The sequence below is a fragment of the Xenopus laevis genome, chromosome 4S (assembly GCF_017654675.1).
Source record: "Xenopus laevis strain J_2021 chromosome 4S, Xenopus_laevis_v10.1, whole genome shotgun sequence".
Classification (NCBI taxonomy): domain Eukaryota; kingdom Metazoa; phylum Chordata; class Amphibia; order Anura; family Pipidae; genus Xenopus; species Xenopus laevis.
In genome coordinates this window covers 49,111,627-49,169,907 of record NC_054378.1, presented here as the reverse complement: position 1 = coordinate 49,169,907, position 58,281 = coordinate 49,111,627, and the positions used below count along the sequence as shown (strand labels likewise).

General features: G+C 39.6%; 1 protein-coding gene across 3 annotated transcripts; it reads right to left on the bottom strand.

Moving 5' to 3' along the window:
- Positions 1-13,447: 13,447 nt before the first annotated feature.
- Positions 13,448-41,332, bottom strand: uba2.S (ubiquitin like modifier activating enzyme 2 S homeolog). Of its 3 annotated transcripts, XM_018240477.2 has the most exons (18): positions 40,994-41,025; positions 38,306-38,389; positions 30,870-30,963; positions 30,312-30,382; positions 27,824-27,888; positions 26,308-26,408; positions 25,923-26,044; positions 25,176-25,243; positions 24,520-24,641; positions 23,615-23,714; positions 23,357-23,517; positions 22,774-22,867; positions 20,784-20,896; positions 20,529-20,684; positions 18,791-18,887; positions 15,825-15,930; positions 15,344-15,480; positions 13,448-14,302 (listed from the first exon to the last, which is right to left on the bottom strand). In XM_018240477.2, the coding sequence occupies exons 4-18, from the start codon at positions 30,314-30,316 to the stop codon at positions 14,112-14,114; spliced, it is 1,638 nt and encodes a 545-aa protein (XP_018095966.1). In that variant the 5' UTR covers positions 30,317-30,382; positions 30,870-30,963; positions 38,306-38,389; positions 40,994-41,025; the 3' UTR covers positions 13,448-14,111. The 3 variants fall into 3 exon arrangements, with proteins under 3 accessions (XP_018095966.1, XP_018095965.1, XP_018095963.1); XM_018240476.2 differs by lacking the exons at positions 30,870-30,963; positions 40,994-41,025 and adding an exon at positions 41,285-41,332; XM_018240474.2 differs by lacking the exon at positions 30,870-30,963 and having other exon boundaries at positions 40,994-41,235.
- Between the last annotated feature and the right edge of the window lie 16,949 nt (positions 41,333-58,281).

Genomic DNA, 58,281 nt, shown 5'->3' with positions numbered 1-58,281 from the left:
CATTGTTTTTGCATGATGCCCCCCATGAATCAAGCCTTTCTGACTTTGAAAGATGCTAATGCTGTATTTTTCTAGTTTTTCCCCTGTTAAACAGAAAAGAGAATCTATCCAGACACTACAGAGGATATAAGGGTATCATGGGATTTACTGGGTCCCATTTGAATGAGGTGTGGGGGGAATTGGGCAGATGGTAGTTCAAAATGCAGTCCTTTGTCTGGGTTTTTTTTAAATGGAAAATACGCCAGGTGGATTTATTGAATATCAGATTACAGAGCTTCTGTTCCACCCCAGGCCATATGCTTCCTCAAACATCTTCTGCCTGGGGTGGAACAGAAGTTTGGGGTGGGTTAAATGTCTTTCAGCGCCTTAAGTCAATGAGTACTTCCGTGAGTCAGGGCAGCAAGTTGACATGGTTTAAACATATGCACTTTCATCATCGTTTTCATTATCTAGTAGGTTTGTAAACATTAGGGGTGGTTCACCTTTACATTAACTTTTGGTATGTTATAGAATGGCAAATTCTAAGCAACTTTTCAAATGGTCTTCATTTTTTTTAGAGTTTTTGAATTATTCTGATTCTTTCCAGCTTTCAGAAGGGGGCCACTGACCCCATCTAAAAAACAAATGTTCTGTAAGGCTACAAATGTATTGCTGTTGCTACTTTTTATTTCTCATCTTTCTATTCAGGCATCACCTACTCAAATTCAAGGCTCTTAGTCAAATCAATGTGTGGTTGCTATGGAAATTTGGACCCTAGCAACCAAATAGCTGAAATTGCAAACTAGAGAGCTTCTGAATAAAAAGCTAAATAACTCAAAAACCACAAATAATAAAAAATTAAAATCAATTGCAAATTGTCTCTCTCTACATCATACAAAACGTTAACTCAAAGGTGAACAGCCCCTTTAATGTAATATAGGCAATTCCAATACTTACTTGGGTACTTGGGTAACTAACTACATAGCACTGTAGAATCTTACTTTCTCCTAGGGGGAAATTGACAACATAAAATACAAAAAACAAATGTTTAGGTGACACCTGATATTTTTAGGCATGAAAATCAGCACAAACCTGGTTAAACGGGGAGAATCATAATACAGAATCATAATACATGAAAACTAAAACATTTTAGCTATCAGAGAATCGCCAGTTATTCAACTTATCAGCTGCTGCACTACTCAGGAGCCACCAGGACATATGCAAGGGGTCAGGCGCTTCACCTAGCGCTAGAATTAACATGTAGCAATGGGCCAGTGACTGTTGTTATGTTTTGGGTAGCCGAGGATGAGGAGAGTATAACAGTGCTTTATTAGCAGAGACTCATGCAGCCATTACACAACAGTAACTTTCACTTTTAAGCTACCAGGAAGTTTGCACAGATAAGTATGAGCACAGTGACAGCTACATACCATTTGTATAAACACCACATATCCCTTAAAGCAATAATATACATTATTCACATCACATAGTCCTAGGTCCATGCAGGTAGTTTTCTGATTCACTCAGTACGCCTTATAGGTTCACTTTCTTCAGGCCTATTGTAGTTTACATGGAAAATGTCCTTCATCAAATGGAGCTTCTCCAAAGTCATATCTAACAGGAGCAAGACGACTTGCATTCCATATGCGTCCATCAGTCAGTTCATATGTGTATGGTCCTCCCTGGTGTCCCACTTCAAGTGGTGTAGTAAATTTAGATTGTCCTTGTTTCAGTATTCCTGGTTTCTTAATTCTGACTAAAGATCCAGGCTGAAAGTGTACTTCTCTGGCACCACGTTTTCTGTCAGTATAAGCCTTGCATTTGGCTTGTTGACGTTTCACAATGTCAGCAGTAGATGATTTTGTAGGCACAGTATTTTGTGGAAGTTTGATGTCTGCAACATGTAACTAAGTGCGCATCTGTCTGCCATGTAATAATTCAGCTGGAGATGATTGAGTTGTTGCATAGCGCGTTGCTCTGTAGTTATGTAGGAACTCTGTTGTAAATACTTTCCAAGATTTCCCAGTAAGATTTGCTGTCTGTAGTGCTTCTTTCAGACTTCTGTTGAATCACTCGATTTCTCCATTTGCTTGTGGGTAATACACTGAAGATTTCCTATGCACAATATTCCTCTCACTCAGAAAGGATTCAAACTCATATGAGACAAACTGTGGGACGTTGCCTGATATTATCTCCTTTGGAGTACCTTCTCTGCTGAAGACTGTAAACAGAAATGGTATTACTGTAGCTGATGTTATATGAGAAACAAATGCAATTTCAGGCCATTTACTGCAATAATCTCGTCGTCAATCTGTTATGTTTTGGGTAGCCGAGGATGAGGAGAGTATTACAGTGCTTTATTAGCAGGCTCTCATGCAGCCATTACACAACAGTAACTTTCAATTTCACTTTTAAGCTACCAGGAAGTATGCACAGATAAGTATGAGCACAGTGACATCTACAGGCCATTTGTATAAACACCACAACTGTGCTGTTGAAATCAATGTAGCCAGGAACATACAAAGACTGGTATCAAACAAGCAGATACAATAAGCAGGTCAAAGTCAGGGCAGGTAGCAAGCAATGTGCGGAAACAGGATGGGGTCAGGGCTGGAGAAACAAAAGGGATTGTTTAAAGACTAATACTTATAAGCAAGCACATAATATATACAATTGTGTTCAGAATAATAATAGTGTGTTTAAAAAAGTGAATAACAATGGGACTTCTTGCGAGGGATTGGCTTCACATAGGCGTCTTCTAATTGTAACATTACTTACAGGTAACTGTAAGCTGATCTTCCCGGAGCTGATCGTTGAGTCTTTGCCATTTTGGCTATTTTTCTGTTCAATTGAATCCTAACTATCCATGTTCTTTTACGTCTTTCAAGTTTTGGTTGCCATTTTAAAGGAGAACTAAAGCTTAACTAAAGAAGTAGGCTAGAAATGTTGTACATTATGTTTTGGGTTTCTGTACCAGCCCAAGGCAACCACAGCCCTTTAGCAGTAAAGATCTGTGTCTCCAAAGATGCCCCAGTAGCTCCCCATCTTCTTTTCTGCTGATTCACTGCACAAGATCTGTGCTGCTGTCACTTACTGAGCTTATGGACCCACTCACAATATACAGTACACATAAAATAGAAATGTCACAATATAAGGCTGATTAGAAATTAATACAGATAATGATTACATGGCAGCACAGAAACCAGTACATTTAGCATCAGCATTTAATAATCAGCCCTGTAGCATCAGCTTATATTACACCAACCTCATTTTCTGCTTGATAATTTGCAACGACCCCTAAGCTTAGCTTCTCAACAGCTGCTCAGAGCCCACTGAGTATGTGAGTGTCGCAGACACTTTCCAAGATGCTGACCCCTTGTGACAAGTGTGAAGTCCTGGATCATTGCTGCTATTGACAAGCTGAAACTAGGCTGGTGCAATAAGTTCAGTATATAAAATATGACATAGTTAGTCATAGTCATTTTTAGGGTTTAGTTCTCCTTTAAAGCATTGAGATCATTTCAGTTGAGCAGGCGATCATTTTCTGTACTTCTTTATATGTTTTCCCATCTCCAATCAACTTTTTAATCAAAGTATGCTGTTCTTCTGAACAATGTCGGGAATGACTCATTTTACCCATTTCAGAGAGAAATGCACTATAACCAGCATGAACAACATTTGCTGCCTTCCTTCTTTAAATAAAGGCTGTAATTGACACCTGTTTTTTCACAGAATAAAGTACCTCAGTAATTGAACTCCACACTACTATTATTATTTATTTACCACGCATAGGTCAAATACGACGTTCCCTTACCCGGAGGATGCACCCATGAGCTCCGCTGCACTACTCTGCATATATAAGTGAGCATGTTGTCCAGGGACACTTTCTGGAATACTACACTATGTGGGTTGTAAGCAGGGAGGGGGGAATATTTAGGGTAGTAGATGGGGTTTTTGTTATTGGGGGGGGTTAGTTCTCCTTTAAAGGGGAACTCTTATGAAATTGATAAAAATAAGCTTTCTTATAAGCTTTATTAATATTTGGTCTCATTTACAAAGCATGAGCCAGAAAGCAAAGTGCACCAGGTTTTGGGCACTTTGCAACCTGCCCTGCATTTAGCACCCATAGATGCAGGTCGTTTGCGAATTAAAATAGAGCAAAAATAAATGTGCTTCTTTAATGAATACAGAGTTGCCTGTAGCATTCATAAAGGGGTAGTATGTAGGTGTCCTGCCTCCAAATACACAACACATTGGGGGTCATTTATCAACACTGGGCAAATTTGCCCATAGGCAGTAACCCATGGCAACCAATCAAATTGCTACATTCATTGTTTTACTTGCAACTGACTTTAAAAAGCTAATCACTGATAGGTTGCTATAGGTAACTGCCCATGGGCAAATTTGCCCAGTGTTAGTAAATGAGCCCCATTGAGTCCTGTATTTACCACCTGCAATATGGCAGGATTTCATTGCATGTTGTGACTGCAGTACTGTACCTTATGCTTTGCATTGGATTCAGGGCAAGATGCTATGAAATCCACTTAACCCCTTAGTGCTCCCAACGTTGTGGCAGGGAATTTCGTAAAATGATTTCTATATACTTAAAACTCTTCTGAATGAAGTGCAAACATTTGGCAGCAATACGAATGTAGTAAAGGTATGCACCCTAACATTTTGTGTGAGCGTTTATTAAGCGTATTCCAGATAAATATATAAGTGTATACAGGGCATTCTTACTGGCCACTCCTTGGAATATTTTATACATCTTAAAGTAAATGAATTCCACCATGATTTATATACCATATATGTAAGATGACATTGGGCTACACCAACAGTGAACCCCCTGGTGACTGATGTACACACATGAACTGCAATATTTAGAAAGTGTCATACTGATCTCTTGAAAAATTCTAACGTTTGACTTAAATCTCAGCTGTTTCTAATAAAAGGACACATGCATATAAAAAAGAGGAAAAAATTTTAAATATGTATTTTCTTTTAGGTTTCTCATAAACCGGGTATTATTTTTATGCATTTCAAGCATATCCATTCACACAGTATATTTCCCAAAGCAAATTCCATTCTCCAGCTTGGCCTACTGGGAAAAAAACATATTTGACTTTTCCTATTTTTAAATCCTTGTTTTTTCCCACAAACCAATCTGTCTGAAGTTGATATTACTGATGCAGGGCTGATGTGTTTATAGGAAGACTGTAGTTTTGTTGTTATGGTTATAAATGATTTTTTTTTCTTGGAGGTTGTGGCTGCCACCTGCTGGCGTACAAGCTAACACATCATTAAAAATAGAGGCTGGCTTGTTTGATGTACCATTGATGTAAAAATAAATGGTGAATCTCTACTTCATTCTCATTGCATGTGTTTATAGTAGAGCTCTATCATGTTCTGCAGCACTGTACAAATTGATACCTAACAACTGACATACAGGTTAACTGATAATGTAACGAGGGCCCTGGTTTTTCATGGTTCCCAACTAATTAACAACCTGTGAAAAATAATACCTTTTTTTTCCCCCATGTGTTTTTATTTCAAGTTTTAAAACAAAAACAGAATCGCGTATAAGAAATACAGAAAATTCGAATATTTTAAATGTTGTGACCAAATTGATAAGGCGAAGCGTAACCAGGGATTCTCCTATTCAGTTAAAGGAGAACGAAACCTCTTTGCTAATAAAAACCCCTACTCTTCATAGCCCCCCCTCCCTGCTCCCCCACACAGGTGTTCACACAAGTAAATGCCCCATAGCTGGTAATTACCCCTCATTGCAGAGTCAGCGCAGCAGAGCTCAGGGGTGCCATCTTCAGCGCATCGGGAATCTTCAGTACCTAAGTAAGCGCTGTGGCGGCGCATGCACAGTTGTAGCAATATTCTGGTCACGAACAACTGCTCATGTGCCGGACAGCCACTGAAATTGCAGAAGATTCCCAAAGCGCTGCAATATGGTGCCTGTGAGCTCTGCTGCGCTGACTCTAAAATGAGGGGTAATTTAAAGCTTAGGGGCATTTACTTGTGTGAACACCTGTGTGGGAGGGAGCAGGGAGGGGGGACTATGGAGGGTAGGGGCTTTTATTAGCAAGGGGGATTAGTTCTCCTTTAAGGAAAGAAACAAACAAAAAAATATACTCAGCAAGAAGATAGGGTTTCTATTAGTGTAGTGTTAGACTCACAAATAATGCACTTGTTCTGAGTAGTTCCTAGGGGGGGAATTCGTTGGTGCTTGGTTGGAGAAGACAGACTCTGTAAAAGCTTGTTCAGTCCCAAGGACAAGTGGGTTATTCTGAATTAATTCAGTCTCGTACCAGGTGGAAGATTTGATGGAGTTTGTTCTGTACTAGGGTAAGAGGTAGAGGGTATGGGATAGCCATAGGTGCAAGATTGCTTTTCTAGCTGCAGAAGCTAGACGTTCAGCAAGGGCTTTTTCTGAACATGTAGTTTCGAAGAGAAGTTGCTAAAAAGTCATCCAAGAGGCTTAACCTTTGTACTGGGGTTGTCAATGTCTATGTGGACATAGACATGTGGATTCTGATTTGTCGGTATATTTGAGATGTAGATTTTGTAATCATTTGTCATGTCCACAGTAAGTCTAACGTGCTTTATTTTTGTCTATGTCGGTTAGTTGGGATAGCATTAGTGTAGTCGTTGTAGTAAAGGGAAAGGTTGATTATGTAATAAAGGATATTTCTTTATCAGATTGGGTATACTGTATGTAGCAGTTTTAAATTATCCATAGTTAGGTCTTGTATACTCTGTAGTCAGGGTTGGTGGGCCCCGCCGGCCCAGACTCAGACTCCCTGTCACTGTTGCACGTACTCCTCCTGACCTGGTCGCACAAGGTGTGTGCTTGGGGGAGGTGCATGTGAGGCAGGGGCCCAGAGGGAGCTTTGCAGTATGGGGGGGGGCCTGAGACAGTAGCCCCGATGTGCCTCGGGCCCCCCAGTCCGACCCTGTCTGTAGTCCAAGTGATCGCCATGTTTGGAATGGTGTATTGTGTTTCCCTGGAGTAAAGTTTACGTTCCCAAACCATGTATGATGTATTAAGTTATATGGAGAAAGACCATGGGGCAAATTCCCTAACCGGTGAAAATTCAGCAGCGACGGCTTCACAGCCATCGCAACACTTCGCCAGGTGTAAATTTGCTAGGCCAATGGCAATTCCCTAAAGTGCAAAGTTGCCTCCAGGGTTACTTCGGCAATCAAAGCGGAGATGGGCTAGTGTTGCCTAATTTGCATACAGCGGGAAATGACAAAGTTGAATGGACGTATATGTTGCAGCAAATACTTTACACTACACAAGTCCAGGGAAACCTTAATAAATAAAATAGACAGTGGCGTAACTAGGGAGGAAGCAGACCCCGCAGCTGCGGGGGGGCCCGGGAGGAGAGGGGGCCCGGCCGAAATTGATGTCCTCCTGGCTCCTGGCTGATGAATGCAGCCAGGCCAGCATCGCATCGATCGGGTGTTTGATCCGTCATCCGTGACATGATGACATCCGTCCCCACTGCCACTGGCCAGGCCCTACCTCCTCTCCAGGCATACGCCATACTTCAGTCTTCCTTCCGCCCTCCCTGCTCCGTACTGCGCCGCTCCTCATTTTCTTACTTCCGCCATCTCTCTCTGCTCGTCTGACGTCTGTACTCGCGTCTTGCCCGCCCTCCCTCTTCCTCTTGTGTAATCGCGTGTGGACGCACGTTGTGACGGACGGTGCAGGTGAGGCAGGGAGAGGCCCGTCTGGCTGTGTGACTGAGTCTGTAGACTGTATACCTAAAATGTGTGGGAAAGGAATACGATGCTGCAGGGACAGGGTCAAACGTTTTGAGGGGATTTTATTTTTGAAAGTGTGAAACTACAGATGGAGGAGAGAATTGGGGAATGGAAAATTGTAAAAAAAAAAAAAAAAATTGTAATAAATCATAAGGAAAGAAGAGACCAGATAGAACACAAAAGGGGAGCAGTATAAAAAGTGCTATAAGAGATATTTTAACAGAAAAGGAACTGAGATTAAACAGGTAAAGGGGTTTTATAGAAAGGGAGAGAAAATCATTATTATCATTAATAACTGGTTTCCTATTAATAAAATTGGGATCATATCACTGGCCTTCATATATATTTATCTTTATTCCCTATTAATAACATTTAGATCAACCATCATTTTTACCGGCCAGGCCAGTAAAATACCAGATGCCAAGTTGGGGGGGCCCATAATTTTTCTTTTGCAGGGGGGCCCTGTTACTTCTAGTTACGCCACTGAAAATAGAGTTGTTATAATGCCCTACACATGAATCCACTGTATAGATAATGTTCCATATGTTACAAAATGGAGGGGGGAAGCCGATTACCCAAAAAATTTTTTTACGGACCTTTGCAGGCTATCACTCAGAAAAAAGGAAAAGACGCCAGCGTTATTTGAGACTTAAAAATTGAGGAAGTCCTATGCACTCCATTGCACTTTGCCTGGTCTGAGGTGGCGAAGGCAAGTCTGGCGATTGAGGTAACGTTCAGTAAAATCCGCATCTTAGTGAATTTGCAGAGTTACGTCCGTTCACCAGAGCGAAAATTCGCCTGGCATTAGAGTGCGAAGCAATGCTAGCGTTTATCTCCTTCGCTAATGACGTTTTATTGGCCAAGTCAGTCACCTGATCTGAACCCAATTGAACATGCATTTCACTTGTTGAAGACTAAACTTCGGACAAAAAGGCCCACAAACAAACAGCAACTGAAAGCCTCTGCAGTAAAGGCCTGGCAGAGCATTAAAAAGGAGGAAACCCAGAATCTGGTGATGTCCATGAGTTCAAGACATCAGGCTATCATTGCCAGCAAATGGTTTTCAATCAAGTATTAGAAATGAACATTTTCAGTTTTTGAATTTGTTCAATTACTTTTGAGCCCCTGAAATTAAGTGATTGTGTTAAAAAAGGCTTTAATTCCTCACATTTTAATGCAATCTTTTTGTTCAACCCACTGAATTAAAACTGTTCCAATGTTCCAATCCGATCCTTGTTCCAATGCCATAAAAATGGTTTTGGAAGCATCACATGTTAAACCTCCCAAAGGGCAGAGCTTCTAGCGCCGCTACCATGTAGCCCAAGAGCCTGAGGCATAGTTCCGCTGTTGTTGAGCTTTTGTGGAGCTGTGCCATACAGGTAAGTCTCTGGATTTTGTCTTGTGTCAATGAGATGGTCTGGGTTGTGGAATTGAACCACATTCCCAGAAATTGGATGTGCTGGGTTGGTGTGAGTTGACTCTTTACGATCCAACTGTGTTGTTTCAGTTGTTATGCAGACCTGAGTATCTGTCTTGCCTTGATTGTACGAAGGTGAGCGAATAAGGATGTTGTCCAGGTAGGGTGTGAGTGTTATCCCCATCCTCCTGGGCTGAGCTCCTTTGTGAATACTCTTGGTGCTATGCTGAGGCCAAAGGGTTGGGCTCTGAACTGGTAGTGTTGATCCTGGACGTACCTGCAGGTACTTTTGAGAGCTCTCCCTAATGGGTATGTACAAGTATGCAATCTGGAGTCTACCCTCGTCATGCAGCACTGCAGGTCATCAACATGATCCATGCAGAACTTTTGTATGGAAACAAAGGGGTTTAGGGGTTTACAGTTGAGGACTGGTCAGAAAGTCCCTTCTCTTTTTTCCACCAGGAACAAATTTGTGTAATATTTGAGTAAAACCCCTTGTAGCACTCTATGGGTGCTTGCAGTTTAAATTATTTGGAGGGGATGAGGAGGTGACATTGAGTCATGACGAGTTGGGCTGTGGTGGGCCAACTTTTCTGGCTTGTATTGGTTGTTGTGATGAAGAGGGTCTGCCCTTCCTTGTGTCATTTCTGGTCTGTGATGTGCAAAAGGAAGAACTTCGAAAGGAGCACCCCTTTGAGTTCCATTATAGGGTCTGTTTGTTGACAAACATGAGTGCAGCCTATTGTTGCAATTTGTATTATTTCGAAAGTCCGTGAGCTGGAACATGCCCTATGGACAATTACAGTTTTGGTACAGGTAATACGCAACACTCCTGTCTGTGCACCCGTGTGCACCCATAGTAGAAGCAATCTTAAGTCCCCTGATTTAGTAAGAGCAAGGTATTCTTACAGTTTCGGTAACGCGTGTTGGCTCAGTTACACACGTAGCCTGTACTGATGAGTGCGAACAGTTTAGTGCGACAAAGAGGACGGAGCGCACTGATGTGTGACATAGGTGCATAAAGAGTGTGGTGTGTTCCGTGGGTCTCAGAAAATTGCCATGATGGAGAGGCAGAGTGGGAAGTCCTTGCGCAGTGCTATTATGGAGCAGTACTAATCTTTTGGTGCTCACTCTCCTTGCCAATAATTGTTGTGCCCTACAATCTGAAGCGGGAATTAACTGAAAGATGGTCGCTGTCTCCTACAGAAACCTACAAGATTTAAGGAGCGGTACCTGTGTCCTGAGAAGTTCTAATCACTGAGACAGTGGGGAGACTTAGTCCTGGCAAACCTGTGGTGTACAAGTTTCTGGTTCTAGCGCATCTAGTGCCGGTAAGCCTGACAATGGTGTGATGATATCTAGATATTATTATATATTGCTTATTGTACAGAAACCAGAGACATCATTTATTTGTGCATTATGCTCTGTTTAGCAACCCCTATACTCCCCTGCCACTTTAGTTCTAGATTTGATTACTTGACTCTGCTTTATTCTTTTCACAAATACATGGGTATCTTTGGTGAGGTGTTTTGTCAGCAGCACCTGGATGAAACAATTGAATGGTTACAGGTACAGTCCCAGGGATATTTTTCTTCGTATAAGAGGGATGCAAAGTTCCAACTGTATTGCGAGAACACACGAAAAAACACATCATTCTACTGTGCTGATAACTTTAATTTTATTTTTTTTATAATTATAACACAGGTTCATTATCATCAATAGATACAATAAGCATAATAACGGCATCATGAAACATTTTTCCTAATTAATAATGGCTATCCCCATATCAACTAAAGGAAATTCTTGACTTACCTTACAATCTCCACTATATGGTTGTGGATAGGTATGAAGTGCTTCACTTTCTCCCATCATCTTGCTGCACACTGACTTACTTGCATGGGTAACATACTATAACCTATTGTTTTAGCTCACAGTCATGCCATTGCAAGAGAAAATTACTATTACTCTAAATAATTTTCTCTTCTCTTTTGCACCATGTTCTTCCTCACAGTTGGCTCCTGCCTTTCTTTCTCTAAGGAGACAATTTCCCCTTCTCTTCCCACATCAAGACGATTCTCAACTTTCTTTGTATTTTTCCAAGTAGATTAGCTTGATACTGCCATTATGAATCTTTATAGTATGACACCCCTTTCTAATTTAAAACAGAATATTTGTTGCCAAGAAATTATTTATTGTAGTCAAGATAAAAATGGCACTCAGTCGTCTCCTGCATCTCTCCTAGATTTGAAAAGCAATCAACTGGAAGCAGCACCACTAGCACTTGACAGGTCATTTTCAGCCTTTAAACACGTATAGAATACAGTTTCAAACAAACATCCAGAATGACATCCATAAGAGCAATGTCACATGCGGGGCTTTCTAGCCACCCCAATAGCACCTGTTCTTGTCTCCCAGTGGAATGTGAGCGGATCATTTGATATAGAGAATTGATGGAAGAACCCAATTCTGCACAAAATAAAAGGATTACCTTACTCAGCTTTCTCCCCACAGAGCTAAACTTTAAAGGGATACTGTCATGGGAAAACATGTTTTTTCCAAAACACATCAGTTAATAGTGCTGCTCCAGCAGAATTCTGTACTGAAATCCGTTTCTCAAAAAAGCTAACAGATTTTTTTTTATATTCAATTTGGAAATCTGACATGGGGCTAGACATTTTGTCAATTTCCCAGCTGCCCCTGGTCATGTGACTTGTGCCTGCACATTAGGAGAGAAATGCTTTCTGGCAGGCTGCTGTTTTTCCTTCTCAACGTAACTGAATGTGTCTCAGTGGGACATGGGTTTTTTTCTATTGAATGTTGTTCTTAGATCTACCAGGCAGCTGTTATCTTGTGTTAGGGAGCTGCTATCTGGTTACCTTCCCATTGTTCTTTTGTTTGGCTGCTGGGGGAGAAAAGGGAGGGGGGTGATATCACTCCAACTTGCAGTACAGCAGTAAAGAGTGATTGAAGTTTATCAGAGCACAAGTCACATGATTTGGGGCAGCTGGGAAATTGACAATATGTCTGGCTCCATGTCAGATTTCAAAATTGAGTATAAAAAAAATCTGTTTGCTCTTTTGAGAAATGGATTTCAGTGCAGAATTCTGCTGGAGCAGCACTATTAAAGGATTCGTTTTTGAAATGTTGTTTTCCCCCATGACAGTATCCCTTTAAGTGCTGTTCTTAGATCTTCCAGGGAGCGGTTATCTTGTGTTAGGGAGCTGTTATCTCATTACCTTCCCATTGTTCTGTTGTTAGGCTGCTGGGGGGTGGGGGGTGATAACACTCCAACTTGCAGTACAGCAGTAAAGAGTGACTTAAGTTTATCAGAGCACAAGTCACATAACTGGAGGCAGCTGGGAAATTGACAATATGTCTAGCCCCGTGTCAGATTTCAAAATTAAATATAACAAAATCTGTTTGCTCTTTTGAAAATGTATTTCAGTGCAGAATTCTGCTGGAGCAGCGATATTTGATGTGTTTTGAAAAACAGTATCCCTTTAAAAAGAAGGCATCTAATACTGTAATAGTAACAAATAAACCTTGCAAGTAAATACTGCAGTGCAAGCGGATTACATAATTACATCTACAAATAACTTTAGAAACTGAAAGTGTGTAATTACTGTGTCGCTGTCCATGACATATAAATACGTCTCCTTGTTCTATCTGACACGTTCAGCATAGAGAGAGAGTGCATAAATTGAACAACACAAGATGTGACGCAGCTTAATCATCATTTTGTATACATTGTAGTTCACAGTGACACAGTTTGACATCCATGATGTATTCCTTCATTTCTTAGTTTCTCCATTCGACCGATTTCTTGAAAATAGGTGCTAAATTACACAAGTGCAGTTCCCAGTAGAAAATGAATGCTAAATGGCACAAGTGTAGTCTGGAACAAATCCGGTTTTTGCAATTCCGTGTGTAAAGTTACTTGCATGTATCCATAAAAAGGTCACATTTTGAGATTTGTCCATATATCTTTTGCCTTTGGTAAATCCTGTAAGAGTCTGTATATTATGGACAAGAGACCTTTTTGTGTTGGACCCATGATACATAATTTTTCATATCCCGTGTGGTGTAATTGTTGCTCTTTTTAAGGCCCGTTTTATTTGAGCGAGTTTAAACTGTTGTTTTTTCTTGCTTAACGCCCCACAAAAGTGTACAATTCAGTGCAATGCTGCAAAAAAAGTTAGTTTATATTAGAGCCCACCATTCGGAAATACACTACTGAAAACTGTCAGCAACCGATTCCATACACAGGTATTAGCAAGATGTCATTTATTTGGTCCGATAGGAGATACAGTATGGAAGCTGTACTTGAGGTTTACAAAACATCAAATATAAATAACCTGGGACAATGCACAAAACTTGCAGAGCATTGAATGAAACCGGCAGTACAAGCTGAGAAAGAACAAGAAATGAATTGTTTTACAGTAATGCACACGGCGCCTGAAGATGTCCAACCAATTCACTAGTGAAAAGGCTCAAGAGTTACAAAATTCTCTAAAGACCTCTGCAACCGTGAAAAGGGGCTTCTGGTGTGGCACTTAGTGGAAAATGATAATTTCTAAGTCAAATTAGGGTGTGAAAAATATTTGGCTCTAGACAAGCCTGTCCTATTTGTTCTATAAAATAATATGTAACAAAATGTACTTAAATATGAACAGGTTTTTTCATACCACAGTAATTAGCACTAAATTGCTTATAAAATCATTTTGAACAATGAAAGTATACAGAATACAGCCAAAATATAGATTATGAATTTATAAATAAACATGAGTTTTTCGAATTTCACAGACAATATAGAAAAAAACGAGCATGGTAACTGGCATGGATGGATTTCATTTGAGGGCCAAGACTCTAGCGCTGGATATTTAACACACCCTTATAAAAGTCACGTGACATACATTTGCCTGCAGCATATGACTCAGTCAAGTGCTATGATGTCATCATCCTCTTCCACTGGTGGCTCAATGCGCTTCCTCTTGGTGCTGCCAATGATTTCCTCATCAGGCAGTTTTCTCTTTAGGCTTGTACTCTCCATGCTGACATCAGCATTACTGGAAGATGAGCTTTCTTCATCAGAGTCAACAATCAGTACATCATCTTGGTCTTGAGCTTTAAAAAGTAAAAAGCATTTTACTCAAATAGTTGCAATAAGACTCAACCAAGGAACAGTAAAATACTCTTATACCATGGAGGGTCATCTAATTAGCTCTTTTATATGTGCGACACATATATTAGCAGCTTGGCATTTCATCCCTTTGTACTTGTCTAACATTTAGGGGTGAATATATATTTTCTCTTGCTTTCTTAGGGGGCTTAGTTTTACGGACTAAGCTTGCAGTACAACTTTGTCAGCCCGTTTTATGCACAGACTATCTGGGCACATCAATATTTATTACATACTCCTGTGATGCCCGTTTAAAGGATAAGTAATCCTTAAATATAAGTGAATGTAAAACTGATGAGGGGGCTATTCTATGCACTTTTGTATTTATATTCATTATTTATTTTGTTTTTATTTCAAGATATTAAAGGATACATGCACTTTTACTATGAATGAATTTTGTTACACCAACGCTACCTGCTGGACATTTTCCCACCATTCTGACCACCAAGTAGTCAAGGAAATTGTCAGAAAGTAGTCAAGTAAGTTTTTTAGAAAGAAAGAGGCTGCTCTGATGTTCTTCTGCTTAGGAAAGATGTGAGAAAGGTTACTTATTTTATTCCTAAGCAGGAGAACATCAGAGCAGCTTCTTTGACAACTTTCTTGACTACTTGCTGGTCAGACTGGTGGGAAAATGTCCAGAAGGTGGTGATGGTGTAACAAAACTCACCCATGAGCAGGCCTGGACTGGCTATCTGTGGGTTCTAGCCAGAGGGGCTGCTAAAAAATGCCATAGAAAGTCAGTATTTAGTGGGCTGGTGGTGGCTGTTTTGGCCTCTGTGTGGGCTGACTGGGCCTCTGGGTACCTGAAATGCCAGGGTCTATTTTAATTCTCATTCCAGACCTGCTCATGAGCTACAGAGTGCATGGCCCATGAGTTCAGAAAAATATCACATCTCATTAAGTGATTCATTTTGCGTATTGTTGAGTGCAGTGATCAGAATTATATCTTATAAAATGAACGATTGTGGTAAAATGGAAGGACAAACCTTTGGAAGTTGATGGCTGGGCCCCATCATCACTGCCATTAGTGATACTTTTAACACTCTGTTCGGATGGTTTTTGAGGGACTTTCTCAGGAATATGACCTACAACTTCAAAGTCGACATCTTTTTCCATTTCATCGCTAATAAAGGTAGGAAAAAAGGAAAATGGCACGTTATGCATTTCAAAATGAAGAGCATTTCAGGCAATCTGTGATTCAGCTTCCAAAATGCAATATGTGCATGCTTTATCTGCAAAAGAGGCTTCATTTACTGTATTTTACAGGGAGCCTGTGCGTGGATGTGTATGTGGTGGGTTAACAACTTGAAAATGAATTGAAGCTTGGACATAAAGACTATAAGAAAGCATGCAAACCACATGAAACAAATGGAATTGGTCACATAGAAGCCAATGAAAAAGATCACACAGCAGCCAGTTTATATAAAATAGAGAACATCATACACAAAAACACAGCATCTGAAATACCTGTGTAAAATATTTATCGTCAGCGTGTAGTCCTGAAGAAAGTCATCGGCTTGAAGTTGGCTGCTGTTCCGAATACCAAATTCTGATATTTTTCTATTGTTATTTGCTACAATAGAAACCAGCTATGATTACCACTTTATGCCATGAAATGGAACAGTATTTCATATGAAAAGTATGCATTCCAGGACAGCCCTTGGTGGCACTATTATCAGGTGGAAAATTCAGAATATCAGACCTTAAAGGGGAACTATCGGGGAAAATGAAAATGTAATACAAGCTTCATCATCAAATACAATCAATTAAAAATTCTGCATAATTTCTGAAATAATCAAGTTTATCTTCACTAACCCGCTCTCAGCCTCTGGTTCTCTTCATTTTTTCCTCTTGCAGCAGTTGGGTGCCAGATATTCATTGACAGATCCAATATATCTTATAGGGGGGTGGCTTCCTTTCATAGCAGATGAATTAGAGCTCATTCAAATAACGGATTCCAGTACAAACAAAATAACTGCCTTTTGCACAAATTCTGCATGTAGAGAGGCAGGATTTCTGGTGATTTTAATAGAGCGAGCTCTAATATATCTCAGAGGCAAAATGAGCTCCCCTTTAAGATATATTGGATCATCCATCTGACACCCAACTCCTGAATGAAGACAGAATGAGGAGAATAGTGAACATGAACTTGATTATTTCAGAAACGGTACAGAATATTTTATTGATTATATTTAGAAAGTTTCTTATTTCAGTATGCTGAAGCTAATATTAAATTTTCACTATATTTCCCCTTTAAGGGGATACGGTCATGGTAAAAAATGTTTTTTTCAAAAAGCATCAGTTAATGGTGCTGCTCCAGCAGAATTCTGCACTGACATCTGTTTCTCAAAAGGGCAAACAGATTTTTTTTATATTTAATTTTGAAATCTGACACGGGGCTAGACATATTGTCAGTTTCCCAGCTGCCCCAGTCGTGTGACTTGTGCTCTGATAAACTTCAGACACTCTTTACTGCTGTACTGCAAGTTGGAGTGATATCACCCCCTGCATTACCCCCACCCCCAGCAGCCTAACAACAAAACAATGGGAAGGTAATCAATCAGATAACGTTTCCCTAACACAAGATAACAGCTCCCTGGTAGGTCTAAGAACCACACTCAATAGTAAAATCCAGGTCCCACTGTGACACATTAAGTTACATTGAGTAGGAGAAACAGCAGCCTGCCAGAAAGCAGTTCCATCCTAAAGTGCTGGCTCTTGCTGAAAGCACATGACCAGGCAAAATGACCTGAGATGCCACTTACACACCAATATTACAACTTAAAAAAAAATACACTTGTTGGTAGAGTGAATTATTTGCAGCGTAAACAGTGTAATTTAGAAATACAAACTGCATCATAATAATCATGACAGAATCCCTTTAAAGGAGAAGGAAAGGTTAAAACTAAGTAAGCCTTATCAGAAAGGCCCATCTAAATATACCAGTAAATCCCCAAAGTAATGTTGCTCTCTGAGTCCCTTGTCAAAAGAAACACTGCATTTCTTTCCTTCTATTGTGTACACATGGGCTTCTGTATCAGACTTCCTGTTTTCATCTTAAACCTCATTGCCCTGGGCAAGAGCATGCTCAGTTTGCTCCTCTTCCCCCCCCCTCCCTTCTCTACTGTAATCTGAGCCCAGAGCAGGGAGAGACTCAGGCAGGAAGTGATGTCACACCACATAATACTGCAGCTCCTATCCTAAACAAACAGAGAGTTTCTAGAGCTTTTTACTCAGGTATGGTAAAAAATTCTACAGAATAAATATAGTGTTCTAGCTTGCACTATTGCAGCTAATCTATTGGCAATAAAATGCCTCTGTAGCTTTCCTTCTCCTTTAAGACTAATTTCACACACTTACACTGGTTTCTCTGCTGGTGGGAAAGAAACAGACTATGCCACCCTACACTGCCCTGGGTTTGCGTGCATAAGTGTTTTTTTTGCAGCAAGATCTGTATTCTTCAATCAATTGTAAAAAGCCACAAGTAGTAAGAATGTTTACCCACGTGACCGGAGATTAAGTTATTAGTAAGAGATGTGAAATACTTGCTCGTATGCAGGTAGATCTGGCCAGCTATTGAATTATATTCAATAAAATAAAAAAAAAAGCAAAGCCTTGGTTGCAGACCTATGTCGTGAATTTTTTGAAGCCTGTAAACAGGATACTTGCTGCTAAAAAAAGGCCAAAGTAAAAGGTATATAAATGTGGTGCAAAAGGTGAGAGATATGTAATCAAAATAAAATATGCTCCACTCTCGACAGTAATGTTAAAGTGTTATTTATAAAGCAAGTACACTGCATCGCAAAATTATTCAGACCCTCTTTTCTCATTTTACTGAACAAATTCCTTAATTACTGCTTATAAAAAAACAACTATGCTTCATATAGTTGGTCTTAATGTGGTTGCATGTGGAAGCTATGTAACTGAACCAGCTCAACAACATAAAATTCAAAGTTAAAAAACGTATTTAGCAACAGCGGCATGGCAGAAACAGGAAATGTGCCACATTTTTGAAAGGCACATGTGAAAAGTAGCACTATCCCTTTCAAGCTTTAAAAAAATAATTTTGCAGGAAAATACTTTTACAATGTTTAAAATGTTAGCACCTTTCAGAATGTATTTAACATGTTTGGTCGCTGCTTTCTCTCATCGGCAAATGAATATTCCAATGGCAGCAGATTAATCGTAGCTTTTTAAGGTTCATGCCATGATGGAAGGGAGCATCTCTGTCCCTCAGGCCTGCAGAAATGCACAAAAGTGCTGCTGGGGGGGGGCTTATGTAATTGAAGAAGCTTATGGCACATTTAGTTGATTTATGGTTCACCAGCAATGCTGAGCAACTACCACAAAGCTGAATATTAAAATGTTAAATATCTTCTATACACTGTAAAACTTTGCAAAGCATATTTGTTAAACATGTTAATTTCTCCTACCATCAGTTTCTCCTGCCTCTGAAGATATTAGGATTGTACCTTTACCATCTTCTATCTGAACATCAGGTGCAACCATTGCAAATTTCTCTTTCAGTATCTAAAATGGTCAAAGCAGAATTCAGTCCATATACTGTACCTAATTCAATACACTCTTACACTATAGCAAAATAGTTTCAATAACAGCTTGGGCCAACCTAGCGCATCCCTGGAGGTGTAGAACACTTTACAGTTAACGCCACTAGGACAGTGCTGTCCAACTGGTGGCCCATGGCCCACCTTGTGTGCCCTCCCATGAAAGTCTGTCTGCTGTGACTGCTTTCCTTGGTAAAATTTTAAAAGGTATCCGTACTGAGATTACTTAGCCCCTGCATTGTTTAACCTCAAATTCAGACTGTAAAATGTTCAGATTGTTCACACCTGAAATCCCACCCGCTTGGTTCACACCTGTAACACCTCTATTGTTCACACCCCTAAAGCCTTGTACTGTTCACACCTCAGAACCAGACTTGAAGTGCCCACATTGTTCACAGCTCAGACAAACTGCTCGAGGGGCACCAGCATTGTGTCACTGTATGTAGCACAATATGAACCGTTAACCTAAAAGTGATTCTTATAGGTTTCCCTGTCTCCTGCCTGCCTTATGCTCCCTGTGTGTGCCATATTCTGCCTGCCCTACGCTCCCTGTGTGTGCCTTACTCTGCCTGCCCTATGCCCCCCGTGTGTGCCATACTCTGTCTGCCCTGTGCCTGTCTAATCATGTTCTTGGGGAGGGGGGGTGCTGTGTTATCCACAGGGGAGGCGGCATATGGATTTCAGGGTATGTTTTAATCAGACTTTCATTTTTCATATATGAGTGATATCCTTGCAGTGAGCACCAACCATTTGGTTTTTTGGTGTGCTACCACCATTAATGTAGACATGGTCTTAAAAGTTCTTGTGGTAATATTGGTGTTGTTTAAAGTGGGAGTGGTCAAGACTGGCTTCCATTACCAGACCTCCACCACGTAGGCCAGAAAAATTCCAGCCCTCGGTTCCACAGAAGTTGGACAGCGCTAGGAAATAAGGGAGAAACAAATGCTTCAGACCTATTGCTCTATGGACTATGGCTCAGTATGCATTCTGATTGTATCACTACAAGGACATGGGTAGTGGTAGTCATGATTAGGACTCACAGTAATGTGTCTTTGGGCGATGATCAAAAGGTGCAGTTATTTGTGAGCTCACTTAAGAGTTGTATGTACAATTAGGGATGCACCAAATAAAGGATTTGGTAGGGATTCTCTGCATTTTTCAGAAGGATTTGGCAAATCCAAATGCCTGGTCGAACTATATTCTAAAACAAATATAACGCAACTTTTCGTCACACAACCAAGGAAGTCAAAAATGTGGTTCTCTTTTCCCCTCGTTTCCCCAATTTACATATGCAAATTAGGGATCGGATTCGGTTCAGTATTCGACGGAATCTTTCACAAAGAATTTGGTGAATGCTAAAATACTAGATTTGGTGCATCCCTATCGACATTACAAAAAATTAAAAATTTACTGTGTCCACCTTCTGAGATCCTTCTGTGGTAATTAAAACAGTGGAAATGTTAACTGTAGTATGCAAACTTTTTGGCAGTGCTTTTAAAAAGATATGTAACAGCAGATTCAGTAAAATGGAAAAACAGTTAAAAGTTATACTTGCACCAATAATTACCCACATTAAAGTGCTGTATATAACATTTCCTGTACTTACCTTATCTTGTAACATCTGAATGGTCACTTTATGGACATTTAACTTTACTGTTACTTCTGGCTTAATAGCACAAACATAACAGCTGGGATTTGGTGGATCAAGAGAACATGGGACAAGTAATTTTTTTCTCGGATTTGGCTGTTTGTTCAAGAAAACCTATAAGAATACATATTTTAAAGGAGTTACTTCTGAGACCTGTAATGATGCAAAAACAAAAAAAAAAAAGGAATAGAAAGATGGAAAAAATTGGCTTACTGTTCTGCATTGCTCAATGTTACCGGATAAAATCTTCAAACCTTCTAGCACAATCAGTCCTGAGATCACTGCATTGGTAGTAGCTATTGCTGGAATAATATTACCTGCCATAGCTTTTTTTTAAAAAAAAAAAAAAAAGTGTAAGGGGTCTACATCTGGATAAAAAAAAAAAAAAAATAGATGCTATAACTTGTGTTTTTATTATGCCAGCCCAGTGGTACAGCATCACACAGCAATGAACTTCCCTAGAAGTCTTCAGTAGTCCATCTTCTTTATTTTTCTGCTCAAGCACAGTACATAAGCAGTTTCTTCTGAATAAGGGTCAACTCAAGGAAGCTTATCAGAAAGTAAGGCTATATATGTCAATTGTAACAGGAAAAAAAATTATGTAGCACAACTTAATTGCACCACTGTGGTCCAACAATACTGCCCTGTTTGCTATACTTGTTTGAAGAGCAAAATGGTTGACAGGTGCCATCTCACATCACTTGATGTTCTGTTTCCAATCAGAAGCATGTACAGTTGAGGTTAAGTTTGCACATACTCCAGTCAACAGACTGCAAAGAAGAGAACATTAAAGGGGCTGTTCACCTTCCAAACACTTTTTTCAATTCAGTTATTTTTAGATTGTTCCCCAGAAATAAAGACTTTTTTCAATTAGTTTCCATTATTTATCTTTTAAGTTTTTTCCAAAATCTAAGTTTAAAGGTAAATGTGTCTCTGGTGTTTGAGTCTGGCAGCTCAGTATTTCAGGCGCAGACTCTAAACTGTTACAATTTTGCAACATTGAGTTGACAAACTTCTCAGCAGCATCTGGAGTATTAGCAACTATTGCATCAATTCTAACAGCTGCCTGTAATGAAAGCAGGGACAAGGATAAGAAATGGATCAACTAAATGTATCCATTTAGAACAGTTTACAGGGTCGGCAACCCCCCCCCCCCCATCCAAGGCTGCTTCAGAGGGTTGAAAATGACACTATACACTTTAATATTAGAAAAACGGTCACACACAGAAAATAGAAAGTTGTTGGAAAAAGTCATTATTTCAGGTGATCTGTAAACTAGTTGTTTGAAGGTGAACCACCCCTTTAAGCAGTGCAAGCTGGACTTTAATGAACAGATACTTCAATTAGGACAGTTATGGTGGGGGATACAGAGGGATGCTGTTGATCTAACAGTATATTTTGGACCAAATATTACCTCTGCAGGCCTACCAGGTTGAGGCTGTACCTGACCTGAACCCTCATTTGGACCCACTGCCCCAACTAAAGCGACATCATAATAAAACTGGTGTCAACCGAGGGTGTGAAAAAGGCAAAGAAGCCTACTATGTGAAAACAACAAAACTTTCTAACACTCCCAACCAGTACACATACATGTACTTAAAGGAGAAGGAAAGGTTAAAACTAAGTAAGCTTTAGCAGAAAGGTCTATATAAATACACCAGTAAACCCTCAAGTAATGCTGCTCGGAGTCCTCTGTCAAACGAAACACCGCATTAGTGTCCTTCTATTGTGTATAAATGGGCTTCTGTATCAGACTTCCTGTTTTCAGCATAAACCTCCAGGGCTTGGGCATGCTCAGTTTACTCTTCTCTCCCTATGCCCCTCCTTTTTCCCGCATTCCTCCTCCCCTTGCAGCTGTAATCTGAGCCCAGAGCAGAGCGAGACTCAGGCAGGTGATGTCACACAAAGCTAATATGGCAGCTGCTATCCTAAACAAACAGAGAGAGCTTCTAGAGCGGTTTACTCAGGTATGGTAAAGCATTCTACAGAATAAATATAGTGTTATAGCTTGCACTATTGTGGCTTATCTATTGGCAATAAACTGCTTTGGTAACTTTCCTTCTCCTTTAACAGTTTTCCACATAATGTACAGGACTTGAGAATGAAGTACCGTTTTTGTAGCCAAATTCTTTTTTAGGCGTTATAAGTAAATATATTTGTTGAGTATATGAATAAATTCAGAACTGCTATTTTAAGCCCTTACACTTGACATCAAATCTGCTTTTCATATTCATACTGAAGATATGCATTCGGAGGTTAGCTGCAGCAGTGACAAAATCCATTGCAGGCGGATCATCCTATTGAAAACAAAAAAAGACAAAACACATTACACTGTGTGTTGGGTAATTTTAAAAAGTATTTTCCCTCCTGACATCCGAAAATGTTATTTTTCCAAGTGTCTAACATTCCCTCAAAATAACTTTCTCATCATGTAAATGTAATTATAAACCGCCTAAATGGGGTCAGGGGAGCTTATACAAAACTGCATAATATACGAATATAAAACATATAAAAGAACTGTCTTCAGGATGTTCTAGATCAGGGGTCAGCAACCTTTATTATCAAAAGAGCCATTTTTCCCCATCTTCCACTAAAGAAAAACAGTCTGGAGCTGCAAAACACAACACAGCTTATAAACTTTTAAAAGTATTAAAAATGTTTTAATTTTAACTGTTACAACAACAGAATACAACCAGGTTACCAGGTACATTCTGTATCACGTTAGCATCTTTAAAGCCTACTTGTTAATTTAATTATCTTGCCCCAATGATTGCTCTACTTCTTACCTTATCCCACACGAGCTCTGCACCATCACCCTTTTCACGCAATTGGTCTCTGAGGGTCTCTACACTTTTAGAAAAAAGCTGTGCATAACTTGCAACATCCAAAACCTTTTGGTCTTTCAGGCCTAGCAGTGAAGATTCATTCTGGATCTCTGAACAATTCTCTGCAAAAACATGGTACAGGTTAAGTCCTTTGGAGTAACATTTGGCTACCCAGCTGCAGAGAGTTCAACACATTACTTTGTAATGCATGTAATATACCTTTATTATATAGACTTGCCCATTCTAATGGAACTGGTGGTTTTCTTTTCCTCCAAAGCCTGTCCATTGTTAGCAGATATTTGATGTCATCTCTAAATAGCTGAAAAGTAAACAGTAAAAATTAACAGATTTGTGAACACAAAGCCTTTGTTCCCACATAGCAACAAAATATTTCATATAGTGTGGAATTTATACAAGGCTGACAGTAAATTATATGTAAACAACGGTCATGCATGCTTCTGATAAATGTGCACTAAAGAAGGGAAATTGACAATATGTCTAGCCCCATGTCAGATTTCAAAATTGAATATAAAAAAATCTGTTTGCTCTTTTGAGAAATGGATTTCAGTGCAGAATTCTGCTGGCGCAGCACTTTTAACTGATTAATTTTGAATTTTTTTTTCCCCATGATAGTATCCCTTTAATATGCTTTTAAAATCCCATAGGTAGGTATAGAAAGTGGAACGAGTTTTTCAGTGGCAAGCGCTAACCTCACATTTTGATAAATTTGCCCCTAAATATTCCTGGTTATAGGGGAAGTAAGAGGAAATAACACCTCCTATGCAAATACAGACAAGACAAGTTCTGGCAATTCTGAGAATTTCATTGTTCAAAGGTTTATTTCAGTTTTAAATAACGTACTCAAGTTGTATATTGAACAGCAACAAAAAAACACCACCAGTGCTGTGCAGCATATAAAAAAAAAAAAACTGATCCGTGAAATAGAATCTCCAGAAATGGCTGAATGTGTGATCCATTGATGCTCATGAACATTTAGAAGAACGAATACAAGACTGAGAAGCAAGCAATGAACATATGGCATCAGTGCCACCATATACCTTCAGTAGAATGTGGAGTGGAGACAAGCAAAACTGATCAAAATCAATAGTAATTCAACAGAATACCTTGTTAAAAAGTTTTATTGGATCATATCCTGTGGATTTAGCCCATTGTTTTGTAGACACTCTTTTTATATCTCCGTCCACATTAGAAGCATTGGCTCTTTCAGCTGCTTGTGTTGGATCCCCTGCATAAACATACAGACATTTAGTTATATTGACATAACATACTATTTTCAGCAGTTGCAGCTATTCGGTCATCAAGTTTTTTTTCCCATATTTGGGGACATATATCGATTTTAAGGGCAACCAACTCCCATAAAGAATTTGGTTAGAAAATTTGATTAGAAACATGTAAACGTTGGTGCTCCAGGAATATACTATAATAGCAGAATAATGGAAAAGCTAATGATACAAGAGCTATCCTCTGTTCCTGTCCCTCCACAATAATGATATCCCAAATTCTGATCATCACTCATTTATGGCTTCTGTGTTAAAGCCATAAGTCATTACCATTACTAGGAGAAAGGTTTCTCAAATATGCTCTATTATCCATCAGCATTTACAAAATCTCACAATACAGCTGTGACAACTCACACATACTTTTAAATTGTATCATGTGTACATCTATGAATGCATCAAATGTGGGCATAGTATTAAAGGCTGTTGTGGTTTAGAATGGAAAGTCTACAAGTGTTACTTTATGAAACATTAATACTCACAGGCTGCCTCAGGATCAGCTATATCAGGAGCTACTTCCTGATCCGCATCCTCTTCCCCAAATAACTGGCTAGAGGAACAAAGTAACAATCATTAAATATTGAATTTCTTAAACTTAGTCCCTGTAGTTAAAGGGGTTGTTCACCTTTGAGATAACTTTTAGTATGATGTAGAGAGTGATATTCTGAGACAATTTGCATATTGGTATTCATTTCTCATTATTTAAGGTTTTTGAGTTATTTAGCTTTTCATTCAGCAACTCTTCAATTGGCATTTTATGCAATCTGTTAGCTAGAGTGCAAATTCCCCTAGCAACCATGCATTGATTTAAATAAGAGACTGGAATATGAATAGGAGAGGGCCTGAATAGAAATAGGAGTAGATTCGAGTTTTCAAGTCGATTTTTTTTCATCCAAGTTTAAAAAATTTGATTTTTAGAATAAATTTTTATTAGTCGAATTTCGAGTTCATGGGAATATAAAAAAACTCACATGAATTCGAAATTCGACCTATGATAAACGTGCCTCTAGGAAATGTCTTAAACCGTAATAAATCTGCCCTTTAATGTCATTTTCTAGACATATGGGTTCAAAACACATTTTTTTTTTTTTTAAAAAAAGGTTTTGTCCGAACCTAGACTGTTCAGATGCTCAGTGCAAATAACTGTTTGGCTCATATGATAAAAAAAACCAACTAAAGTTTAAAAGCATAACACAAATCAATTAAAGATATTAAGCTTCATTCCTTACTTGAACAAATACTTGGCCCACACAATACAGTGAATGGGTTCAGATGGAGTGTTGCGGATTGTGCAGCCAGGGAATGTTTTCTGAGTTGGTTTAGGTTGACACTCGTAGCACTCTGTAACACCCTAGTTATTTATAAAGAGAGAAATTGTTAACGGGATATATCCCCACTGTTTTGTTCTATCAAATATTTTGTATATCTGTGCATCCACACTGTCCAAAAGGTAATTATTAATGGCCATATTTTAAATTAAATGTAAGCGCAAATGCTTGTAGATGAAATGATCTGGATTCACAACAATACATGTGTGCTGGACACAAGCATAAGAGATTGTTGCATTCCTTTCGTGAAGCAACCAAAATTCACCAATAATGTAAACCTTCATACCTTTTTGATAACAGTAACTTGTCCAAGGTAACCTGCAGTTCCACTTTCAATGAGGGGAATACCAGCAGCAAGACACATCCGGTTTACATGATTTCTGGCAGCTAAAATGGGGTTACAAAAGTAACAGCCTTTACAAAAATGCACTCTTTTACTCTTTTGTAAACTATACAAATAGGGAGGAGCAAAATATTTTGCGGCAAAAAAAAAAAAAAAAAAAAAAAAGACTAAATTATAGTTAAAAAATGTTGCACATATTTTAAAATGTTGGGCAAAAAAACCCAAACACCCATTGACAAATGTTTTGCCATTTCACGAATTTCTGTTGAACTGAAATGGGTAAGATTGGCCAATCCCTTTACACAAGAGTTAACATTAAAATTATACATAAAAAGCTCATATTGAAACTGTGTTACTTAGGGATGCACCCAATCCATTATTATGGGATTTGAATAATTCCAAATGGAGCCATAATTTGCATATACACATTAGGTTAAGGAAGTGTTAAAAATGAATGGTGTCCAAAGAGCACAGGAAAAAAATTCCTTGTCACGTGACTAAGGATTCAGATCAGGCAGGCACTTGTATTTGGCTGAATCTGAATCCTGCTGAAAAAGTCTGAATCCCGAACCAAATCCTGGAGTTAATGAATCCCAGTTTCAATGCATTCCTTGTGTTCCAATAGGCATATCTACTGTAGGTCTTCTGCATTTCTGTTTTTGATTGACAAGTTCCTTTCATTTCACTTCTTGTTTTAGATGGCCATACAAATTTCAAATGAAAACAGGATTCACTAGCGAGATTTCTGTTCTTGTAACTAACTTTGCTTTGAACACCAAACACATCACCTTATAATAAACTTCATCTTATAATACTTTGCCATTATAAGTTGAAACTCATGTGTCAGCTTGCCAACAAAAAAAGATTGCAAATGTACTCAATGAAGCAGAGGGCACATATGTAAAAAAAGAAATATGAAGATTGTTGACCCACTACCCTTGATGAATAAAGGAGAAGGAAAGTTACCAAGGCAGTTTATTGCCAAAAGATTAGCAACAACAGAGCAAGCTAGAACGCCATTTTTATTCTTTAGAATGTTTTTTCCATACCCGAGTAACTTGCTCTAGAAGTGGTCTCTATTCGTTTAGGATAGCAGTTGCCATATTAGCTTGGTGTGACATCACTTCCTGCCCAAATCTCCCCCTGCTCGCTCTGAGCTGAGATTACAACAGGTAGGGGAGGAGGGAGAGGAGCAAACTGAGCATGCCCAAGCCCTGGAGGTTTAAGATGAAAACAGGAAGTCTGATACAGAAGCCCATGTGTACACAACAGAAGGAAAGAAATGTGGTGTTCCTTTTAGCCGAGGACTCTGAGCAGCATTACTTTGACAGTTTACTAGTGTATTCATATAGTCCTTTCTGATAAAGTTTAATTGGTTTTAACCTTTCTTTCTCCTTTAAAATGAATGTAAAAACATTCCTCCAAAATGTAAGACTTGTATGCAGGTTCCATAACTTACCATTATTATCCAAAGCATTCATGGCCATTGTAAATTGTTTGAAGAATTCTACATTATAATCAGGGCTGTAAAACAAAATGTACCATTGAACGTCTAAACAACAGTTAAGTATGATAATATTCTTATTATGTCCCTTTGTGGTGAATGGGGTATTTTCTCAAAAGTAACACTATCAGCAAGTGTATTTAGCACTGATCCTAATTTGAGAGCTGGAAAGAGGCAAGAGGAAGGAAAATAATTCAGCAACTTTAAAAAATAAAGACCACTTGAGGAGTTCCTAATTCAATAAAACAATATTACAAGTTTCTTAAAGATGAACTACCCCTTTAAGTTAGTTCGGAATTTTGGGAAATCTTTATTCAGGAGACAGCATGAAAGTAACACGTTCAGGAAACTTGTAGCAGGTAAATTGTGGTTTGTCATGGACTTAAAGGGATTCTGTCATGATTTTTATTATGTCGTTTTTATTTCTAAATTACACTGTTTACACTGCAAATAACTCACTCGACAATATAAAATGTTCTTCCTGAACCAGCAATTGTATTTTTTTTAGTTGTAATATTGGTGTGTAGGCAGCCATCTCAGGTCATTTTGCCTGGTCATGTTCTTTCAACAACAGCCAGCACTTTAGGATGGACCTATTTCTGACAGGCTGTTGTCTTTCCTACTCAATATAACTGAATGTGTCGCAGTGGGACCTGGATTTTACTATTGAGTTTTGTTCTTATATCTACCAGGCAGCTGTTATCGAGCTGCTATCTGGTTAACTTCCCATTGTTCTGTTGTTAGGCTGCTGGGGGGGGGGGGAGTTTATCAGAGCACAAGTCACATGACTGGGGACAGCTGGAAAACTGACAATATGTTTAGCCCCATGTCAGATTTCAAAATTAAATATAAAAAAAAAAATCTGTTTGCTCTTTTAAAAAACGGATTTCAGTGCAGAATTCTGCTGGATCAGCACTATTAATTGATGCGTTTTGGAAAAAACATTTTTTTGTATGACAGTTTCCCTTTAAAATGTAGTGCAGTTTCATAAATTTAGATTGAAAACAGGAGTTTTGCATATTAATCCCATACAGCTTAATTAAGAAGATTTTTGCATGAATATAAATGGACTATATCCATCACTGCACTTATCAAAAGGATTTTGGCCAGAGAATGGACTTCAAGGGGTTGAATTGGCATTTCCTCGGCTAGCAAAAGAAAAATGATGTGTGACAATAGCTCAAAGGTGGTTTGAGCCCAAAAAGTGTAAAAAGCTACTGATTTTTTCAAACATTAGTACTGTAAGATACAACAGAAATAGCATCAAATGACCAAGATACAAAATGAAAATTTCCAGCTTGCTCCCTACATTTTCAAGTATAAAATGTGAATTAGTGTGTACACAGCATTCATTCAATGCACATGAATTTTTTCAGAAAACCCAACTGCTTGCTTTGTCGACTTCAAAATAACTACTTATAGCCGGGCAAGCGATTTTGCACTGCAATGAATGGAAAATGTATATAAACTGAACTTGGAAAAAGTTTCCAGATTCATTTAATAGTGATAAGAATTATAGCTCTTTTAGCATTTAAAATTTGTCTTTGGGGTTAAAAGGGTTGAAAGTAACCCATTTTAAATAATATTTTGCCTTTAAAATTAGGAAATATCAACCAGTGGTTCAATCTAGCCCCTTGTGTCTTCTGCAGGTTCTGTAGTATTCAACCCTCAATGACAAACCTGGAAATCTGTAAAAGCTTGTCTTGAAAATGAAGGTATGAGATGCACATCTTGTATCTCATAAATTCCCTCTTATTAGAAGGCTGGTCAGCAAACTTGTGTGCCCTTCAATAGCTGCTTACACTACAGGTAGGCCACCTGAACATCCATATCAAGAAGCAAGATCATGTTTAATCTATTTTGGCAATAATTAAACTGGACTTATTGCTGCATGTTCTCTATTAAAATCAAAATGTTATGTACTAACCCCTGGCTTTTAATCATACCCCCACACAATGTATCCTCCAATTATTTTGACCCCAAAGCAAAGCAAACACTCCAGTTTAGTAATAAGTGATCATGCACTATCTGATAAGCTTTCTGACCAAGGATAATATTGGTTAAGTCTAGTGATGAGTGAAATTTTTCACCGGGTTTCCCTGCGCAAAAGACGCCTATAGACTTCAATGAAAAAAATTGTTGAGTTAAAAAAAAAAAAAAAATGTCTCCCATAGACTTCACTGTATTTGGTGAATTATTCACAGTTTTGTAAATTTTCGAACCAAGATGAGTCATATTCTACATCACTAGTTAAATCCCGTTTTATATCATGCCCCCTGACAGCCAAAACTGCATACTAACTAGATTCTCACTAAAGCAATCTATGAGAGGAAGAGCCATTCTAGACCTACAGCTGGGTGAGGAAAACAGTATATCTAAAAATTAAGTCTAAAAAGACTTTATGATGCTTGTTTTTCCTACATAGGAGCAAGATAAAACTTACTTCATGATGCTGTCATGATATGCTGTTATGTTGGCTTCAGGACAAAACTGCAGCACACTTTCTTTAGCTACCTGAGAGAAAAACAAAAAAACATAAAATAATGTTCAACATAAAAAGGGATTTAAGTCTTGAATAAGGTATTTGATAAAATCATATATTCCCAATGGGTCTTCCCACCTAGGGTGGCCTGAAGCAGAGGATAAAGAATCAATGTAAAGTTCAGTTGCTGTCATATATTAAGGGACTATACCCGGACATATAAACTACTGAAATCCCAGTATGATGCTAGATTAGGCAGCGATATGGATTTGTCCAAAAACACAATTTTAAAGTATATAAAATGTGTATATAATTATGTACTAGAAATTATGCAAGAATACTGGATCATAAAATTCAAGCTCTAGGGTGGCTACAGACAATTTTGCCATGTCTACTGTATGATAAGCACTTAAAGGAGAACTAAACCCCCCCACAGATAAAAGCCCCCATTCGCCCTCTCCCTGCTTCCTCCCCGCACTGTGTTCAACAAGAATACGTGCCCCATCCAGCAACACTGACTTAAATTTGCAGAGTAGTGGATACTTCCGTATCTTCATGAAGTGAACGCCGATACTTCAGCCATTGGCACATGCGCAGTTGGAGTCAGAAAGTTCTGAAAAGAAAGAAGAGGATCCAGAAGATACTGAAGCACCCAAACATGGCAACCTTGAGCTCTGCTGCGCTACTTTGAAAATTTACGTCAGTGTTGCTGGATGGGGCACGTATTCTTGCTGAACTATGTGGGGAGGAAGCAGGGGAACGGGGCTTTTAGCTGTGGGGGGGGGGGTAGTTTTCCATTTAGTCACCAGAAGTGACATTATTCATAACATTGTAAGGTCACTGGCCAACATGTGAGTCCAGATTAAAGGGGAACTATCGCGAAATTAAAAATTGGTAAAAACAATCATTACATGAAGTTATTCAAATGTCTAAATATAATGTATTAAAAAATGTTTACAGTTTTTAAAATATTGCAGTCTTTCTAGTGAATCCATGCCAGCTGCTTCTCTCCTACCTGCCTCTGGCTAGCTCTGGCGTCGGAGTCGAGTTTTTCTGCATAACAACTCTGTTCTCTATCTCATTGGCAGTCAGAGCTGTCAATCAGAAACTGTATAAAGCTAGGAAAGAAAGGTAGACTGTAACACGGTCCTTCTCTCCCGTGAGATTCATCCCCCTCCATCCCCCCTGCAGTCAGCCAACATCGTAGTTTTTACAAGTTTTACTCAGTAACATGAAGACTTTTGCTCTCCGTCTGAAACTCCCCCTCCCTCCCAGAAACGAGGCAGTAGGAAATAAAGGTGGACTTGCTAAACGTGTGTAAATCCCAGCCGCACATTAGTCTGTATGCCAGCACTGAGACGCACAAATGTTACATAAGCACAAAATGAAACCGGAGCAGCAGCACATTCACTACTCGCGTCTCAGTGCTGGCATACAGACTAATGTGCGGCTGGGATTTACACACGTTTAGCAAGTCCACCTTTATTTCCTACTGCCTCGTTTCTGGGAGGGAGGGGGAGTTTCAGACGGAGAGCAAAAGTCTTCATGTAACTGAGTAAAACTTGTAAAAACTACGATGTTGGCTGACTGCAGGGGGGTGGAGGGGGATGAGGATGAGTCAGGGGAGAGAAGGCTGCTGCAGGGGTGCTGGCTGAAGGTGGGTGAGGTTGGCTACAGGTGGGTGAGACTGGTTGCAGGGTGAGACTGGTTGCAGGGGGCGGCTGCAGGAGGTGGCTGGCTGCAGGGGGGCTGGCTACAGAGGGGGACTGACTACAGTAGGGGTGATGGCTACAGAAGGGGGGGACTGCTCCCAGCTTGTTCCCCTGCCGCTAGGAAATAAGCAAAGTGGGGTATTGAGAGGCCCCTGGGACGCAATCGCTCAGGGGCTCCAAGGTAGCAGCAGGCACGTGATTTCTACGTGTCCTGCTGCTGCCTGTGCTACCTATACCTGCAGCACCACCCAGTCCCTGGATCTTCACTGAAGACTACTACTACTCTTCGTGGGACCCCCTCCTGCAACCCCAATAGATTGTCATGTGTTTTCCAGGTTAGTGTTACACATACACACACACACAAACACACACTTATTACACACACATACATTTTTGGGGATCGGGGGGGTTACATACTCACACACTTGTACCCGCACACACACGAACATAACACGTAATTTTGAGAATTGTACACACGCATACGCACACTATTTTGTTGTTTTTTTTTCTTATTGTATAATTTTTTTTTGCCTGAAAAAAATGTTTTATTGCCCTTGTGAATAGCGTACAGTACTGCACAATACCTTTTGTATGTTATTTTGCTGATTATTTCGCAATTTTAGTGAGTTTGTGCATATTTAGCAATTTTTTAGCATGTTAAGCTGTTTTATTGCATTTTCAGCTCTGCATAGGTGTTGTTCGCTTGTTTCTTTCCGTAAAACATATTTGCCCATGCTAAAATAGTCAAAGTGATTATGACTGCTGATTACACTAGGCGGGAAAAAAAAAGCATTGATTTTTGTGGTTTTATTGGATTTTATTGATTTCGTGATTTTATCGCATTTACCACTGTTCTTTGTTACTTAATTTTGCTCATGTAAATTTTGTCTGCTATATATCCATTTGGGGGTCTCTGTGCGCCACATGGTTTGGTAAATCTATGCATATTGGGCATCAATGTGTTCCATAGACCCCATGCGTTCATATTTTGGATGCTTTAGGACTGAACTACATGGTGCAACTTCTTCAGATCCGACACGCTGAGAGGAAGCGCATACGACAAGATGGATGCACCGAATATAATGTACAGTAAGTAATAGAAATATCGCACCTACAAACTGCATGCATTCAATTACTGTCGAATGAAGACGCAACGTGCGGCATTTGCATCCAACAGTCATGTCAGATGCATGCAGTTTGTAGGTGCAATATTTTTATTACTTACATTATATTCGGCGCACCGGTCTTGTTGCATGCGCTTCCTCTTAGAGTGTCGGATCTGAAGAAGTTGCACCATGTAGTTGAGCCCCTATGCTGATATGTTACGAAATGTGGGGTAAATAATGGGGTAAAATGCAAGCTTTGTGATGATTTAAAGAAATTTAATAAAGGGCATTATGTTTAGCATAATTTTGCAGTTTGGTAGTTTGTAGTGGCAATAAATATTTACCCGTTTTAGATTAGTTGGAATATTTACTTTCAGAAAAAATATGGTTTTCTAGGGTAATGCACGTGCCGGGTGCTTATAGTGTAACAGTCAGTGTCATGTGAAAATTTATATGTACTATTTGAATTTGGGGGTCTCTGTATGCCACATGGTTTGGTAAATCTATGCATTAAGGCATCAAACTATTCAGTAGACCCTATGGGGCAAATTCACTAAGATTCGTAGTTGCGCCAGGTGTAACTTCGCCACACTTCGCCAGGCGTAGTTTCGCCAGCGCTTCGCAAATTCACTAAAATCCGAAGTTGCGCTCAGGGGTAGCATAAGGTTGCGAAGTTGCGCTAGCGTTGATTCGCTAAGTAAAGCGAAGTTACGCTAGCGAAGTCTAATTTGCATACGGCGCGAAATTCAAATTTCAATGGAGGAATACGTATCAGCACTACAAATGGCTAGAAAACCTTCAAATCATCAAATAAAATTTTTATTTTGCCCTACACATGTGCCCACTGTCTAGGTAAGTTGCCATGAGTCAGGAAATGTAGGGGGGAAGGAGGGGAGCCCCAAAAATTTTTTCGATCTTTTTCAGCCTATCACCTTTTTTTTTTTTTACTTTTTCTGAAACAATCCCTATCTACTCTATTGCGCTTCGCCAGGTCTGAGGTGGCGAAGGAAGTCTAGCGTAAAAGGTGGCGTTCAGTACACTGCGCGCGTTAGTGAATTTGCGTAGTTACGTCGCTAGCGAAACTTCGCCAGGCGTAAGGGTGCGAAGTAACACTAGCGAAACTACGCCAGCGTTCGTTAGTGAATTTGCGCAGTAACGAAAATGACAAACGCTAGCGAAGTAACGCTAGCGTTCGGCGCTTCGGCGCTTAGTGAATTTTATGTGTTCATATTTAGGATGCTTTATGCTGGTAAGTTACAAATGTGGGGTGTATATAATGAGGTAAAATGCAAACTTTGTGATGATTTTCAGAAATTATATAAAAAAACTAAGTTTAGGGTAGTGTTGCTGCTTTGCCATACAAAGATATATTTACCCATTTTAGATTTGGCAGAATGTGTGTTTTCTAAAAATATGATGTTTTCTTTTGATGACTTACTTATTTGCCACTTTTGGCCAAACATTAATCAGGCAGTGTATTCAAATTTGTTACCACTACGCTAATTCACTAAAATTTGAAGTTGCATCCTGGGCGCCAAACGCTGGCGACTTTTCGCTATCGATACTTTTTCAGTGCGACCATTTCATAGCGAATATTTGTTAGCGTTCGGTTGTGCCTAGTGAAGATTCACTAGTAATCTTAAGTTTAGGTCAGTTTCAATATGGGAGGCGCTTAAAAGTTGCATACACGTCTTTTTTTAGAGATGTTGGTATAAATGCTTGAAGTTGCAACTTTTTATTATGGCATGGGTGAGTGTGAGAGAGATAGGAGTGGCTGGGGTGAGTGTAAGTGAGATATTAGTGGCTGGGGTGAGTGTGCGAGAGATAGGAGTGGCTGGGGTGAGTGTGAGAGAGATAGGAGTGGCTGGGGTGAGTGTAAGTGAGATATTAGTGGCTGGGGTGAGTGTGCGAGAGATAGGAGTGGCTGGGGTGAGTGTGAGTGAGATATTAGTGGCTGGGGTGAGTGTGCGAGAGATAGGAGTGGCAGGGTGAGTGTGAGAGATAGGAGTGGCAGGGGTGAGTGTGAGAGTAGAAGGTAAGCATGACAGGGGTGAGTGTGAGAGATAGGAGTAACCATCCCGGCTCCAGCAGGAGGAGTACATTCAGAAAGCTTTAGTGACAGTAAGAGGCACGGGCCTCATGCAAAGGGGAGATCCCTAGGAGCCCATAGGCTGGCATAGTAAGGCGGGAAAACCAAGCTTCCAGAAACTGAGCGCAGAGCCTTAGGCAGCATTGAAGGAACACAGGCAGTACTAATGGGTTGTCTCCTCTTCCCACAAGTAGCACTCTAGACTCTTGCTAGGGTTGCACATCTCCAGGGCAGTGAGTCCATTCAGGAAGGCCCTCCTAGTCCAGCAGCACCTGTTCCCTGATTGCTTCTTGGGCCAATTTGTACAGAGCGTATCTGCTACTAAACCTGAACCTTATAGCCCTAGTTCAACCTGAATGGCTGCTCCATGGCTCTGTTTCTGAAGCAAACACCCCAGGGCAACAGTACATTTATTAACATGTCATATTTTGATATTACTGTTCCTCTAAAACACATTGACAACACAAAAAAAAATGGGAACACACAAAGACACAGATTTATACACAAAAAATTACTGGGAGACTAAAACATACACAAACGCACTGTCACACAAATACATTTATAGACAGGGTGATTTCAAACAAAGGTGCTAATTTGTACCAGTTCAATTACCCATATTTTGCACCTTTTAGTAAGTAGCCTGTTCAAAGTGAATTGCTGGCTGGTTGTTATTGACCTACAGAGACATATGAAACATGTGAGGTGCAATGTGCAAAAAGTAGGTGCATAATACCCTTTTTTTTTTTATATCTGTACAATATTTACCAAGCTCTGTCCTTCCTTTGATCTGGGAGAATGCAAAAATCTCATTCTGCCAATAATATCAGCATTTTCACACTATAAAAGTATAACAGCCTTGCTATTCTCAGAATGAGATTCCAGAGAATGCAGTTGGTGTGTGGATGCTTTGAATTCAGCATGAAGAGGGTGGGACTTCGCTAGTTGCTACGTGACATCACAGTGGGGGTATAGCCACTCCCATTCAGCAATTGCTTGAACTGGCTCTCAGAGAAAGCATTCTAACTCACTGTAATATTATTGAATGCCTTTCAAAAAGTAAGCATTTCTGTTAAATGAATATATTTAAGAATATTATTATTTTCATCCTATCCATCCGCTGGGAAAATTAGATTTTCACGATAGTTCCCCTTTAAACAAAACATTTGTGTGTATATATAAAAGCTCTTGAGTATCTTCTACCTTATAAACTACCAAAACACATCATAAGTGCAGAGAGTGAAAAATTACCAAGAGACGTTATACATATCTTTAGCATTTCATATAATATAATCTACCATGGTGCAAATATTAAAACAATAAACCCTGCCCTTAAAAGGGGTCGTTCACCTTCCAAACACTTTTTTCAGTTCAGTTGTTTTAAGATTGTTCCCCAGAAATAAAGAGTTTTTTTCAATTACCCTCCATTTTTACAATTTTACAATGTTTAATGTCCCGTCTGGTGTTTGAGTCTGGCAGCTCAGTAATTCAGGTGCAGACTCTAAACTGATACAATTTTGCAACATTTAGTTGATACATTTCTCAGCAGCACCTCTGGAGTATTAGCAACTATTGTTACAGCTGCCTGTAATGAAACTCAGGGATTCTGCTCAACAGGGATAAAGATAACAAATGTAGCAACTAAAACCAAACAATCAGTAATTATTTGGTTCAACCCCCAGCAAGTGAAAGCAAATACATGATTGGCTGCCATAGTTTACTGCCCAGGTGCAAATATTCCAAGGGTTAGTAAATGAGTCCCACGGTATTCATGTTGTGAACACTAAGTAAAGCAACAAAGAACACAGTTTACTCACGTAATTGTTTTATGATCTAGGTCAGGGCTGTCCAACTGGTGGCCCGCGGGCCGACCCGCCCTTTTGTGGCCCTCCACATGCGGTGTCTGTTTACCATATGTAAACTTTAAAATGTATCACTACAGAGATTAACTGGCCCCTGCATTGTTTAAACCTCAAAATCACACTGTAATCCCCTGTATTGTTCACACCTGTGATACTCCTGTATTGTTCACACCTGTGACACCTCTATTGTTTATATTTTAAAACCCTGTACTGTTCCCACCTGAGATCCAGACTGAAACTGCCCACATTGTTCACACTTTATTCAAAATCTAATGGGGCACCAGCACTGTGTCACTGTATGTAGTACAGTAATGATAGCCTTCCCTCCCTGTGTGTGCCATTCTCTGCTTGCCCAGTGCTGCTTGTGTGTGCCATTCTCTGCTTGCCCAGTGCTGCTTGTGTGTGCCATTCTCTGCTTGCCCTACACTACCTGTAGGGTAGCATTTGGAAATTGTTGTTAAGGGCCCCTAAGGTGTTTAATCATGTGTTGGGGGGTTGTTGTATTATCCACAGGGGAGGATGAGGCATATGGATTTAAGGGTAGGTTTTAACATGACTTAAATTTTTCACATATGAGTGATGAGGGATTTCCCTCAGTGAGCACCAACCATTTGTTTTTTTGGTGTGCTGACACCGTTAATGTGGATATGATATTAAAAGTTCTTGTGGTAACATGGGTGTGGTTTCAGTGGGTGCGGTTTAAAAGGGGGAGTGGCCAACACTGACTTCAATTATTGGCCCTCCACCACATAGGCCAGTAAAATTTTATGTTTAGGTGGTGTTAGAGCTAAATAACCTGGGAGATTTTGTAGCATGGGGTTGGATCAACAAAACTGCATCCTACAAATCAGATGTAGCTGCATGGTTGAATATATACTGGGACTGATACAAAAATCTGAATGGAAGACTTGCCATCTGACATGGCATACACTGCCATATGAGAATGCATGCATCTTCATCTAATAAGGGAAAATCTGATTTGTATCATTGAAATACATTGAATGTCAGATGTAGATGAACAAGCCACACTATCCAACTTCATCTGATCTTACTTTACATCAAAACTATAGGTATCAGATTTTGTAGGATAACAAAATCTTGGTTTACATACAGTGTTTGGCAACCTTGCAAAATCTGATCTAGTTCTCCAGTGTACTTTAGCCCTTACAGATTTCCTTCCCACAAGTACCTGGGCCTTTGACCTTCCAACATGCTTTTTTTGAAAGAGGAATTGTCTGTTGAGATTGCTGACATCAATAGTATCCAGGTCAATCTAAAAAGAAAAAAAAAAAATCACTTTTATTAAGTTTGACATTCTTCAAAACGAAAGTTGTTGTGGACAGAAAACACCTAGTATGCCACAGCCCATAGGATTTGTAAAGGGGCATGACTGACCCCTTAAGTGAAGAGGAGCTACACACAAACAATGCACTTGATACATCCCATTGACGATTTTAAAGTATGTATTAGGCCAGTGATCCCCAACCAATGGCTCCTGAGCAACATGTTTCTCACCAACCCCTTGGATGTTGTTCCCAATGGCCTTAAAGGTTTGGAGGAAAGTTATGGTTGTATAAAAACCATGTGTACTGCCAAACAGAGCCTCTTGTAGGCTGCCAGTCCACATAGTGTCCACCAATAGTCAATTACAGCCCATAATTGGCAGACCCAGGAACCTTTTTCACGCTTGCGCTGCTCTCCAACTTTTTTTTAACATTTGAATGTGGCTCACCATAAAAAAGGTTGGGGACCCCTGTATAGGCTATTGTAGAATCTTTAAATATAACATAGCAATGTGTAAGGCAGTACTATACTGGTTTTGGTGAAGGCAACACCTACAACAGAAAGAGCACACAGCTTGCACACACTTGCTCCTACTCATATAGGTAGCAGCATTTTATTAAAGGAAAACTATACCCCCAAAATAAATATTTAAGCAACAGTTTATGTCATATTAATGAATCTTATCAAAGTGGAATATATATTTAAGTAAATCTTGCCCTTTTAAATCTCTTGCCTTGAGCCACGATTTTGTGATGGTCTGTGTGCTGCCTCAGAGATCACCTGACCAGAAATACTTCAACTCTAACTGTAACAGGAAGAAGTGTGGAAGCAAAAGACACAACTCTGTCTGTTAATTGGCTCATGTGACCTAACATGTATAGTTTGTTGGTATGTTTGTGAGTACAGTAAATCCTACGATCCCAGGGGACGGCCCTTATTTTTTAAAATGGCAATTTTCTATTTATGATTACCAAATGGCACATACTATTAGAAAAGTATATTATTATGAAAACGGTTTATTTACAAGAAGCAGGGTTTTACATATGAGCTGTTTTATGCAATATCTTTTTATAGAGACCTACATTTATGTCCAATTATGTCATGGCATGTAGCGAACTGATTAAATAGCCATAAAAACTAATTATATTTAAATGTAATTTATGGATAATATTTACTTCAGTGAAAACTTCTCCCATAACTATTTTAATGGCATATACTGACAAAAATATGTATACACTGTATTTAAATGTTCAGGTTCTGTTGCCATGTTCTTTATAACTGCTATACAGATACAGAGGAAAGTGAAGTCAGACAGAAAAAAATAAAAACAATGGAATATGGGTAACTCCCAGATTGGCAGGTGGAGGAAGAATATTGAGATTGACTTTTTTATGAAGTTCAGTGATGTCACCCTATCAAAGGAATCATTCCAATACCATTTCAATCATTGGAGGGGCAATTCCTCACATTTTGTCGTCCACCTGCCAAGACAGGGATCACTCAGGTCGGTGCCAAAACATTGTGTGTTGCACAGTCTGGTACTGCCTTAAAGTGGACCTGTCCTTTTCAAATCAAGTCCTTTTCAAATCAAACATGAAATCCAATTTCTATTTTTTATTAAAGCATTCGTAGCTGTTGTAAGAAAAGTTTTGCAGCACAGTACTGCGGATGCTTTGTGGCCTCCTTCATACAACCTCTTCTATTCATATTGTATTCTCTTATACAAATCAATGCATTGGTTGCTAGGATAATTTGGACCCTAGCAACAAGATTGCTGATATTGCAAACTGCAGAGCTGCTGAATAAAAAGCTAAATAACTCAAAAACCGCAAATAATAAAAAATGAAAACCAATTGCAAATTGTCTCAGAATATCACTCTCTACGATCATACTAAAAGTTAACTCAAAGGTGAACAACCCCTTTAAAGGAACAGAAATGAATACACTGCGCATAGGAAGCGGATTCCATGTTTAGCACAGAAATGAGGGCACTAGAAATGCAATGCATGCTGGGGGGTGGCCAAGAGGCAGGGGTAAGGTGTGAAGGACGGTGGGAAAGCAGGACCACATTTATCACACGCTGCACAGTGAAAGTCATACCAGCTGAGGTCCAAGGAGGAGACCCAAAAATTAGGAACACAAACTATAAACTGAATGGTGTCAGTCTGTGGGGAGACACTAGGTGCCAAGCAGAGAAAGAAGAAGAGTGTCTGTCAGTGTGGAGCTGCATATATCTATAAACATGAATGAAAGTACTAGGCTAATGGGCTCTGTGCAAGTCCAAACTGTCTCCTGTGTGAGGAGACAAGTGACTGGAACTAGAGGGAATCTCAGGTGTTGCCGGGGTGACACAGTTATTGTTGCAGTCGAGGTGCGGGAGCCAGTGAGGAGCAAGACCCGGGGTTTGTGTTGCTAGGGGAGGGGCAATGGACGCAGTTATTTGGCGGGGAAATGAAACCATACGTCTATAGTCGCCACTATAACAAACACCAAGCTCCCGGAAATACAAAGCTCTAGTCTTAATGTCACGTGTCTATATATAAATAAACGCTGTCGCTCTCCCAGCCCTCCAGTTCCCCATTATTTTCCGCACCACGTCCAGGTTGGTGAAGCCGGTCAGCACCAAGTTCTTCAGCAACTCGCAGCCGATTCCTCCAGCCCCTACGACGAGCAGTCGGCTAGTCGACACGGCTTCCGCAAGTTCTTTGGGCAAAGCCCCGATCACAGCCATCGCTCCACTGCCGCCTCGTACAGAAAGCAGATACTATTGCGGCCTCAGTGAGCGGCGAGACTGGGAGTATGGAAAGAGCGGAACCTGCACAATGTGCTGACAGAGTGAATTGTCTGCAGCGACCCCTAACGGCGAATCTTAGATCTCACTGACCGTGTGCTCAAGCTGGGCCTCTAGTGTCCGCATTCAGAGTTGCATTCCAGTGTAATTGTAAAATAAGAACACCTGAGGCAGTTTTACAGTTCTTTTCTGGGCTAATTATAGTTTCCCCATCGCTATCTCTTTCTTCCCTGTTAATATAGTGAATAGCATACCCCCTATTGTAAGTTATAAGGATATTATAAGTTACCGAGGAGTTTCATGACCATATGAAAACGGGAGTCATGGGACACCGAGATAACTTCTAATATCCTAGTATTTTGCAACTGCCCGTACTTTGTTTATTATAATACACACATTTCATTGAGCCATGTGACCAAAATGACATCACTACTCACCGTTTATAACTGATGACATCAGAACTCTCCGTTTATAAGGATATCATTTACAAGATATTCATGGCTCTTGTGTATTAAATTACAATAAAGTATCACTTCTACCAGTAGGGCTGGCACAGTAATGCCAAGGTGGCGACTCTAAGAGAAATCCACTCCACACGCAGTACTCATGTCCAAATGCTTATTTGTCACCTTTTTTTTTTAGAAAAATGCAATAATCATAGTGCCAGTTTGATTGGCAGAGTGGCAAGTTTGCATCATTTCTATGTTACATAATTCATTTCCCAGAAGCCCCTTATCAAAACTGTACATTTTTGGTCACATATTATTATTAAAATTTATTTATATAGCGCCAGCATATTTGTATAACAGTGATGTATAATTAGGGTTGCCACCTTTTCCTGAAAAAAAAAAGTAATTATCTTTTTTCCCTATTAATCACATTGGGATCAATCATAATTTTTACCGGCCAGGTGACAACACTATGTATAATACACAGGCATGTAATATTAAATGCAGAATAAAAAATGTTCCTGGAATAATTATCAGCCAAACGTGGCATTCAGTTTCAAACTTTATAGCTTCCTAGTGGGCATGTTACAGATATTGAGTGTTTGTATGAGGCAGTGTCACTTGTGTTTTGATCTTTGAGCTAGCAGGAAAATCACAATGGAGCTCATTTATCAACACTGGGCAAATTTGCCCTTGGGCCGTTACATATAAGCAACCAATCAGTGATTAGATTTTTAAAGCCAGCTGCAAGTAGAATAATGAACGCAGCAATTTTTGATTGGTTGCAATGGGTTACTGCCCATGGGCAAATTTGGCCAGTGTTGATAAATGACCCCCATTGTGAGTCGTATAGTACCTGGGCCCTTGCAAAATGTATTTTTAGAATGCTTTCTCATCACATGCGCATTCATATTTGCTTGTTAGTATATATATTACTGCAGGCACTGCATATTTATATTCACATCTGTTCAACACCAACACTTCCCCTTATATTGGCTTCTGCCTGGGGTACCTCTGATTTGGCATGTGTTCATCTCCTCGCGTTATTGTTTTTTTTATATCTTGATATAACCTGTATGGTACAACAAGTAAGTAAATATGCTGTACCATGGGGGTATATTAAAAAAAAGTAGGGTAAAACACACAAATTTGGCTCTTTAAAGTTATCAAGGAGTGGCTTTTTGCTGCCCCTGGTAACTTTCGGGGAAGTGCCGTCTGAGGCAAGGTGAAAACCTCATGGCTTGTGCGCCTCTAGGGTTATGTAGCCTTAACCAGGGTAGACCTAACACCACAGGAGTGGAAGCACAGTGTGTGTTAGATGGAAATCTGTTTCTTCAGAATGTGAGCTTCCCACATACATTTCAAGTTTAGGGTTTACTGATTAAACTAACCTATTGCCAAGGGGATTTTCCTCAGTGGACAGGAGTGTCATAGGATTGGAGAGAAGAATGGAAGGGACAGGCATTTTAGTAGCAAAAGAAGAACCAAGAAATTCCCAGCAGCCCCTGAATCAATGAAAGCCTTAACAAAAATAGGTGTGTTATTCCAGGATAGAATGTCTGGAACAAAAATCTTAGAACTAGTGTTACAGGGAGCAGAAATAAAGCTAAATGAATCTCTCCAACATCATGCAAGCTCAGGAGTTTTCCCAGGTTTTGCAGGTGCAAACAAAATGGTCTTTAGCACCACAGTACATACAGAGACCACCACAGTACATACAGAGGCCATAGGAACGTCTGTGGAGTTGTTCTTCCGGTGATAGTTTAGTGGTCCCAATCTGCCTCAGGTGATTGAGCAGGAGGAAAAGATTCGGAGGGAATCAAAACCTTGCTGGTAGGAGGAAAACCAGCATTTCCCGATCCACCTGTACAGCTAGGTGCATGAAGGCTTCAAGGGAGGTGGGCGGAGGATAGTGAACTAGACTGTCTCTTATAGCATCAGAAAGCCCCACCCAGAACTGGCTGCACAAAACTTTGTCATTCCACTGGGTATTAACAGCCCAGCATCTGAACTCAATAAAGTATTCTTCAGAATTTGCAGAAGCTCAGCGATCAGGGTCATCATAGAGTAAAGCCATGGCTTTAAGAAATGCTTTTAAAGAGACTGATTGTGGTAAATTTAAAGCCCAAATTTGGCGATCCCCCTGTAAAGGGATTATCACAAATTTAATATAGCCTCCTCTAAAGGAAAAGAACGTGACAAAAAAAAAAAAAAAAGTTTCTGATCCCCAGAAGTTCCTGTTCCTGAGTTCCTAGCCCTTGTCCAGTTCCCTGCCTTGCTTCGTGTTGATCTTCTGGTTTGACCTCGGCCTGTTCTTTGGATTCATTCTTGTCTTCAGCTTACCCAGACCTCTGCCTGTTTGTTGGACTTTCTGTGTTTGCCACCAGCCCAGACCTCTGCCTTATTACGGACTTGTTTGCTTGCTGTCTGCCTCTGACCACTGGCCTGGCAATAAGAACTTGTGTATTTTATGATACCTATCATTAACCCCTGCATCATTGTATTGCTTCATTAATAAAATCACTTTTCAACAACATGTTCCCAGCCTATCCTCAAATGAAATACCCACTTTACCCATGTTATGCAGCACATAGGCTCCTATCAGCCAGCCACTCACCTCAACCGCATGACAAGGTTTCAAAGGTTTTGCTGATGATTATAAGAAAGGAGAAGTCAACTGTTAAAAGAAATGCTACATTTGGTGGAGTAACAACAAATACACTGTGTTTTGGGCCTAAATGGTAAATTTAAATGTATGGCAACACAGAGGTGCAAGCATATGACCTTATCTCTGCACTTTTACATACCATGACATTGTTATAATAGGTGTTATGCTGTACTTCGCATATTTCTGCAGGAAATGTTAACATATACCATTTTGTAAATATCTAGACTTATTTGTTTGAATATTTTATAATGCTGTGCTGGTCCAGCGTTATGGCGCATGCGCTCTCGGGGGTGCACTCACGTTTGTGTGTGTGGGGGGGTGCGCTCATGGATGTGAGGACTGTTGTCTTGTAGCCAACTCTGGAAGCCTGTTGTCTTGTAGCCAACTCTGGAAGCAGAAACTCTGATGTCTGCTGTAAGGATGCCTTGCAGGGCCAGATTTTAGTGCGCAGCGCCCCGAAGCCTTACGGTCCTAGTGGCGACTGCACGCGCCCCTCCCCCCGTGAGCGAGCACACCCCTGCGACCGCATGTGCATGCGCCATAGTGCTGGGGAATGTTTCGGCAAAGCTCACCTCATTAAGCAGCTCACACATTGCTTTTTACAAATCTGAAACAAGTTGCCTGGACACAGTGAAAACCATAAACATTAGTGCAGCAATATGATTACAGACCTGTTTCTTCACATTTGAGTTTTCCAAAAAAGTTTTTTAACAATTCGTGTTTATTTAGTTTCAAATGTACACATTATCTCTATATCATTGACCAATTCCATGGTACACATTGTACATTGCATCAAATAATATCTGATGTTATCAAATAAACATAAACATCAACTACGTAACAACTTTGCAGTGTCATTATTTCCAGGATCTATATGCATTGTTTAAAACAACATTACCAGTATACCATTTAAATATTATAGCCATGAATTACTCCACTTTATGTTAAGAATCTTGAGAGATTTCCGAGTCCTTCCATAATGCCCATATTTTTTAAAATTTCTGAGGGCAGCCCCTCTTTATGTATGTTAATTTATAGTAAGGGATAGCTTTATCAATCATGTTCTCCCAGGTAGTAAGCTTTGGGTCCCTGGCTGATTTCCAATATAATGCTATTGTTTTTTTTTGCATACCTGCACAGTAAAGTAATTAGAGTTCTCTAACCTCTCTTAGGTGACAAATCTTCAACCTGGTTAAGTAACGTTACCATATGGTCTAGTGGGAGAATCATTCCTGTTTTTTCTTTTATGCTTTCTGCTACCGTTTCCCAAAACCGATGGGCAATGACCGTGGGCAATCCATACTAAGTGTAGAAATTCTGCTGGAGAGGTAAGAAATCCCATCTCCCATCATCCTTACTCAAAACCTTATACAGAGGGACTATTGAGAGCATCCTGAGCAGCTGTATCACTGTCTGGGCTGGGAACTGCACTGTCATGGAGCGCAAGACCCTACAGAGGATAGTGAAGACAGCAGAGAAGATCATAGTTGTCTCTCTTCCTTCCATCACGGACATTTACACCACTCGCTGCATCCGTAAAGCCACCAGCATTGTGTCTGATCCAACACACCCCTCACACTCACTGTTCACACTCCTGCCATCTGGAAAAAGGTACCAAAGCATTAGGGTCCTCACTACCAGACTGTGTAACAGTTTCTTCCCCCAAGCCATAAGGCTCCTGAATACTCAGGGACCGGACAGATCTCTCTCACACACACACTCCATCTGACCTTACTATATACCACAACCTTACACAGCCACTGGACACCATTGTATAAATAAATAGCCATTGGATACAATTGTTCTCTATGAGCACATCTGCACTTTATAATGTTCTTTATCATGTTCTTACTACTATCATATCACAATGATACACCATCATGTCTGACGTTTAGCATTATTTACTTAACATATTACATCTGCTGAGTGTGCACTATATTGTCCTGTCCCTGCACTATGCTGTCCTGTCTTGCAGGAGTTACATATTTTTGCACTTGCACTTTTGTCTGTGTCCAGTACATCTATGTTGTGTGTAGCACCATGGTCCTAGAGGAACGTTGTTTTGTTTCACTGTGTACTGTACAAACGTATATGGATGAAATGACAATAAACTCTTGACTAAAATATATACGAAGTATTTTAGTTGTCTGTCTGTCCTGGCTAAAAATGACCCCCTCTAGGGTGACTTCTAGGACGTGTTCCCATTGCTCATTAGTGAGTTGTGGGAGGTCCTGCTGCCACTTGTCAAATAGTTTGGGTAAAGTTGTGCTACCTGCTAGCATCAATCAGGCATAAAATAAAGACTTTCTTCAGACCTTCTGTGCGCACCAAACTTTCTAAAGCTCCTGGTGTGATGTCTACAGCTTGGCTTCCAAAATAGGCCTCAGCTGCAATGCGCAATTGTAAATACCTGAAGAATATTGTATTTGGGAGAGAAAAGATCTGTTTCAGTACCTGGAAAGATAAGAGTGTGCCTTCTGGCATTACATCAAACATATATCTGTTATATCGCGCCCACAGGTGGAGATCTGGTATGGTTTTCACTGTTTAAGATTTGGATTACCCCAAAGAGGTGTATATTGTGAAGTATGGTGGGGTTTTTTTGGAAGTGCTTCATTGCCATCTTCCATCTTTATCAGTGGGGTGGCTAGTCTGGTGTAAGTCGTGCCCCTATATAGAAGGTTTTTAAGCTCCTCTGGAGAGCCCAATGTTTTTGCATCAAGCAGGGTAGCTGCATTAGTTAATGTGGTGGAAGTCCATCTCCATGCTATTACTAGTTGTGAGGCCAGGTAATACATATAAGGATGTGGAGCGGCCAGCCCCCCTCTTGTAGTTGGTAATTGTAACGTCTGCAGGGAGATCCTATGTGGCCATTGAGTTTATGGAACGTTGAATCAGGAATTGTTATTGGGCATTGGCGGAAAGCATATCTGAGTTTAGGAAGAACTATCATTTTAAATAGTTTCACACTACCTATTAGTGTAAGGGGGAGGCATCCCCATTTCTCTATTTTATTTTCTAGGTAACTTATAACAGGGTTGACATTAAGTTCAGTGAACATTGTGATGTCTGTGTGAATCCAGATTCCTAAGTATTTGAATGTAGTTGCCCAACGTAGTTCATGTATTTGATTGGGCGAATCGGGGGGCAGTGGGTCCATTGGGAAAATTACTGATTTTGACCAATTGATTTTTAGGCCAGAGAATGAAGTATGATTGTTCATAATATCTAATGCAGCTGACAAAGACTGGTTAGAGTCTGCTAGATAGAGAAGGGTGTCATCTGCATATAATGAGATAAGCTCCGTCATATTACCCAGTTGTAGCCCCTTCACCTCCTGTGATGCCTTCATGTGACATGCTAATGGTTCCATTGCCAGGGCACATAGCAGTGGTAACAATGGGCACCCTTGTCTTTCTTGTGCCTCTGCTAATTGCTAAAACAGCTGAGAGAGTTTGGAGTTAGTCTGGATTTTGGCTAGTGGAAGGGAGTATAGAGCTTGAACCCATGTGATATATTTTTGGTGTATCCCCATTCTTTTCATTGTAGCCCACAAATATTCCCACTCCACAGAGTCAAAAGCCTTTTTGTTATCTAGGGAGATAACTACCCTACTACCAGAATTGTCATGTGTGATGGAGAGATTTGTAAATAGTCTCCGTATGTTCATATCTGTTGATCGCCCAAGCATAAAACCAGTCTGGTCCGGAGATATTATTTCTTCTATTGACTCCGCTAGTCTGGTGGCAAGAACTTTCGCTAGAATTTTCGCATCTACATTTATGAGTGAAATAGAATATTTAATACATGTTTCTTTGGATTATCAGCAATGTTTTCTCAAGCAAGGATAATACCAGGGATTCAGCTAGCAAGGTGTCAACTCAAGCTGTGAACTCATGGTATCTTGTTGCCCTATCAATCCAGCAATGACAGAGCATGCACTGATAACATGGTCTTCTCTGTCCGAAAGACAGCAGTGCCACCAGTTTCCATATACCTTGAGGTTTTGATCGACAAGAGACAGAAAATATATGAGAAGATCCACATGCTTATAAATGGCACAAATCTCTATCAACCCATGACATGCCTGTTGTGGAATGTGATGTCTGTGCCATGTTTAATTAGTGGCCATTTCTTTGCTCCCGCTTGATGTAGTAACAGGGTATTCTGAAGGCTGTCATTGGCCAAGGTTTCCACTAGTTCTGGTCCAGAGGTCGTTATGATTACACATTAATTAAACTTCAGAAGAGTAGATAAATTAGTATTCGGGGCTAGAATAGTCCTGTTTAAAACCTTTAGTGGCACTCGTATAAAACAAACATCAATAGGTCAAGTGTAAACACAGCAAACAGGTCCTATTTAGAGAATCTTTTTGTATCAGTTGGACCCTGGAGGACATATAAAACATTTTTATTGTACAGCATTGATATTACTGGACTACAGCTCCCATTATGTTTTAACCTTTGACAATAAATTGGAGTCCAGCAGCTTTTTAGTCATTCAGCATTGCTACAGAATGTATTTATGAAAACCTAAATAAATGCACAGCTCCATACATTTCAAACATAAGATTTTGACAACCAGATGCAAAATATACTCCTCTCGTAATGAGAATGTCAGAGTTCTGAAAAATAATTGATGTTATTCATCCCTTGGTAAACAATAGTTTGATTATCAAACATTATAGAAAGTGTCTGACCAGGGAATGCTGGTCAAAGGAAAATGACCCAGTGCCATCCTAGAAAATTATAATTGGCTCATGCTTAATGCCTCTACATTCATCACAGAAGAAATCTTGTGAATAAAGCAACTGTGCCTAACCCTAATGATCTGCTCAGCTCAGTGCAAAGAGCTGATCCGTGGGTAATAACCTGACACTTAGCAACTCAGCCATATGCAGGCTGCTATTGGTGCTTTGCTCCCATGACAGCCACACAAAACCTGTCCTCATATCAAGAAGGCCCTCTGAAGGAATTATATCAGGAAACTGTTGTACAACTTGTTGTATTTGATGGGAATAATACTGAAATTCCTTATAAAATAAAGTTAAATAAAATATATATATGTGTGCAAACTGTATGTAAAGCACTGAAAAAAATAAAATAAACGAAAATGGATTCTGGATTCTCCAGTCCTTGATTAGCTGAAGATTCTCTAAAGCTTATATAGTTTATATACGAATTGTGATTTGTCTAAGTTGGAAAACTGGGAAGCAAACTGGAAAATGAGGTTCAATGATGATAAATGCAAGGTTATGCATTTTGGCAAAAATAATATAAATGCAAGTTATACACTAAATGGCAGTGTGTTGGGAGTTTCCTTAAATAAGAAGGATCTAGGGGTTTTGTAGATAACAAGTTGTCTAATTCTGGGCAGTGTCATTCTGTGGCTACTAAAGCAAATAAAGTTCTGTCTTGAATAAAAAAGGGCATCAACTCAAGGGATGAAAACATAATTATGCCTCTTTATAGGTCCCTGGTGAGGCCTCATCTGGAGTATGCAGTGCAGTTTTGGACTCCAGTCCTTAAGAGGGATATAAATGAGCTGGAGAGAGTGCAGAGACGTGCAACTAAACTGGTTAGAGAGACGGAAGACTTAAATTATGAGGGTAGACTGTCAAGGTTGGGGTTGTTTTCTCTGGAAAAAAGGCGCTTGTGAGGGGACATGATTACACTTTACAAGTACATTAGAGGACATTATAGACAAATAGCAGGGGACCTTTTTACCCATAAAGTGGATCACCGTACCAGAGGCCACCCCTTTAGACTAGAAGAAAAGAACTTTCATTTGAAGCAACGTAGGGGGTTCTTCACAGTCAGGACAGTGAGGTTGTGGAATGCACTGCCGGGTGATGTTGTGATGGCTGATTCAGTTAATGCCTTTAACAATGGCTTGGATGATTTTTTGGACATAGGGGAAAATTCACTAAGATTCGTAGTTGCGCCAGGCATAACTTCGCCGCACTTCGCCACACTTCGCCAGGTGTAGTTTCGCCAGCGCTCCGCAAATTCATTAATATCCGAAGTTGTGCTCAGGGGTAGCATAAGGTTGGAAAGTTGCGATAGCGTTGATTCGCTAAGCGAAGTTACGCTAGCGATGGTTAATTTGCATACGGCGCCAAATTCAGATTTCAATGGAGGAATATGTAGCAGCACTACAAATGCCTGGGAAACCTTCAAAACATCAAATAAAATTTTTATTTTGCCCTACACATGTGCCCACTGTATAGTTAAGTTGCCATGAGTTAGGAAATGTAGGGGGGAAGGAGTCGAGCCCCAAAAAAAATTTCAATCTTTTTCAGCCTATCACCCATAATATAGAAAAAACGCCAGCGTTTTTTGGGACTTAGAAAAAATTTGAACTTTTTTTGAAGCAATCCCTATCTACTCTATTGCGCTTCGCCTGGTCTGAGGTGGCGAAGGAAGTCTAGCGTAAAAGGTAGCGTTCAGTACAATGCGCGTGTTAGTGAATTTGCCAGGCGTAAGGGTGCGAAGTAACACTAGCGAAGTTACGCCAGCGTTTGTTTTTGTGAATTTGCGAAGTAACGAAAATGCCCAACGCTAGCGAATTGACGCTAGCGTTAGGCGCTTGGGCGCTTAGTGAATTTGCCCCATAATATCAAAGGCTATTGTGATACTAAACTCTATAGTTAGTATAGGTATGGGTATATAGAATTTATGTAAAAGTAGGGAGGGTGTGTGTATGGATGCTGGGTTTTCATTTGGAGGGGTTGAACTTGATGGACTTTGTCTTTTTTCAACCCGATTTAACTATGTAACTATGTAACTATGTGACCAATCAAAAAAGCAACTCGTTTCCACCTATCACAATCAGTGACAATATGAATACTTATTTACATACAGGTTCATTAGATTAGTATACTCCTACAAGAATTACAAAAGAGGAGCATGCTTGATAAGAACTCTTGTAGGAGTATAGTGCAATCTAATGAATCTGAATGTAAATAAGTATTCAAACTGGCAATTTGCTTTCACTGATTGTGATAGGTGGACACATGTGTTGCTCTTTTGATTGTTCACAACCCCTATATAAGCTTTGTTCAGGGGTGTGCCATTTAGCCTATGAGTAAGTGCCCCAACAGGCACGAAATGCGTTAGGCCTCTGCCAATATGTCCTAATAAATATTTTGTATTTTTTTACTTGCTGTCCTTTTTTTGGAGGAACTCACATTTATCGTTGTTACTGTGTGCATGCACCCTTGGACTGGGGTGAACTGTGAGTAAGCCCTCCTGCCAAGATTAATTTTCTTTTTTTCAACTTTTGAAAACTTATTTATTCTGGTAGTACTCATTTTGTCATTGTGCACCATTTGTTTTTGTAGTTTATTGTTTCAACCCCAGCTTACTCCCATACATATGTATTTGGGTGCACTTACAAGGAAGAAGCAACAACATTACCAAGGAACTTATGATAGTGCCACTTAAAATCCAACAGAGGGTGCTCTCAGTATATTTATGATCAGTGCAAAATGATATTGAACAGCATATATTTAAAAAATTTAAGCTGTAGTCCTGTTTTTTAAAAGATACCTGTAAATATTTCCATCAAGATGTTTGTAAGGACTGATGATGAAAATGTCCTGCAACCCTCAGAACCAGAAAGGGCACTCTAACCAGTAAAAGACTTGGTAAAATGATAGGTTATATATTGTTTAAAAACAGATTGTTTATTGACCCACAGTTACTCGAATAAAGTACATCACAACAATGCACAACAATGCTGACACAAAAGATTCTCAGCTTGTCTCTTGCCAGCAGTGGCCCTTTTTCCACACAGTGGTCTCTACATTTAGGTGGACATTGCCTGGGGAGTGAAAGCTACTTTTACTAATCTGGCCTTTTCACAATCTCCTATGGGAGTTTTAGAGCTGACAACCACTACCTTTACCTCATCTCTGCGATCGGCCAATCATCACATCATAGCCCCTCACAGTATTGCTACGTTATCAACCCGCCCACAATGTGGCTTGGATGATTTCTTGGACAAGCATAATATCCAAGGCTTTTGTGATACTAAAATCTATAGTAAGTGTATAAGTATATATAGTTTATGTGAGTGTATGGAAGGGACACTGTGTGTACGGATGGATGCTAGGTTTCAAACTTGATGGTCTTTGGTCTTTTTTCAACCCGATCTAACTATGTAACAGCAATCCAACAAGTGTACAACTTGATTATACTTGGTATCACTGAGGATTAAAGACACTGAGGATTAAAGGCACTCAAAGTTTGTAAGTTAGGTTGAAAAAAGACACACGTCCATCAAGTTCCTTTGAACTCTATTTTAACCTGCCTAACAGCTTACACTGATTGATCCTGTATGGTTTCTGACCAATCAGTGCTTGGTTTAAACAAATACTAAAGAATTTCCCTACACACATTTTGTGCTGTAATGTTTTCACTTACTGTGTCTCTTCGGCACTTTGTGCCCTTGAGCCCCTACCAGATTCCTAGCCTTCCATACTCCCTGAAGATCATTTCCATGCTGAACCTAATTAGTTTCATGTTTACATACAAACATGATCCCATGCCTTTAAACCCTGGAAAAGTGATGTGTATTTTAATTGCATTGTGTTATTTCAATGTCAAGAGGAGCAGTTTTTCATACTGAAGTCACATGCACATCTGACAGAAAAAACTCTAAGCTTTAACCCTACAGGGACTGCTTGTTTCCATGACCTCAAAATTGAAAATTGAATATAAAAAAATCTGTTTGCTCTTTTGAGAAATGGATTTCAGTGCAGAATTCTGCTGGAGTAGCACTATTAACTGATGCGTTTTGAAAAAAACATGTTTTCTGATGACAGGATCCCTTTTAATCTCTAATAGATATGACCCCAGGCCCAGAGTGAAATATAAGTGGGAAAGTAGTGGAGTCAGTGTGGATCCAGATGATTGGGAAGAAATTATAGACAACCTTTACACTCCGTTAGTAAGTGTTAGAGACAATCTTATCCAATTTAGGATCATACACCAAACATACCTCATCCCACAGAAACTATTTGTAATGGGTAGAGCAGCTTCACCCGCCTGTCCTAGATGTGGTGCTTCTGTCGCCAACTTTATTCATTTAATGTGGGACTGCCCAGTGATACTCCGATTTTGGAGAGCAATTGTGCATTTTATGGCTACTGAACTGGAACTCCCCCAAATACTTAACCCTGCTACCTGTCTTCTGGGCCTTCTTGATTCGGTGATACCTAGAGTAAATACTAGATGCCTGATGAGATTGCTTCTCTTCTATGTGAAAAAGTGGTTGCCCTTCACTGGATGGGCTCTTCGCCCCCGACGCTGAGTAGATGGATTGGACTAATTAACTCGCAATTGGAATTATATAAACTCACGTACCTTGCCCGAGGATGCCCAAAGAAGTTTGAGAATATATGGAATCCTTGGATCGAGTCACCTGCCACCTCAACTAACAATTGATTGACAATTTTCAGCCACATTTCCCTCCCCCTTCCCTTTTTTCCTTTCTTTTCTTCCCTTTCTTAATCTTCTTTCTTCTCTCTATTGTTTATGTTGTAAAACTCAATAAAAATTACTCTTTAAAAAAAAAAAAGCAAAAACTTTGCCCACATGCAGTAACTTATAGAACTCAATAAGATGTTTGAATTTATACAGGTGACCTGTAAAGGCTACCTGCTGATTAATTGCTGATTGGGTAATTCAACTTGCACCACCTTATATGTCTTCATGCCACAGGTTTTGGAGAAAAAACTTTTAGAGACAAAATTTGTTTATTCCTCTTGTCAACATATCTTAAATGGGAACATATTGCTTTTTGTGGAACAACTGCATAGGCCATATTTTAAGGCAAGGTAAACTTGACCAGACTGCCAGTTACATGATATGCTAGACATGGGAATATGATGGGAATAGTCCAGCATTTTGCTGCAATGCTTTGATAGGATAACTTCAGTGAAACCAGGGAAGATCTGCCTTTTTTGTTGGGGTAAAGAGATCAAAGTGGCCCCCGAACAGTAGTGCTAGCTCTATCCATGGACTACCATTAAACATTATTTTTAGAACAAATCAGTACAATATTAATTGAACTAAAATATGCAATCCAGACGCACAACCTGAACAGTTTAGTGAATCGGGTACTAATGGTGCAATTGCAATTGCCCTATTAGGCATAGGGTAAATGCAAATGCAAATATCTCTCTGCCCTCTTTGCCAGCCTCACACTGTTTGAATCTATTTGTCTGCAATATTAAAGCTACTGCATGAACCGACACAAAGCCCAGAACCCTTATACTTCAGTATTATCATACTAACAAACTGCACTTTCAGTGCTGGATATATAAATGAGAAAGTATCAATTCATATTTGCTTATGAATGCAAAGAATGCTGAAGGCCACACATTATGCCTGAGGATGTCAGTTACTAAAGCCTATTTTTTTCCAGTGACTAATACTCTTGAAATATATTCTTTTATTTATTGTTGCTTAGTGATATACAGCTCTTGCTTGCTTTCCTAACTTGAACTGAAATGTATTTAGTTCAACATCAGTGCTGGCTCTATTGTGTTTATTAAACTATGTAGGAATTAAATTACCATATAATGAGCTCACTCCGTCGTTTCAGCCTGACTTTAATGAGGTAATGTTACCTGCAAGTTGGAATATTTTAGCAATGAATTGTTTTTCACAACCTCAAGTTACATGAAACACAAGCCACTTCAGTGATGTCTGTATGCCAGTTCTTCTTCAGACTTTTTTTCCATACTATGACCTTAGACAAGACAGTAATCACTTACTGTCTTATAGGCTTGCTTAGAACTCTGACTTTAACATATTTGCAAGCATAAAATGAAACTAGCATTTTTGCTCTATGCTCATTTATTTCAGGGGTGTGTAAAATAACCAGAATTTGGTTAATTCGGTTTAATGATCTTTGATCTGTGGGTGTGAAAACCCCTAAAGGTGGCCATACACGGGCAGATTAAAGATGCTGATCGATATCAGGCCAAAAATCGGTCACGTTTGATTTTTTTGTACGATCCAGGACCGCATCGGCTAGTTGATGCGGTCCGGAGCCCATTCGTAGTATCGAAATCTGATCGTTCGGCCCCAGGGCCGAATGTTTGGATTCATCCGGTATCGCCCAGCCGTTCGTGGGCATATCGGGTTCAGATCCACTCATTTGGCAACCTTGCAAAGGGAGCTGATTGTGACCAGAACTAATAGTAGGTAGGCACTGAACTGGACCACACAAATAATGTTATGTAAATAAAGCTCAAAATCCTTATAATAGCTTTTATTTACATACATGCAAATGCATTGGGAACACTGCACATTATATTCCAAATCAAAACACGAAGAAACATTTGTCAAATTGGTGTTATTTCTTTACAGGAAGTGAAGAAAATGGAATATTAGGCTGTTCAAAAATTTGTATTTTTACAAACTCAAACATTCACTGTATAAACTGAAAAATGTTTCAAGATTTTGCTTTCCTTTGAATCACTGAACCATTTAGTTGTATAAGCAGTGTTTGTGAGAACTGCTGCACATCTGTGTTACATGGAGTCCACCAACTTCTGGCACCTGCTACATTCCACAATTCTTCTGTATTTCTTGTTTTTGTACCAGAAAAAGCATTTTTCATGTCACCCCACAAGTTTTCTATTGAATTAAGGTCCAGGGATTGCTCTTGTCACTCCATAACATCAATCTTTTTGGTCTGGAACCAAGACCAAGATGTTGCTTGTTTACTGGTGTGTTTGGGGTCGTTATTTTGTTGAAACACCCATTTCAAGGGTATTTCCTCTTCAGCATAAGGCAACATGACTTCTTCAAGTATTTTGATGTATTGAAACTGATCCATGATCCCTGGTATGTGATAAATAGGCCCAACACATAGTAAGAGAAACATCCCCATATCATGATGCTTGTGCCGCCATTCTTCACTGTCTTCACACTGTACTGTGGCTTCAAGTCAGTGTTTGGGGGTCATCTGACAAACTGTCTGCAGCCCCTAGACACAAAAAGCACAATATTGCTTTCATCGGACGATCGATGCGACACCATCTGACTTTTGTATTACTTACCTTGTTTCCCGTCGCATCCGACTTGATGCTGGCGTTTTGTCGCCCAGCGTCAGATCCGACAGAAGCGCACAGAAATCGTCCGTGTAGTGCCCTTACTCTACTACACCTACTAGTACATTATTTGCCATGTAGAAATATAATTTCTACCAAAAACAGCAATTGATCAGGTTTTAGATATATATATATATACTGTATATATATATATAAGACCTGTTATCCAGAATGCTTGTGACCTGGAGTTTTCCAGATAAGGAATCTTTCCCTAATTTAGATCTTCATACCTTAAGTCTACTAGAAAATCATGTAAAGATGAAATAAAGGCAATAGGCTGTTTCTGCTTCCAATTAGGATTAATTAAACCTTAGCTGGGATCAAGTTCAAGCTACTGTTTTATTATTACAGAGAAAAAGGAAATCATTTTTAAAAATTTGGATTATTTGGATAAAATGGAGTCTATGGGAGAAGACCTTTCCGTAATGCGGAGCTTTCTGGATAACGGGTTTCCGGATAACAGATAACAGAGAGAGAGAGAGAGCACTCACGCAAAATATAATGTCTGTCTGGGTGCTGGTAACAAATAATGTAATAGTCCAATGAAGCACAGCACTCAACAGGTCTCGTGCAAACAAAAATACCTTTTTTTTATTTAATTTTTTTATTTTATTTTGGTTTGAGTGCAGGCACATTGGAACCACAGCAATAACTCAGAACTCATAGGACTTGCTTAAAAAAAGGAAAAACAAAAACATCAGTTTTATTGTGCATAATCAACATTTCAGTCACATATTCAGACCTTTATCAAGATTGATCTGAATATGTGACCAAAATGTTGATTTTTGCACAATAAAATCTTAAAATTTTTTAAGCAAGTCCTGTGAGTGCTGAGGTATTGCTGTGGATGTGCTTGCTGAACTATACTCAGCACCCAGGCAGTTGGTGAATTATTTGTGTGCCCTCCATTACTATGGTATATATATACATATATATATATATATATATATATATATATATATATATATACTGTATATATATATGTTTGTATATGTTTGTAACAAACAAGGGAAAGTTGTGCTCACCACCATTTTTCAGTAGCAGTATGCACAAAATGTCGCTGTCTTAAATATATTGATAATGGGTTGAGTGCAGAGGACTCTTGTATTTGACTATATATATATATATATATATATATATATATATATATATATATATATATATATATATATATATATATATATATATATATAGTTCACTAGGTCACCAACTCAACTTTATTGGACATTTCCAATCCTGTGCATACTGTGTATTAATATGTTTCAAAAATTACATTCAGCTTAATCAGACGGAAGAAGGAGTTTCTACAAAGCTTGTGACTGAGAGTGTGGGAGTTACACTGCAAGGATGACTGTCACTTATATAGTCTGCACCTGTCATGTGTGGGAGTGGGACTACTTGAATGGGGGGATTAGCAGAGGACTGGACACATGCTCATAAGTATGAAGTGAGACCCACCACACTATGCTTGCAATGGATTATTGTACAGATCAAACTATGGTTAACTTTTCAGTGCAGGCAGCACCCAATGGCCCCTTGCCTTCAGTACAGGGGTGCTTCGCCAATGAGGCGAGTTGAGGCTGTCGCCTCAGGCGGCAGCGCCCCACTAGGTACCAGGGGCAGCAAAAATGCTGCTCCTGGTACTTTAAGAGTGAATTTCCGGGGGGAGGGGGGCAGCAGCAACTGCTGCTGCCTCAGGCGGCGGAGGGGCCAGGATCGCCCCTGCTTCAGTAAAATAGGCAGTCACTATGCATGCACAGTATGCACGGTGATCGAAAGGATTAATGACCTTTAAATTACTGGGCGCTCTCAGTGATCTCAGTGCTGCATCACGTGGGGTGTCAGC

Excerpts from the sequence above, each read along its gene's own strand:
- uba2.S (XM_018240474.2), bottom strand. The coding sequence starts at position 41,131 with ATGGCTGTGATCGGGGCTTTGCCCAAAGAACTTGCGGAAGCCGTGTCG. Across the intron at positions 24,642-25,175 it reads AGCTGATCCTGAGGCAGCCT|GGGATCCAACACAAGCAGCT; the intron begins GTGAGTATTAAT and ends ATGTTTATGCAG. Across the intron at positions 14,303-15,343 it reads CCAGCCATCAACTTCCAAAG|CTCAAGACCAAGATGATGTA; the intron begins GTTTGTCCTTCC and ends TACTTTTTAAAG.